This window comes from Saccoglossus kowalevskii, chromosome 11, assembly GCF_978046115.1.
Source record: "Saccoglossus kowalevskii chromosome 11, keSacKowa6.1, whole genome shotgun sequence".
In the NCBI taxonomy this organism is placed as follows: domain Eukaryota; kingdom Metazoa; phylum Hemichordata; class Enteropneusta; family Harrimaniidae; genus Saccoglossus; species Saccoglossus kowalevskii.
In genome coordinates, this window is record NC_140651.1 from 34199788 (window position 1) to 34271876 (window position 72089).

At 35.1% G+C, this 72089-nt stretch overlaps 1 protein-coding gene and 1 long non-coding RNA gene across 2 annotated transcripts; both read left to right on the forward strand.

Moving 5' to 3' along the window:
• The first annotated feature begins 5771 nt into the window (after positions 1 to 5771).
• On the forward strand, positions 5772 to 11366 carry LOC146737161 (uncharacterized). Its single transcript, XR_014930976.1, has 2 exons — positions 5772 to 5884; positions 11196 to 11366. It is a non-coding gene; the product is annotated as an uncharacterized LOC146737161 (long non-coding RNA).
• A 24728-nt stretch (positions 11367 to 36094) lies between these two features.
• On the forward strand, positions 36095 to 39994 carry LOC146737162 (NXPE family member 3-like). The gene is made up of 4 exons (XM_085505351.1): positions 36095 to 36225; positions 36477 to 37022; positions 37196 to 37248; positions 39273 to 39994. Exons 1-4 carry the CDS (start codon positions 36095 to 36097, stop codon positions 39992 to 39994), a joined length of 1452 nt encoding a protein of 483 aa, XP_085361477.1.
• The last annotated feature ends 32095 nt before the right edge of the window (positions 39995 to 72089 follow it).

The following is a 72089-nucleotide window of genomic DNA, read 5'->3' on the forward strand; positions in this document are numbered from 1 at the left end:
TCGTTTTATATTGTAAATATCGCCACCAAGTGACAAATATGAATATCGCAATCGTGTTATATTGTAAATGTTGCCACCAAGTGACAAATATGAATATCGCAATCGTTTTATATTGTAAATGTCGCCACCAAGTGACAAATATGAATACCGCAATCGTGTTATATTGTAAATGTCGCCACCAAGCGACAAATATGGATACCGCAATCGTGTTATATTGTAAATGTCGCCACCAAGTGACAAATATGAATACCTCTCAATCGCTTTGATCGTTTTATATTGTAAATATCGCCACCAAGCAACAAATATGAATACCGCAATTGTTTTATATTGTAAATGACGCCACCAAGCAACAAATATGAATACCGCAATCGTTAATATATTGTAAATGTCGCCACCAAGCAACAAATATGAATATCGCAATCGTTTTATATTGTAAATGTCGCCACCAAGTGACAAATATGAATACCGCAATCGTTTTATATTGTAAATATCGCCACCAAGTGACAAATATGAATACAGCAATCGTTTTATATTGTAAATGTCGCCACCAAACAACAAATATGAATACCGCAATCGTTTTATATTGTAAATGTCGCCACCAAGTGACAAATATGATTACCGCGATCGTTGAATCGTTTTATATTGTAAATATCGCCACCAAGTGACAAATATGAATACCGAAATCTTTTTATATTGTAAATATCGCCACCAAGTGACAAATATGAATACCGAAATCGTTTTATTTTGTAAATGTGGCCACCAAGCGACAAATATGAATACCGCAATCGTTTTAGATTGTAAATGTCGCCACCAAGTGAAAAATATGAATACCAAAATCGTTTTATATTGTAAATGACGCCACCAAGCAACAAATATCGATGCCTACTTCGAATGAAATTGCGTTTGATAGTTATATGTATTGCGCTTGAATGTTTTCACACCTTCAAAATTTCTTTCACATCGAATAAGAAACATCGTGAGTGCACGATGCATTGTATTTACTTTACGTGTTGGGATTTCACTAATTCTAGGTAAATACTTTAATGCCAGAACCTATCGAATTTGTGTTTGTCTTTTTGTTTTTAAATTACCAAAACATGCATGAAATAGTTTGGAGTTATTTCTAGTTTTGTTCGGGTTATTTGACCATCATGATTCAAATCCTAGTTAGCAATAAATCATTAAAATATTGTTCGATGACGCAATAATACTAGATCTCGAAAGAATTGAATATATAATTAATGAGAAAAGTTATGAATTATTCTATGCTGTGTAGGTCCGTGGCACGAAGATGATCTACAATTTACACTTTTATAGTTGTGTGGAAAGACGAAAAATGAGTTGTTAATGTGGGTGAAATTAGCTGGAAAGTCGAAAATGTTAACCATCATTTCAAAAACCTAAAAAAAAAACATTACATACTACATTGCAGCAATGTTGTGTTTTTCGCACAATGAAACTGACGTTTAATAAGCAAGGTGTACTCTGGGAATACCGTCATATTGTTGAACTCCGGTCATGAAGTAGTGATTTGTTTTACTTTAAATTATAACTGGGTGGCGCCCAAACCATTCTGCGTGAGATTTATACACTCGTTTGAATTCTCGGATAATACATGTCTGCGAAATAGTTTTCTCTTTGCACAAAGGTGAGTTCTTTTCATTGGAATTTCTAACGATAGAGAGCAGGAGGTAAGTTTATTACACGAAAGTTTTATTCCGAAATTAAGCGCATCGCCACACTTCTAGAACATAAAATAAACGTGCTTCAAGTTCGTATTTAATGGTATTTAGTTTGATTTGTATGGCAATCAAGCTAGTATTAATGTTTTCCACGCCGTATTATTAATTATCAGGAATTTTGATTTCTCTTACGAAGATATTCGGTATGTAAGTGTCCGTAAATTTAATATTTCATTCAAATTTAATTGAAATGTGTGAATCGTATAACTATTGAGTAGTACGGCCTCTACATTGCGCAAAAGATTTAACCAAAGTCGCAGACAATATAAATAGTTTGTTGGTGTTAGAGGGCGCACTTCAAATTTGATTATAATATCTTTTCCACGTTGACGCCGCAGCCTGAGGTCGGCGTCCTTCCTATAGCGCTTCCTGTGACGACACAACGATATTCTCCCCGGTGACTACCGATTGTTTACCCAAGTCTCAGCATGAGAATAGACGCACATGGCCGCAGTATTCGTCCATGTTTCATTGATGTCACCCCCCCTCCCCCGGGGGGCCCCTTCGGGTATTTGCAAAAAATACTGACAGGGGTGTGTAGCTGGCGGTTTGAAACCTCTACCCCTTATCAGACAGAAATAAACTAAAATTGCCTACCCCTTTTCAGACAAACTGTGGATATTTGACACCCCTTTCCAGACAGTAAGCACAAATGGTACCAAGGGAAAAGCAGGTGGACTCCCGGGGATGAACTTTGACGATTGAAATGAAATTACAGAAACTTAAGAAAAAATCAGCTTCATTCTCCTGATTGTTGGATTACTCAAGCTCTAGAGACAGTCTTTGAAAAATATGGATCCCTTTTTCGACAATGAAAAAAGGATACCCCTTTTCAGACAGACAGGGTTAAATAACATACCCCTTTTCAGACAGACAGGGTTAAATAACATACCCCTTTTCAGACAGACAGGGTTAAATAACATACCCCTTTTCAGACAGACAGGGTTAAATAACATACCCCTTTTCAGACAGACAGGGTTAAATAACATACCCCTTTTCAGACAGACAGGGTTAAATAACATACCCCTTTTCAGACAGACAGGGTTAAATAACATACCCCTTTTCTGACAGACAGGGTTAAATAACATACCCCTTTTCAGACAGACAGGGTTAAATAACATACCCCTTTCAGACAGACAGGGTTAAATAACATACCCCTTTTCAGACAGACAGGGTTAAATAACATACCCCTTTTCAGACAGACAGGGTTAAATAACATACCCCTTTTCAGACAGACAGGGTTAAATAACATACCCCTTTTCAGACAGACAGGGTTAAATAACATACCCCTTTTCAGACAGACAGGGTTAAATAACATACCCCTTTTCAGACAGACGAGGTTAAATAACATGCCCCTTTTCAGACAGACAGGGTTAAATAACATACCCCTTTTCTGACAGACAGGGTTAAATAACATACCCCTTTTCTGACAGACAGGGTTAAATAACATACCCCTTTTCAGACAGACAGGGTTAAATAACATACCCCTTTTCAGACAGACAGGGTTAAATAACATACCCCTTTTCTGACAGACAGGGTTAAATAACATACCCCTTTTCAGACAGACAGGGTTAAATAACATACCCCTTTTCAGACAGACAGGGTTAAATAACATACCCCTTTTCTGACAGAAGTAGTAAATTTGGGACCCCTTTTGGCGGCACATATACATATGTATAGAAAACAAAAATCCTAAATGGTTTACAAAAGATATCAATAATATGAAAAAAGAAATAAAAAAAATATCATCAACACTCAGTCAGCATCCATACAATAAACAACTTAGAATAACATGCTATAGTCTCAAGCGAAATTACAGACGGCTCCTTAAAAAACGTAAGAGAGATTTAAAAAAATGACATTATTAATAAACTAGACACAATGAGAAAATTTAATCCAAACAAATATTGGGACCTAATTAAACAACTACAAGGTTCTGAACAAAATGTAAATAAAAATGATAGCATCCCAGATTTTATGTGAATGATCAAGAATTAGAAAGAGCTTCCTCATCTTGGTATAAAACTAAATACCACTGAGAACCTAGATATAGCACAAGTAGACTTGAAAAACCGGGCTCTGAAGGCATTTTTCAAATTGAAGCAGATGCTCTACTCGGGAACACAAGTTCCCATCAAAATCTATCTGAAAATGTTTGACACTATGATCAAACCAATACATATTGTGCAGAAATTTGGACATGTGACATAATAAAAAATAATTGTCACCAATGGAAAAAATGCACTTAAAACTGTACATACTGAAAGTAAACTGCAGGATCACAAACCTTGCGTGCTTATTAGAATTGGGACGATACCCCCTAATAACTACATGTATCAGACAGATGTTTAAATATTGGTTGAGATTGCGTAATATGCCTGAAAACAGCCTCATAAATGAAGCATACAGATTGGCAATCAATATGGATAACTCAGACAGCCAAAATTGGGTCAATTATATTAAAACAATTCTGAAAGACTTTAATATGGAACATGAGTGGGAAAATGTAAAGATTAATGAGAACAAATACCTAATAAATAATGTTACTACAACACTTGAAACAAACTTCAAAATAAACAGTAGGGATTCTCTAAACAATGACAATAAAGGTATTAACCACAGAAATAAACTACGTACTTATAGAAAATTAAAAACTGAATTTGGACTTGAAAATTATCTGCTGACAGTAAATAACCCACTACAAAGATCATCAATGACCAAACTAAGATTAAGACAAATTGAAATGGGCAGATACCATAAAATTGACATTACCGAAAGAAGCTGTCCTGTATGCAATACAAATGATATTGAAGATGAAGAACACTTTCTGTTAAAATGTCAGTTATACAAACGTGAAAGACAAATCCTTCTCAATAGACAGTGTTCTGAGGGCAACACGGATACAAGCTTTATTGACATACTAGGCACAAAGAATACTGTCATGCTAAAATGTCTAGCAAAATATATACTAGTTTACGAATGTTTCAACATAAGAGAGAGCAATTTAAAAAAAACAGCTGCCTCACAGATATCTAAATAAGTAATCCTAACATTTACTTAATTAATTTGCATTTCTAACCCACTTTCGGGAAAGTTTGATGTTTTAGTTGTGTTTAGTTTAGTTTTTTTATACTAGTGTATCTTCTAGTGTATCATGTTTCTGACATGGAATGACAACCATGCTTTATTGTACTTAGATCTATGTCCATTTTTAGGATACGACTTCAATAAAAACTATTACATATAGCACTTCAATGTGAGTACCCCCCCCCCCCCGGTGTCAAAAATATATTCACTATATTAAACAAGAATCCTTTACCTTGCCGTTTATTCAGTTTTATTTGCTTAAGAATCCTTTTAGCTTGTTAACCACACTCTAGGGCCAATCTTCAATTTCACCAAGATTACACCCGGAGACGTTACTATCGGATTATCGTTGTAAACCGGGGGGGGGGGGGTTACTAGGGCGTTGTTCTTATTTCGTTAGCACGGAACAATTTGATTTGCAATACAACTGATAGTAGAGCTACACCATGTCAGTATTTTTTTGCAAGTACCCCCCGGTGGAGTCCGGTCAAACCCTTGTGGCAGCCATGCTTGTTTTTATTATTAAAGGACGCTTACTCGCGTAATCATTCCATATTTGGAATTCGCATTTCCTTATATGGTAACTGTAACTTATGGCCTCACGGTGACAGATGTATTATTTTATGCATTATTCTGTATTATGTTAATGTTTAGTTGAGAACACGTCTGTTAGGAGTTCAAAGGACCCTTACGTTCAAAAGTCTCCCCTGTATATTTTTTATATCTTAATTACTCACTAGTTTATGACTCTTACATTCATATTTTAGCAGAAAGTTGTTTAACTTTATATTATCAACAGATACTGTTGGCGTTTCCTTATTTTTGCGAGACTCTATTTATTATTAATAACTCTTTTTCGTCGGAAACCCCGTTCTACTTCTTCAAATGTGCGAAAAAACCCGTCGATAGTTGACTACTAGCCTGAGGAGTATGAAAATGGCATCATGGGAAAACTTTAAATTTGTCTACCGGAAATCAATGGCCGTTCTGTTGCTGTTGAACCGTTCCGCGAATCTTCCACATAGATTGCTATTTTACATCACTGCGACTAAAAGGTGGGTAGTTATTGCATTCAATTTGTTAACAAATATGTACAAATACTAAATAATGGGAGGTAGGTGTTTCATGATTGTAATCGCTTCGTGGACAGTTGTCGCTGACGATGGTTCCAGTGCCAAAGACAGAGTGCTCGTTTACTAGTGCAGTGATGTGATGGTGTGAGCTGCAGTCCGGGTGCTATGAATTGGGAGATACAATGTAATCAGCAATCATAGCTAGCATATAAATTGTTCATGTTGCTTCTAAAATATGCCCGACAAACAGCTCGTCGCAGTTTAGTCGGTCGCCACTTATCCTGATCATGGAGGTAAAAAACATCCGTGTCCTGATAGACAATCTGCATGGTGCTGTCTCCAGTGTTTTTGTAATTTTGGTAATGTGTTTTGAGAAATCTGATTATTTTTAAATATGCCTGTGCGTCGTACAGCTCTGAACACGAAAATTAGAAGCAGACTGGCAACGCAAGCCCCATCAAGTCATTCCATGTGTGCCTCCAATTGATCGAATGTACAATGATACGCATTATTAACTTGTCGAGATAAATTGATACACTGTAATACCTCTACCCAAAGGAGGGCAAGTATGTTTGAGTTACAAATTTTGAGTTACAAACAAGTCTTATCATAATTTAAAGGTCACTGTGACCTTATTCAAAATTATTTAATTTGTACCCCATAAAAGTATATACTGAACATTACCATATGTTTTGTGTTGTTGATGTAACATTTTCTGTCTGCATTTGGTCAAGATCTAAAGAAAAATATGTTTACTATGAATTTATTATTTTATTCTGTTTTAAAAAGAATGAGAACCTGTTTAACATTTTATATAATAAATTTAATTTAAGAAAAAACACAAACTGTACACACTTTATTCTTTTATCCAAGATTTTGTATGATCATATTTTTATAATTTATACTATTTTGAAGTACTGTTTTTGAGTAAACTTAAAAAACATTTTTTAGAGAAATTTAGAAATAATACAGCAAAGGAAACACAGGCGTACACTACTGTACACTATTATGTAACACATATTTACAACAGCATAGTATACAAAACAGAAAATGTTGTATTTAAGTTAAACAATTCTCACATGTTGCGCATCTCCATACCTGTCATAAAAGTGGTATCTCCCAACTGCCTGCGAAACATGTATCTAAACTCCAAAGGCGCGGCCTTTGATCTGATTGAGTTTTGTCTAAACAATCATGTACATTTCATGATCGACCTGATCGCTTTTATCGAAGGTTCTAACTGGCAAATCTGCACGTCTGTGTTTCCGTTACTGATTTATCTGCATGATTGGTTGGAACTCCATTGACAATCCCTTTTCACAATGTTTGGTCCAGCATATTGGTTACAAGTGTACGAACAGTCATATCTCTGCCATTTCTATGCCAATCTTCTCCAAACTGGGTATGATTAGTGTACTTATGGGTCCGGTGCTGACAATATATAGTGTGTGTGCTAATTTGCATATTTGTAAATTGTAATGCTTATGGATGAAGTCATATCTCTGGCATGGCTGATATTCTTCACACTTAGCATGATTAATGTAATTATTGATCCGGTGGTGACCATATATAGTGTGTGTGCTAATTTGCATATCTGAATATTATTTGCATATATTAATGTTCATGGACAAAGTCGTATCTGGTGTTTCTATGTTGATCTTCTCCAAACTTGGTATGGTTAGTGTACTTATGGTTCTGGTTCTGACAACATATTGTGTGTGTGCTAATTTGCATACGTTTGCATATATTAATGCTTATAGACCAAATTGTGTCTGGCATTTCTATGCTGACTTTTTCCAAACTGTATTGACTGTCACGCTTATTTTTAAAACTGTTGCTCTCAATTTACAAATTCTCTCTATTCACACTAAAGCTTTTCAGTGTTTAACTTAAATTGCAAGAACAAAGAGTTCAAAAATTTCTAGCAACTACATACAGATTTGTTCAGTGTAATCAACCAGATTTAAAAATAGCATACACTGCCTTATAGTCACTGTAATAGTACATTGGTAATAGTACATTGGTAAGGTACCCAAAGCTGTAACTGCTAGTGAATGATTCCAATTTTCCATGAACAGCTTGGGAATCAACCATCTCTGATGGTTTTCTTGTTTTATTTACATATTAAGACATTTGAACAAAGTGATTTATTGAACTTAACACACAAAATCACCATTACCTGTAAGTAGCATTTTATCTATTTGGAAACTGTACATGTATAACTAACCGGATGCAACACATACATGTGCGGTCAGAAGGGATTTAAATTTTGAGCAGTCTGTATGAAAAGGGGGATGATTTTTAGCAACGCTGTCGACTTTGTCTTCGTCCGTCCGTCGTCCTTGTCAATGTTTTACTTTTTCGACTTCTTCTTGAAAACTACAAGCCTGAATGCTTTGATACTTGGTGTATATGTACCTTGGGTAGATCTCTCTCAGATTTGTTCATTTTGTATTGATATCTTCAATTTTCTAATTTTGGTGAATATTTTTGTCATTTTTGGTAAAAAGTGATATTTTCGGCTTCTTGTTAAAAACCACAAGTCTCATTGCTTTGATATTACATATATAGGTACTACATGTGGACCACTCTCAAATTTGTTCATTTCATGATGACACTTCAATTCTCTAATTTTGATGAATATTTTTATCATTTTAGTAAAAGTGGTATTTTCGACTTCTTGTTAAAAACCACAATCATATATGGTGAAAAATGATATTTTTGAATTCTTGTTGAAAACAAGTCCCATTGCATTGATACTATGCATATTATTCATTTTCTAATCATATCTTCTGTTCTTTAATTGCAATGTGCATTGCTAACAGCGGAGCTATCTCAACCGAGAGGCTGCTTGTTAAAAACTTCTCTCTGAAAAGGGGTTTAGTTTTCTCACTTACAAATGTATTACTACAGCTGCTAACAATATTGTATAATTTTATCTTACCACTTTGTTGTAAATTCATATTTTACCCCATTTATGCATTTTATCGTTTTTTCGGACTGCTATGCTTTGTCAGTTTTCATTCAAACTTGGTACATAGATTATACATGTTAGGATACATGTCCATGACGATTTATTTCACAATTGGATCAAAGATGGCCGACTGGCAGTCTTCTTGTTTTTTGAAAATGTTGTATTTTAAACATGCTTTGTCAGTTTTCATTCAAATTTAGTACATAGATCATACATGTTAGGATACATGTCCCTGGCCGTCCGTGAGTTCCTGAGTCTGTCCGTCCGTGTGTCCGTCCGTGTGTCCCTCTGTCCAGAGTCATATTTCAGAATCCTGTGGACTGATCCTGTTCATTCTTTGCATGTGCCTAGTACCTTATGTGGGGCATATGCACATGCCGTGGTTTTGTGATTCGATTCAAAATGGCTGACTGGCAGCCATCTTGTTTTCTGAAAATGTTGTATTTTGGACATGCTTTGTCAGTTGTCATTCAAACTTGGTACATAGATTATACATATTAGGATACATGTCCATGATGATTTATTTCGCAATTGGATCAAAGATTGTTGACTGGCAGGCATCTTGTTTTTTTTATGCGGTATCTTGGACGTGCTCTGTCAGTTTTCATTCAAATTTCGCACATACATGTACTTTATACATGTTAGGATGTATGTCCATGACAATTTGTTTCAAAATCTGGTAAAGGATGGCCGATTGACAGCCATCTGACTTTTTGGCCTTACTACTATATTTCCACAATTTATGTACCATTTTCATTTGTATTTGGCATACATCATACATATCAGTGTGTTTCATAATCAGATCATAGATGGCCGAATAACGACTGTTTTTATTTTTGGCCATATTACTACTACACAGAACACGTGTTTTGATGTAAATAAACAATCTGTTGTATACGCCACTTGGAACTCAAGTTTCAAGGACACGCTCGTGACAACTCTTCCGCTTTAATATGACGAGCACAAAGAGAACTTTGAAAAATTTTACGGGGACTGTGCAATTTTCAATGACTTGTTTTTAATTGTAATTTTATCATATTATTTCGTAGTCATTTTATTTTATACCCTATTTATGCATTTCTTTATTGTATTCTCGTCATTTTTGCAGTGGATTGTTCAATTTTATGTAAAATTTTATATTACATGTATATGCTGTGCATGAAAAACCATTTATGGATGTACTGTTTTAAATGAATAAATTACAAATTACAATTACAAATTTTGACCTCAAAACAAATCGATTTGTCCATGGTGTCAGCGATTATTTCCCCCAGCACATTTATCATCCCTATCCAACCACATCTGGTGCCACTGGTAACTTCACTGTCCCTTACATGTGTTTAACCATTACACAACATAATTTTCAATACGCCACTATTAAACATCTGAACTCTGCCCCCCCCCAACCCTAAAAAGCATGGGCAGTAGAAGCATTTTCAAACAAGAGCTGAAGAAAATGCTTCTCAGTGAGTGATATTTATCTATGTACATAGAGCATATTCATTTTAAAAGTATGCAAATTTGAATACTCTTATTAAATAATTTTAATATCATTCATTCATTGTGATGATTGATTATACTATTTACTGGTTGATCTCATTTATTTAATTCATTACTTTTGTTTGTTTACTGTGACTTTTATGACGACTTATTTTTTTTATTTAATATTAAGCGCCATGGACTAGACTAGTCCAAATGGGCTATTTCCTTGGTCCCCACCAGTATTATACAATTTTGTCCCATACATGAACATGTCAATATTTTGTTTGTATACTGGTGAAATAAATAAATATAAATATAAATCTAGAACCAGTGATCATATTCAGACAAAACTCAGCAATCGGATAGTATGGGACAAACGAAAGGTTTTGTTACAAATCTGTGCATATTTAATCAGGAAAATTTGCATTATAATGAATTCTTCTGGTGCTAATATCTCAAAACAAAATCGCCACATACAACCCAGAACACTGAAAATTATATTTCTAATATCCAGATGAAATCACAGATAATTTAAGGCACTTGTATAAGATCTAACTAGTTGTTGTTGTCAATCTGTGCATCATTAACTTATAACTTTTTTGTATGAATAAATTCTTGTTCCAATTGTACCTTGATAACTAATCTTAATATTTAAGTAGTAGATATGCAGTAACCGTATGTCAACAAGCTATTCTGATATCTGCATTAGGAGCATATATATTGCATGTTTTATATTATATATTTACTTCTCAAGAAAGCTGGCACAAAATAAAATGTTGTAGTATATTTCTGTACGGTTTAAATTAAGGTTCATTATACATTTCTTTTTATTCACAGGATGAATGCAGTACACCAATTAACTAAGGAGTTGTAATGAAGACTGGATTGGTGGAAATTTGTCAGATCCTGACCCTCCTGAACCTTGCATACATGCAACCTGATATTATTGTTTTGTTTTGCAAATGTGTGTTTAATATTAACTTGAATAAATGATTTTCTCAAATGATACATTTTAGGTGTTTTGTTTCCCCGTCTACTTCACGAATAGTTCAATAATTTATAAAACATGATGTTCAAAAGTGCCCTCAATAAATGTCTACTAATATTAATTATAAATAAATGGAAGTTCAAAAGTATCCTATTTACATTCAAAAGTATACTGGTAATATCTTACAGTTAGGTAATAGAAGATTTCAATAAATGTCTACTAATATTAATTAGAAATGAATGGAAGTTCAAAAGTATCCTATTTACATTCAAAAGTATACTGGTAATATCTTACAGTTATGTAATAGAAGATTTCAATAAATGTCTACTAATATTAATTATAAATAAATGGAAGTTCAAAAGTATCCTTTACATTCAAAAGTATACTGGTAATATCTTACAGTTAGGTCATAGAAGATTTCAATAAATGTCTACTGATATTAATTAGAAATAAATGGAAGTTCAAAAGTATCCTATTTACATTCAAAAGTATACTGGTAATATCTTACAGTTATGCAATAGAAGTTTTCAATGAATGTCTACTAATACTAATTATAAATAAATGGAAGTTCAAAAGAATCCTATTTACATTCAAAAGTATACTCGTAATATCTTAATGTTATGTAATAGAAGATTTCAATAAATGTCTACTAATATTAATTATAAATAAATGGAAGTTCAAAAGTATCCTATTTACGTTCAAAAGTATACTCGTAATGTTATGTATTAGAAGATTTCAATAAATGTCTACTAATATTAATTATAAATAAATGGAAGTTCAAAAGTATCCTATTTACATTCAAAAGTATACTCGTAATATCTTACAGTTGTATAATAGATTTCAATAAATGTCTACTAATATTAATTAGAAATAAATGAAAGTTCAAAAGTATCCTATTGACGTTCAAAAGTATACTCGTAATATCGTAATGTTATGTATTAGAAGATTTCAATAAATGTCTACTAATATTAATTATAAATAAATGGAAGTTCAAAAGTATCCTATTTACGTTCAAAAGTATACTCGTAATATCGTAATGTTATGTATTAGAAGATTTCAATAAATGTCTACCAATATTAATTATAAATAAATGGAAGTTCAAAAGTATCCTCGTAATATCTTACAGTTGTGTAATAGAAGTTTTCAGTGAATGTCTACTAATATTAATTATAAATAAATGGAAGTTCAAAAGTATCCTATTTACATTCAAAAGTATACTCGTAATATCTTACAGTTGTATAATAGAAGATTTCAATAAATGTCTACTAATATTAATTATAAATAAATGGAAGTTCAAAAGTATCCTATTTACATTCAAAAGTATACTCGTAATATCTTACAGTTGTTTAATAGAAGATTTCAATAAATGTCTACTAATATTAATTAAAAATAAATGGAAGTTCAAAAGTATCTTATTTACATTCAAAAATATACTCGTAATATCGTAATGTTATGTATTAGAAGATTTCAATAAATGTCTACCAATATTAATTATAAATAAATGGAAGTTCAAAAGTATCCTCGTAATATCTTACAGTTGTGTAATATAAGTTTTCAATGAATGTCTACTAATATTAATTATAAATAAATGGAAGTTCAAAAGTATCCTATTTACATTCAAAAGTATACTCGTAATATCTTACAGTTGTGTAATAGAAGATTTCAATAAATGTCTACTGATATTAAATAGAAATAAATGGAAGTTCAAAAGTATCCTATTGACGTTCAAAAGTATACTCGTAATATCGTAATGTTATGTATTAGAAGATTTCAATAAATGTCTACTAATATTAATTATAAATAAATGGAAGTTCAAAAGTATCCTATTTACATTCAAAAGTATACTCGTAATATCTTACAGTTGTTTAATAGAAGATTTCAATAAATATCTGCTAATATTAATTATAAATAAATGGAAGTTCAAAAGTATCCTATTGACGTTCAAAAGTATACTCGTAATATCGTAATGTTATGTATTAGAAGATTTCAATAAATGTCTACTAATATTAATTATAAATAAATGGAAGTTCAAAAGTATCCTATTGACGTTCAAAAGTATACTCGTAATATCGTAATGTTATGTATTAGAAGATTTCAATAAATGTCTACTAATATTAATTATAAATAAATGGAAGTTCAAAAGTATCCTATTTACGTTCAAAAGTATACTCGTAATATCATGTTATGTATTAGAAGATTTCAATAAATGTCTACCAATATTAATTATAAATAAATGGAAGTTCAAAAGTATCCTAATTACATTCAAAAGTATACTCGTAATATCTTAGATAGGTAGTAGAAGATTTCAATAAATGTCTACTAATATTAATTATAAATAAATTGAAGTTCAAAAGTATCCTATTTACATTCAAAAGTATACTCGTAATATCTTACAGTTGTGCAATAGAAGATTTCAATAAATGTCTACTAATATTAATTATTAATATATGGAAGTTCAAAAGTATCCTATTTACGTTCAAAAGTATACTCGTAATATCGTAATGTTATGTATTAGAAGATTTCAATAAATGTCTACTAATATTAATTATAAATAAATGGAAGTTCAAAAGTATCCTATTTACATTCAAAAGTATACTGGTAATATCTTACAGTTATGTAATTTAAGATTTCAATAAATGTCTACTAATATTAGTCATAAATAAGTTTACATTGAAATTCTTATTTTTCAACGAAGTTAAAAAGCATCATTTTTTGGCATTCTAAAACCTCGTAATATCGCAAGTTTAACAAATCTTAGAAAGGGTATTGAGACCAGAAATAAAAATCTTGTACTGAAGCTCAAAAATTACAGTTGTACCAAATATGTCAAAACTCAAGATTGTTCTAGTTAGCTCATTGATATACTTAAAATAAAATATTCAGATATGTTTTTCATGCATAGTTTATCTCTAGAAAATGGGGGAAACATTTATCATTCACCATTTTTCATGAAATTAAACAATCATTAGTATTCTAATTTGCATATTCAGATAATTACCACTAGTAATATGGATGCAGACTGCATCAATGTATGTGCCTATCATATTTCGTCCAAATCTGTCGAGTTGTTGAGATAATCTATATTTAGTAATGTGCAAATGAAGCAATTTACATATGCAAATTATCTCTAAAAGTAGGGGCCATAGAAATGATGTCAATGTATATCCCTACCAAATTTAGTTGAAATCTGTTGAGTGTTGATGAATGAATCCAAACTTAGTGAAAAAATGCAAATTGGATAATTTACATATGTAAATTACCCAATAGTAATATTGCCTGCAAATAACATCAATGAGCACCCGTATCAAATTTGGTTCAAATCCGTTGAGTTTTCATGAGATAATCCCAATTTACTAAAGAATGAATATGGAAATTGTCTAATTTACATATTTAACATGAACAGATTTTGTATAAGTATTCATATTTCTTTTCAAATGTCTTCAAATTTCATTTATCTTCCTTTTAGACAACCTCAGAAAGTGAAGTTTATGTGTAAAACGCCTGCATTTGTGGTGAGCAGGCAGTAACATGAATTAAATATGCTATCAGACAGTACCTATGCAGTACCACCTAAGCTTCTGTTCATTGGGACATGGGAACCTTTTGAACGCAAGGACCCTTTGAACTCCTAACACAATCGAACAATTTAATGGTTCCCTACTGGAACATCTTCTGTATAAATAATTCTCTACTCTCCAAAATTTGACAATGGCAGTAGCTCAAAATAAACTTCCTATTCAGCACGTCTTTGATTGTATCAATAATGTTCACGTTGATGTATGTAAAGACACACTCGAACTTGACAATATTCACTCTTAGACTACCAAGCAAATAGATGGAAATACCAGTTACATCACTCATGAAGACTGGTGACTCTAATTTTGGCCGGGATAGTTGTATTTAGTGTTCATTTCTATGCAATTGCGATTCTCAATTTCTATGTGTAAAATCATACCAATGGTGTGGACGGCGACAGATTGTTTTGATTCTGTGGCTCTCTGACGTTTTCTTGGTCGCACTCCGTATATACCAGTCAGACACTGATCATGATAAGTAAACGGTCCGGGACATATTCAAATGTTTCGACCAGGGCGGACGTTTCGGCTCGTGGCTCTCTTCTGTAAAATAAAGTAATGTTGCCGACCTAAGTGAAGCCATACAGAAATATCTCCAAATCAGATCAAGTAAACAGTTGTGGTATAAGAAAGCAACGTTTTACCACATTTATTGTTAATATACATAATGAGCATAAGAGGACATAATGATTTCTTTCATTGTGAAATTTACATCTGTTGTTATAGGTTTTTATATCCGTTATTTCATAGAGGTTTGTTTAAAGATATTATGTTTATTCAGGAGTGGAAAACAGTGATTGTTTGGCCAGTGGAAAAGTACACATTGAGTGAAATGCCATTTTACACGGGCATTTAGATATCCATTGTTTTTTTTAATTGTATATATTTACTTGGTATTGAGTCAATATTATTATTATATTATATAATTATTATTATCGGAAATATTTACAGAAATATTGAACACAGTCTATTACGTGATATCGGCATTCAGTTGTTTACAGAAATATTCAAGACATAGTTGCTCTGTGGGCGTAGGCGTCCTCTTATAATAAACACAAACATGGCTTCCCCCAGGCTTTGACCGGTCGCTGATTCTATTCTAAACTTTTTGGAATTCGGCATTCTCATGATGTATCCTTGGAAAGGAAAGATGTATAATAATAATAAGCTTATTACGAGGATACCTCAAAGTATGCACTCAGACAGTACGCCGTCGCATCGACCTCATCTGCGCGTCGTTCGATACTCAAACTGTACCTTCTCTGTGCATACTTTGAGGTATCCTCGTAATAACCTCATATTATTATCGGAAATATTTAACACATAGTCTATTTCGTGATATCGGCATTCTGTTGTTTACTTTTAATACATAGTCACTCTGTGGCTAAGATTATTGGCCGAAAAGCCCAGGGCCGCAACAATCATCGACCGTCAATATTGGACTCTAACAGGTAGGACCTGAAGATGGCGTCACCTTACAGCATTAAGTTCACATTACAATTTTATGTTTCTGAATAATCAGATATTTATACTGGAGAACACAGTATACAAGGACTGGAAGCCTGTAGCTCCAACCGCAAGTATTGCTAAACCGTCAGTTTTAAACATTCTCAAGTCCGATGAAAAAACAAATTGCTGCCCCCACCGCGAAAGCCACTCATCGCGAAGCTACTAGTTATTTGAGCAAAAATGTTTCAAGCATCAAGGCTATTCCACCAACTAGACAGTTATCAATACCCCTTCCCCCGTTTCAAAATTTTCAGACCCGCCAGTGGGTTAAAGGGGAAGTCGAGCCAAACAACATAATGCTCCCCGGGAAAAGAGCTCCACAAATGTAGGACAATGCAATTTACAGTTTTTGTTTATCACTTTTCTTTCTCTAGATATTCGACATTTTATCAATATTACATAATCCGCCATCCTGATTCTGCAGCAAAGGAGTGTGGGTAAAGTGTAACAGTGTTGTGAAAAATTGAGAAAATGCTTTCATTTATAACATGAGAAATACTGATGCGAATTAGTTCATACAACTCATGTATATCATTATAGTAATGGAAATTACTAAATTAAAGTGAAAATATTGCCACAGACGTAAAAAATGAAATCAATATTTTAGTCGTTAAAAACATAATGACACTTTTTAGTCCCCGTTTTGTTTCGTCAACAGGTTATATATCACCTATATAACCTACTAACATCCATAAATTGTATACAATATTAGGAAATGTTAGCATTTGGTAGAAAAACACAAAAATGAATATTTTCAGTAATGTTGCCATGACAACTATTTTATATGAACCGGTACATGTACCATGTTCTAAACTTTCAGTCAATTTGAAGTTCAACTTTTGAAGTTACAGATGAAATCATTTTCTCAATTTCTTACAACAGTGGATGGTGGACTACATAATACTAGTGAAAAATTGAATATCTAGAGAATGAAAAGTGATATAAATAAACTGTAAAATGCTTGCCCTTACATTTGCCAAGCTCTTTCATCATGGGAGTATTATGTTATTAGCCTTGACTTTTCTGGGATCTGAATAGCATAGTCTCAGTGATACCAATATTTGAGCAACCCATGCACAAGTTAATTCAATTGCAACGTTCGTCATGATATACATTTAGTGTATGTACAGCCAGAAGTGGGATTATTATATTATTACAGATTTTACACACTTACACACGTCACGAATCTACTCTATTCACAAAAGACTCGAGTCCTATTGGGAGTTAAGATAGACAAATTAAAAATAATTGGGACCCTAAGTTAAATTAATACAAACATGTGAGAACAGCTTTCTAATCGTTTCAACATTTTAATAAACGTTCGTATAAACACAGGGAACCCAGGAACTATAATCAACTGTAATACGCAGTCTCTATGAGCGTGGGGGGGGGTATCGGCTGGTATCTAGTGTAAGAAATAGACAAGGGATGAAGGCTCCAGCCAGCTCACATTTTTTAAACTCAAAAAAATAGACGAAAAGAATGAAAAATAAAATCTAAAAAAAATACCAGGTTGAAGAATATTAGTTGCTCCTTCGAATTTCGCCAAAGCCTTACCTACATTTTACCCATATCTATTTTACCCATATCTATATTTACCCATATCTATTTTACCCATTTCTTACACTAGATACCAGCCGATGCCCCCCCCCCCCCGCGCTCATAGGGAGTGCGTACAGTTGATCATAGTTCCTTGGGCTCCCTGTGGTATAAATATATATATTTTTTTACTTTATCGTTGTTACTTTCATCATAAAAACAATAACATTCACAACTAAAACTAGAATTATGGCTCAGAGTTGGTGCCATTTTGAGCTGATCGTTGTTTTAGTGAGGCGTCACTGGCGCTATGATTTTAACTGTTGAAACATCGTTTATTGTACAAGGAGATACTTGGCTGATTTCCAAAACGACGTTATTATATAACCAACACTTTAAACATGTACTCAAATATACTGTTCCATACATGTATGAACAGATAAATTCGGAAAATTGTAAATTGGTTAATTTGAGCAAAATAGTTGTCAGCTATATACTATATACTCTGTGATGCATTGTCATGTCGCTCGTACGGTCATCCATCATTTTCACATTGCTATCAACAAGCGTGGTTTCTAAAACAATATCTGTGTCGCTTTTAGCAAGTATGTGGTATAATAATAATAACTTTATTTAATTAAGCGCAACAATTCCAACATATGAAGATCAAAGGCGCTGATACAATAAACAATCAGTCAAATATTAAAAGCACATTTAAATAAGTGCGTTTTCAGTCTGGATTTAAAAATGTTTACTGAAGGACTAGAACGAACAGACAGAGGTAATTCATTAAAAAGTTTAGGACCTAAATTTTCAAAAGCACGGTCTTTGTATAACACCTTGGACTTTTTACTACACATCTGACGAGTTTTAATAAGAAACTTCGATTCAGATCTTAAACTACGACTCGGTACATAAAATTCGATTATATGGGCAACTGACAGTGTATGGCACCACGTGTACTAATATAATTCGTAAAACATTATCACCTGTGACAAACCAGCCTGTAAAGCATTTCATCACGATGTGGAGATGTTAAATCATTTTTGTATTTTCATTCAATGCATTTTTCTGGAAACTTATGCGGGTGTATTGAATCACTGTCCTATCATAAAAGGTGTTTTGAGTCATGTGATGTATCGGTTTTGATCACGTGATTTACCTTATAAAAAGACATATTACTTTAGATATACTCAGATAGACTTAGACATATTCAGACATAGATACATACATGACCTGAGTTTACTTGTTTGCTCTCTGGGCTTGACCGTTTGGCCAACGCCCATGGACAACCATTGTACTCTATGCACTGTCGATGCACTGTCTATTACAGTGGACAATCATATACTGACACATGCATACATACCATGGATATACTCTACCGATGTTTGGTCGTAGATCACTAATTTCGTCAAGACTGTTTTCCGTGTCGTTCACATGATTCAAAACGATCGGTTTGTTGGGTCCATAAAAAGAGTGATGGTATTGTGAACATTGTTCGATAAGTATGTGTTGACCTCTTCCACGCACGGTTCGAGATGTGTTTCAATTTTTTTTCTTTGTATATGCAACATTTACAGACGACACTGTTATATACCACCTTTCTATGTCAATGAGGACAAGATATTATTAAACATAATCTTGATGACATCGATATGAAGTCGATTCTAAGTTTTTTAGGTGAAAATGTGCCAGTTTTACCACTTCCTGTTCCCACATCCCACCTATGTGGGATGATGGAGACTATATTAGTGGGTAATCAGACCATTAACACATGTTCATTTAACTTCACATTTTTCAGTTGCACAAAATTTAAACACATTTTACATCCTCTAAAATTCTTAATGTCTTCATAGCAACCCCGCAACCAATCTTTGAACATGAAGGCATGCAATCAATATCAGTAGGCTGGACGTGTCCCATATAGTGTATGAACACTTCAGTAATCTTTATAATTAAATTGTAGTTAAAAACAATAAAAATAATTTGTGTTGGTTGGTATAATATAAAATACAGTAAATTCCATATCGTTCTAAAAAATGCGAACAATTTCAATGGATTATTACATTATCGGTAACCATCTTGTTACGTTATCAGTTGGAATCTATCAGTTATTTTGTGTTACATTATCGGTTGAGAAAAAATCTATTACATTATCAGTTATTTGTTGTTGCATTATCGGTTGCCTTTTTTGTTACACTACAATGATACATTATCGGGAATTAATTACATTATCGGGTCCAACAACTACCACATAAAAACCCAAGCTTTGATGCACTCAACAGACACTTTTGGGTTGCACCTTAGAGGCCGGTATATCAACACAAGTCAGGGCTTCGAATGTACTTTATTTTCAAGCTCAGCATTAATATACGCCACCTTGTTAAATAACTTCAACCCAAGTGTGTCATTCATGCTATGTATGTATGTATGTATGTATGTATGTATGTATGTATGTATGTATGTATGTATGTATGTATGTATGTATGTATGTATGTATGTATGTATGTATGCAAGTGAGTGAATGTGCTGACCTTTGACACATGCGTCGCGACCTCGTTACCTGAAGCAGCCAAGTTGAGAGAGCTAATTCCCGTCATCAACAACTCCCGTTATCAACATACGTTTTCCCGGAAGAACATCCCTGTATCAGTCACCCCCTTTCCGTGAACACCGGCCAGAGATTGACACTAGTATTCCCTTCGCATTCACCCATCGATTCAATAACAACGAGCATATATTACAAATTTCGGAATGTAATGTAATAATTAAAACATGTAATCAGCTTTAAAAAAATAATTGTTATCAGGTTGTGATAACACTACAGCTGTTGCCATGTAAATGAATGCAAACTGTTTTAACCATTTACATGTTCCACTATGTACTGCTACTGATTAATCTTACGGGACCAAGCATGTATGCCTAGGGGGTTCTCTGAATGGTACGCAAGTTGAAGTAAAAAAACGCGTAAATGGGGTATTATTTAGTTATTTGACACTCCTTTTACGTGTATACATGTAGTAATAAAGTGTGAAAAAAAATCTCATGAATTCATGTTACCTCAACTTGGAAACAGTAGGATTTTAATATGTACATAGGGTATCTAATTTAAGTTTCTGCACTTGAAAAGGGGTATAATTTCACAAAAAACTATACTTCAGCATGGGTACCAGGTCTGACTTGGAGTATTCCCCTGGGCATGTAAGCGTGTCATTCAAAGCCTGTCTCTAATTGTACACATCGTTTTCGCGAAGTATGGTCCTGCATCACCTGTTTTTGCCTTGAAACATAACCAAATCCTCCTCATGGTTTCAAATTTACATTTCTGAATTTAATAGCATTTTCGTTATTGAATTTATGCACAGATGACATATGGCAGATCACGTACTTTTAAATCTCTAGTGGACTCATGTCATTACATAGTCATTTCGTTAAACAACCACTGCCTGTGTGTTGCATTCGTGCATAATGATTTCCATCGCATGCTACAGCATGTTATTTACGCTGTAGAATTTGTGTTGCACCGCGTTTTTAACCAGAACATTGTCATCAATGTCTGATCTACCTCAGTGGCAAAACGCCTCCTTGTTCTTTAACTGCATTAAGTGCAAGCTGTGAATGCATGCCGTAGTCCTTTATGTCCTCATTTACAAAATAGCTACCACCTTCAAACTTTGCATTCATGTAACCCACAAGAATTACGCAGATTTTCAGAAAAAAGGTCACAGTATATGTGTATGTATAACTAAAAGAGACAATTACCCTTATGGAATTGTTCCCTCTGTCGGGTATAGTTCCGGCGTATACGCTGCGTATCTCTCGAATACTTCTTGGGTATAGTTAACTGCGTACTTATCGAGTATACGTAATTGACATGCAAATTAGTTTTACTGCGTACCTCTCACGTATCTATCGAGTATTAATTTGCATATCCCTACATTTCTGTCGGGATATGTTGGGTACCTCTGACGTATAAACTATAAATCTATTGGGTACCTCCTGCATATAGGTCTCAGGATCTGTTGGGTACCACTCGCATATAGGTCCCCGGATATGTCGGGTACCCTTCGCGTACAAACTCAAATCTATCGGGTACCTCCTGCGTATAGGTCTCATTTTCTGTTTGGTACCTCTCGCGTATAGCTTGAATCTATCTGGTACCTCCTGCATACAGGTCCAAGGATCCATATACATGATAGGCAACCAAGAGCTCATGCATACATCGACATACAAAACATATTTTTAATAATTGTAATTTGCATATTGAACATATCGGTACATATTAGAATATAAGTTTATAAAATAGTAACAAGTGAAATTAATCACTTGAACATAGTAAGGTATGTATGTGGTCAAGAGAACGTTTGCTATTAAAGTCTGTTCAAAATATTAAATACAATTAAATTTATTTCGCCTTGGCCTCAATTTGTATTTTATATTTATCCTCAGATGCCTCTAGTTTTACTTTCAGCATCTCATCATTCTTGTCTATGGTTGTTCGGAGTGTAGTTTCTCGAATCTTCAATTTACAAACCCCATGGACTGAAAAGACAAAATACAATGAAGTTTAAGATGAGGTACAGGAGTCTTAAAAAGTACACAAAATATACATTCCTTAGAGGGCTTTCACAATTTTCAAGTGTGTTGCATGTTGTTTTCTCAAGTAAGTATGATTGTTGTGATACCATGCAGTTATTTGAAATTCTGGAAGAAACACAAATCTTGTGGTGTCTGAAAAAAAATTGCATATCATTTAAACTGCAAAACATCGCAGTTACAAGTGCTGTGCAGATGGGATATCTGAATGTTCTTACTGTAATTTGCAATAATAAATTTAATTTTATAATTTATGTATTATGAAAGATTCATACATGGAGTGACCTCAATCAACGTAAGAGGCCTCTTGAAAACTGAAACATGTCTCAAGGTGCTTGAACCTAAATTGGAGTGGGAACACTGAACTTTCACAACAAATCGTCAACTGCAGTTTTCTTTCATTCATTTTATATTTGTTATCTGGGCATTGACTGGAAGGAAATGGTAAATGTATGTACAATAGAGTATATATATATATATATATATATATATATATATATATATATATATATATATATATATATATATATATATATATATATATAATACTTACATAATAAAAAATAACAGTACTCGCCCTGTATATTTATCACTACATACAGTGAAGTCTCTGCATTCTTGAATCATGGCTCTAGTCCCAATTCAATACATCTATATAATCACCAACAAACACCTTAAATACAAGTTCAGTTTCACTTGCATCCCATAATTTGGAGAAATGCATGCAAGTTGTGCACATCCCCTCTACACTCCACAATGCCAGCTTAAAATTGTAATTGATACTGTGGAACATTCTATTTTTGTAAAAGGGGTGGTGATATCATATTTCAAAATATGCAGTGTCTTAAGTCATTTCTGGGCAAATGTGAATTTTATAACTATGTAAATTTAGCAAGTACAGCATACAACACTCAGTCATAATCATATGCACTACATTGTCAAGAGTATTAGTGTTTTGCCAGCATTTTTTTTATTCCATAGAGACAGTTTATGTTTAAGTTATCAGTAGAGAAACGTAATACTAGACATTTTTATGAGTTTTTCTCCAGTGGTATGATTTTTTCTGCAAATTTTAATTACTTATTAATTATATTAGTTAATTATTAATTTATAATTTTCGCTTGTGTGCATATGTGTACTGATACTTATTAAATGTTTTTGCGTGTAGAGAGGAGTGATGCACACATATGAGCTACTAAACTCTATTTTTTTTTAAAAAGTTGTATAAGTTAAGTTGCTTGGGTACCTGTCACGTATATCTCAATAGAAGCTAAGTTTCTTAGGTACATGTCGCGTATATCTTTATAGAAGCTCAGTCTCTCAGGTACATGTCGCGTATATCTCAATAGAAGCTAAGTTTCTTGGGTACATGTCGCGTATATCTTTATAGAAGCTCAGTCTCTCAGGTACATGTCGAGTATATCTATATAGAAGCTAAGTTTCTTAGGTACATGTCGCGTATATCTTTATAGAAGCTAAGTTTCTTGGGTACATGTCGCGTATATCTATATAGAAGCTAAGTTTCTTAGGTACATGTCGCGTATATCTTTATAGAAGCTAAGTTTCTTGGGTACATGTCGCGTATATCTTTATAGAAGCTAAGTTTCTTAGGTACATGTCGTGTATATCTTTGTAGAAGCTAAGTTTCTTGGGTACATGTCGCGTATATCTTTATAGAAGCTAAGTTTCTTAGGTATATGTCACGTATATCTTTATAGAAGCTCAGTCTCTCAGGTACATGTCGCGTATATCTATATAGAAGCTAAGTTTCTTAGGTACATGTCGTGTATATCTTTATAGAAGCTAAGTTTCTTAGGTACATGTCGCGTATATCTTTATAGAAGCTCAGTCTCTCAGGTACATGTCGCGTATATCTATATAGAAGCTAAGTTTCTTAGGTACATGTCGTGTATATCTTTATAGAAGCTAAGTTTCTTAGGTACATGTCGCGTATATCTTTATAGAAGCTAAGTTTCTTGGGTACATGTCACGTATATCTTTATAGAAGCTAAGTTTCTTAGGTACATGTCGTGTATATCTTTATAGAAGCTAAGTTTCTTAGGTACATGTCGCGTATATCTTTATAGAAGCTCAGTCTCTCAGGTACATGTCGAGTATATCTCTATAGAAGCTACGTTTCTTAGGTACATATCGCGTATATCTATATAGAAGCTAAGTTTCTTAGGTACATGTCGCGTATATCTTTATAGAAGCTAAGTTTCTTAGGTACATGTCGCGTATATCTTTATAGAAGCTCAGTCTCTCAGGTACATGTCGAGTATATCTCTATAAAAGCTAAGTTTCTTAGGTACATGTCGCGTATATCTATATAGAAGCTAAGTTTCTTAAGTACATGTCGCGTATATCTATATAGAAGCTAAGTTTCTTAGGTACATGTCGCGTATATCTATATAGAAGCTAAGTTTCTTAGGTACATGTCGCGTATATCTTTATAGAAGGTAAGTTTCTTGGGTACATGTCGCGTATATCTTTATAGAAGCTAAGTTTCTTAGGTACATGTCACGTATATCTTTATAGAAGCTAAGTTTCTTAGGTACATGTCGCGTATATCTTTATAGAAGCTCAGTCTCTCAGGTACATGTCGCGTATATCTCTATAGAAGCTAAGTTTCTTGGGAACCTGTCGCGTATATCTTTATAGAAGCTAAGTTTCTTGGGAACCTGTCGCGTATATCTTTATAGAAGCTAAGTTTCTTAGGTACATGTCACGTATATCTTTATAGAAGCTAAGTTTCTTAGGTACATGTCACGTATATCTTTATAGAAGCTCAGTCTCTCAGGTACATGTCGCGTATATCTCTATAGAAGCTAAGTTTCTTAGGTACATGTCGCGTATATCTTTATAGAAGCTCAGTCTCTCAGGTACATGTCGCGTATATCTCTATAGAAGCTAAGTTTCTTAGGTACATGTCGTGTATATCTTTATAGAAGGTCAGTCTCTCAGGTACATGTCGCGTATATCTCTATAGAAGCTAAGTTTCTTAGGTACATGTCGTGTATATCTTTATAGAAGCTAAGTTTCGTAGGTACATGTCGCGTATATCTTTATAGAAGCTCAGTCTCTCAGGTACATGTCGCGTATATCTCTATAGAAGCTAAGTTTCTTGGGAACCTGTCGCGTATATCTCTATAGAAGCTAAGTTTCTTGGGAACCTGTGGCGTATATCTTTATAGAAGCTAAGTTTCTTAGGTACATGTCACGTATATCTTTATAGAAGCTAAGTTTCTTAGGTACATGTCACGTATATCTTTATAGAAGCTCAGTCTCTCAGGTACATGTCGCGTATATCTCTATATAAGCTAAGTTTCTTAGGTACATGTCGTGTATATCTTTATAGAAGCTAAGTTTCTTAGGTACATGTCGCGTATATCTTTATAGAAGCTCAGTCTCTCAGGTACATGTCGCGTATATCTCTATAGAAGCTAAGTTTTTTGGGTACTTGTCGCGTATATCTATATAGAAGCTAAGTTTCTTGGGAACCTGTCGCGTATATCTATATGGAAGCTAAATTTGTTTGGGTACTTGTCGTGTATATCTATATAGAAGTTTTTTGGGTACCTGTCGCGTATATCTAGATAGAAGCTACATTTTTTGGGTATCTGTCGCGTATATCTATACAGAAGCTAAGTTTTGTAGGTACTTGTCGTGTATAACTGCATAAGAGTTACGTTTCTCGAGTACTTTCTGTGTATAGTACGTGGCTAGTCACGTATAGATCACATTTTCTTTGGTTCTCGATTACCTGTCGCGTATAGACCTGATTTCTTGAGTATACTCACATTTAGCTTGGTTTTACTGTTGCCGAGTACAAAATGCCTATCTATTGAGTACAGAGACTTTCCATAAGGGTACCAATTGCCTTTAACACTAATATTTTAACGTGGATGGTTGAGTTCCAGGTTCCAGAAATAATGTGTATGTCTGTTTGAAATACAATTTCAAAAAAGGTAGTCACTGTCATCATCCTTTGTAATAATGTTCCCCCAATAATTATGTTTATTTTAAGATCAAAATGCAATATGTATTTATGATTGCAATATATCTTCGAGGAAAAATGTTTCTGCTTTCTTTTCAAGGTCAAAGAAGTATGTCAAAGAGTTACTTGTTTACTAGGGTTACTAGATTCTGGTCATAGATCCGCAACCGTAATGTTTAAACCGCTCAGCTGAAGATTAGCATAGTCTTTAGTGAATTAATTTCACTATTCAACTTCAGAGCAAGGGCAGATACTCGTGTATATGAATATCGTTTGGTAATGCATAGTGAAATAATATAATATATGTAATTCTATTTCTCACGAAAACTTTTGGGGAATACTATTTTTTGTCAATAACATAATGCCTTTACATAGATTCCCATATTTTTTTTCCAGTTTTGGCATTTTGTCTTTCGAATTTTTCAAAAACCATTTGTTTTGATCAAAATGTGTATTAAGCATATATCTATAATTAGGTAGTACTTTTGAAACAAAATATGGTTATAAAATGTGAACCCGATTACAACTTGAAGTACCCACGAACAAGTTTAACCTAAATCCTCTTATTACATCAGCATGGTAAAATGTACAGATCAAGAATAGAAGATTTTATTTTATTTTTTGAGAGATACATCTTAAACTGTTTGCAGTGTATATTACTCTAGATTGCATTCGTCACACTTAAAATAGTCCCAGAATAGCATAATTTATTTCATTCGACAAGCAAGAGTCAACATACTCAGTCCTGATTCGCTGAAAACAATATTGCCCCTATAGTCTGGTTATTTCATTTCTGTAGATGATTCGATTGTTGCTGGCACATGTTTACTGTCACTGAGCATTAATTATATCTGTTTTCATGATATGGTTGACCTGCAATCATATATTTTTTTCTATAATTATTTTTGTTTAGTTTAGTTTAGTTTAGTATCAGGGGGAAATTCTTCTTCTCTGGGTTCTCCACACGTGTAAGGGGGGAATATCTCGTCTCGTCTCTCTATCGCGTCCCCTTGAATATCATCATACATCATACATCCCTACACTCAAACTGAGCTATGCCTCCCGGCATAACACGTTCATAAATGAAAGATACCGTCATCTACTCATCACTCGTCATACGGGTTAAATACAATACTAATAAAAGGTATAAATCAAAAGAGTAAAACACACTGATTAAATACAATGATTATAATTCTAAATACAATGGTTATAAAGTCACAAATATCAACGGTTATAAAAAAAAAACAAGGGAAAGGCTACCAATCGACTCACTTTTCTCAAAAAGGTCCGCTGAGGTAACCCTTCGCTGCACTGTCTCTCGTTACTAAGGTTACAATCTCTATATCAAAAGGTCAAAACAAAACCAAGGCATGGCGGTGTAACCATGCAAACAGCCAATCGCTGCAGTCGACAGCATGATCACGTGATTACCAGGGATGCGTCTCTCAGCTAAAGCATTGCAAAGCGGTAACTCATCAATGAATAAACAAGCTATTAATCAAACTCCTGTCATATACGCTTATAAACTTCAGCTGAACTCACAAGTCGTTAATCTAAACAAAAGTCATACGGCGTGGAAACGGAATGCAAAGACAAAGCCGCTATGTAAACACATTACTCCTCTGGCAAAAAAGACGGAAAAGCTAAAACGATAGACACTACTAAGTTACATATTATCCTATCAATTATGAACAAAAGCTTGCGTTATCAAACAATACGTATATGGGCGCACCACACTCTCATTTCAAAAAGACATCAAAAACGTTACAAAGGTGCTCTCAACTCAAATCAACTCAAAAAGCGTCAGAAGTATTCCAAAAACAACACGTAAACAGAAACAACTCGGTATCTCTGTACATCGACAAATCTCAAAACTTTTAAAAACTATTTGGGGCATTACTTTCCCCATCATATTCCGTACTCAAAAACTAATTAAAACACCATAAAACTGAAATGCGCTTAAATCGTTATAAAGGACCTCGCACGTCACTAAATATCAGTTCAAAACAAAGATCTGGGGGCACACATACATACAATTCAATATCACAAAAAAAAGTGTTCAGAAAAACGATAGTAAAAGCAAGCAATACATTACATACTGAACAATAGTGTTGTGATTCTGAAAAAGAGTTCAACGTCTTGAGTTACAGTGTCCGTTACAGTGTCCATCGAGCGGTTCTCAACACATGACAATACACAAATAGCTAAAGTTCTAATTCAAAGTCTAAGCGTCTCTTCTCTTTTCGTCGCGTTAGTCCGGGTCATTCTTTATCATCATCTTGTCTTTAATGTCGCTTAATTCTTGATTATTCAGTCCTATTCGAAACTTGTCCTTTCTAAGCAGTTCTGAAGTCTTCATGTCTTCAGCGTTGTTCATCGGTGCCATACTGTTAATGGCATTAGTCGTCAAACGCGGTTTTGTCTCTGCCATCGAGCTGCTAGTTCGGTTCGCAAGAAGGACACACTTTTGCCATTTCACTTTTCGTCACAGGATGTCAATGTGTGTTAAACACCTGCCCGGATTCTCCGCCACGTATCAGGGGGAAATTCTTCTTCTCTGGGTTCTCAACACGTGTAAGGGGGGAATATCTCGTCTCGTCTCTCAAACGCGTGACTTTGAAATACGGGATTGGGAAAGTCACTTAAGCTTTACAGTCAAATAGACGCACACAACAAAATACGTTTCAACTCTCGTCTTTAGTCGGTCAGTCGAGCACTCTATAAGACACAGCGCCCTGGGGAAAAGTCCCCAAGACTATCGCAAGGCTGACCCAAAACTGCCTCTAGACTGGACTCTAGACTCTCCAAGACTGCGTCAAGACTGCCTCTGTCATGGTGTACTCGCCAAGACCAACTAAAACTTTCTCTATTCACTTTCAAAACCTTAACCAATTACAAAGCAGTAAAAAGACTCTAGGGCGTAACCTTCAATCATAAAGCCAATCACACTAAGTACTGGACACGTCATATCTTTTTATTAATCGTTCACTATATTAGTAACTGCGAATACCAACTGTCAGAAATAGTAGTCCGAATAGTGACGGTTATATTGTAATTAGTTCCAAATCACTGAGCCAAGTTCCGTCCAGGACCTCGCATGGGCCTACACGATGACAGACATAACACAGCCATTCACTCGCAACCAGCTAAATAAGTCGATCAACAGATATGTGCAAACAATTTCATCATACATCCCTTCACTCAAACTGAGCCATGCCTCCCGGCATAACACGTTCATAAATCAAAGATGCTGTCATCTACTCATCACTCGTCATACGGGTTAAATACAATACTAATAAAAGGTATAAATCAAAAGAGTAAAACACACTGATTAAATACAATGATTATAATTCTAAATACAATGGTTATAAAGTCACAAATATCGAAGCCCTGTTGGTTGTTAAAAAATAGAGGGGGGCGCGGCCTCCTTGGCCCCCTCGGCCCCCCTGTAAATCCGCCAATGCTAATGTGTTGAACAATGGTGTTGTCATCTGTCATCAAGGAATGCCCTCTATAGGCCTACGTAATCTAGTTTACACCTGTGACAGCAATGTTAAGGTGCATGGCATTTTACACAACACTAACAAATGAACCTTGTACAAAAGTATACCTACAAAGGCCAACAAATGTCTTTTGACTTAAAGAACAACGCATATCATGACTACCAGAGACAACAACAATAATAATAATATGAGGTTATTACGAGGATACCGACAAATATGCACAAAGGCAGTACAGCGGGAGTATCGGTCGACGCGCAGCAGAGTAATGACACATGTGATGTATACACTTACAGCCCTGGTTGCATGCACCTATGCTTGGGATATTTCCGTTATGCATACTAATGAGGTTACATGACCATATATGGTCCGTTGATGTATCAGTCATATCACTTCTCCTTCACTAGAGCACTGATTATGTGTCCCTATCTGCAACAGTGTTTGAGATACTATATTTATGCATATTAATAAGGTCACATGACCATATATGGTCATCCGATATTTATATCAGATATTTTTCATATCTGTTGATCAATGCCTGCATTATAGTAAACATGAAAACATCCTAAAATTTGCAGAATCCAGAGTGACAATAAAACTAACCTTCAGTGGAAGTGTTAATTATTCGATGGAGATACTAGTATTGCGTTTATTACTGTGATCTCATTAACATGACACTCTATTCCAGATAACATGGCTGCCAAGCAACATCGTTTATTACTGTGATACTAGTATTACGTTTATTACTGTGATTTTATTTACATGGCACTCTATTCCAGATAACATGGCTGCCAAGCAGCATCGTTTATTACTGTGATACTAGTATTACGTTTATTACTGTGATTTTATTAACATGGCACTCTATTCCAGATAACATGGCAGCCAAACAACATCGTTTATTACTGTGATACTAGTATTACGTTTATTACTGTGATTATATTAACATGGAACTATATTCCAGATAACATGGCAGCCAAGCAACATGGTTTATTACGGTGATACTAGTATTACGTTTATTACTGTGATTTTATTAACATGGCACTACATTCCGGATAACATGGCTGCCAAGCAACATCGTTTATTACTGTGATACTAGTATTACGTTTATTACTGTGATTGTATTAACATGGCACTATATTCCAGATAACATGGCTGCCAAGCAACATCGTTTATTACGGTGATACTAGTATATTACTGTGATTTTATTAACATGGCACTCTATTCCAGATAACATGGCTGTCAAGCACTATCGTTTATTACGGTGATACTAGTATTACGTTTATTACTGTGATTTTATTAACATGGCACTCTATTCCAGATAACATGGCTGCCAAGCAACATTGTTTATTACTGTGATACTAGTATTACGTTTATTACTGTGAGGGTATTAACATGGCACTCTATTCCAGATAACATGGCTGCCAAGCAACATCGTTTATTACTGTGATACTAGTATTACGTTTATTACTGTGAGGGTATTAACATGGCACTCTATTCCAGATAACATGACAGCCAAGCACCATCGTTTATTACTGTGATTATATTCACGTGGCACTCTATTCCAGATAACATGGCTGCCAAGCAACATCGTTTATTACTGTGATACTAGTATTACGTTTATTACTGTGATTTTATTTACATGGCACTCTATTCCAGATAACATGGCTGCCAAGCAGCATCGTTTATTACTGTGATACTAGTATTACGTTTATTACTGTGATTTTATTAACATGGCACTCTATTCCAGATAACATGGCAGCCAAACAACATCGTTTATTACTGTGATACTAGTATTACGTTTATTACTGTGATTATATTAACATGGAACTATATTCCAGATAACATGGCAGCCAAGCAACATGGTTTATTACGGTGATACTAGTATTACGTTTATTACTGTGATTTTATTAACATGGCACTACATTCCGGATAACATGGCTGCCAAGCAACATCGTTTATTACTGTGATACTAGTACTACGTTTATTACTGTGATTTTATTAACATGGCACTCTATTCCAGATAACATGGCTGCCAAGCAACATCGTTTATTACGGTGATACTAGTATATTACTGTGATTTTATTAACATGGCACTCTATTCCAGATAACATGGCTGTCAAGCACTATCGTTTATTACGGTGATACTAGTATTACGTTTATTACTGTGATTTTATTAACATGGCACTCTATTCCAGATAACATGGCTGCCAAGCAACATCGTTTATTACTGTGATACTAGTATTACGTTTATTACTGTGAGGGTATTAACATGGCACTCTATTCCAGATAACATGGCTGCCAAGCAACATCGTTTATTACTGTGATACTAGTATTACGTTTATTACTGTGAGGGTATTAACATGGCACTCTATTCCAGATAACATGACAGCCAAGCACCATCGTTTATTACTGTGATTATATTCACGTGGCACTCTATTCCAGATAACATGGCTGCCAAGCAACATCGTTTATTACTGTGATACTAGTATTACGTTTATTACTGTGATTTTATTAACATGGCACTCTATTCCAGATAACATGGCTGCCAAACAACATCGTTTATTACGGTGATAATAGTATTACGTTTATCACTGTGATTTTATTAACATGGCACTCTATTCCAGATAACATGGCTGCCAAGCAACATCGTTTATTACTGTGATACTAGTATTACGTTTATTACTGTAATTTTATTAACATGGCACTCTATTCCAGATAACATGGCAGCCAAGCAACATCGTTTATTACTGTGATACTAGTATTACGTTTATTACTGTGATTTTATTAACATGGCACTCTATTCCAGATAACATGGCAGCCAAGCAACATCGTTTATTACTGTGATACTAGTATTACATTTATTACTGTGATTTTATTAACATGGCACTCTATTCCAGATAACATGGCTGCCAAGCAACATCGTTTATTACGGTGATACTAGTATATTACTGTGATTTTATTAACATGGCACTCTATTCCAGATAACATGGCTGTCAAGCACTATCGTTTATTACGGTGATACTAGTATTACGTTTATTACTGTGATTTTATTAACATGGCACTCTATTCCAGATAACATGGCTGCCAAGCAACATCGTTTATTACTGTGATACTAGTATTACGTTTATTACTGTGAGGGTATTAACATGGCACTCTATTCCAGATAACATGGCTGCCAAGCAACATCGTTTATTACTGTGATACTAGTATTACGTTTATTACTGTGAGGGTATTAACATGGCACTCTATTCCAGATAACATGACAGCCAAGCACCATCGTTTATTACTGTGATTAGATTCACGTGGCACTCTATTCCAGATAACATGGCTGCCAAGCAACATCGTTTATTACTGTGATACTAGTATTACGTTTATTACTGTGATTTTATTAACATGGCACTCTATTCCAGATAACATGGCTGCCAAACAACATCGTTTATTACGGTGATAATAGTATTACGTTTATTACTGTGATTTTATTAACATGGCACTCTATTCCAGATAACATGGCTGCCAAGCAACATCGTTTATTACTGTGATACTAGTATTACGTTTATTACTGTAATTTTATTAACATGGCACTCTATTCCAGATAACATGGCAGCCAAGCAACATCGTTTATTACTGTGATACTAGTATTACGTTTATTACTGTGATTTTATTAACATGGCACTCTATTCCAGATAACATGGCAGCCAAGCAACATCGTTTATTACTGTGATACTAGTATTACATTTATTACTGTGATTTTATTAACATGGTACTCTATTCCTGATAACATGACAGCCAAGCAACATCGTGTATTACTGTGATACTAGTATTACGTGTATTACTGTGATTTTATTAACATGGCACTCTATTCCAGACAACATGGCAGCCAAGCACCATCGTTTATTACTGTGATACTAGTATTACGTTTATTACTGTGATTTTATTAACATGGCACTCTATTCCAGATAACATGGCAGCCAAACAACATCGTTTATTACTGTGATCTCATTAACATGGCACTCTATTCCAGATAGCATGGCAGCCAAACAACATCGTTTATTACTGTGATACTAGTATTACGTGTATTACTGTGATTTTATTAACATGGCACTCTATTCCAGATAACATGGCAGCCAAGCACCATCGTTTATTACTGTGATACTAGTATTACGTGTATTACTGTGATTTTATTAACATGGCACTCTATTCCAGATAACATGGCAGCCAAGCAACATCGTTTATTACTGTGATACTAGTATTACGTTTATTACTGTGATTTTATTAACATGGCACTCTATTCCAGATAACAGGGCAGCCAAGCAACATCGTTTATTACTGTGATACTAGTATTACATTTATTACTGTGATTTTATTAACATGGCACTCTATTCCAGATAACATGGCAGCCAAGCAACATCGTTTATTACTGAAACTGTTAGCTGCAGTGATCATTCTCGTTGCTTTGATTATACTACATAAGGAATCAAAGGTATGGGTTTGCTTATTAAAATTACATGTCACTCATAATTCATTACATATTTATACACAATTAAAAGTAGTTTGTTAATTACGTGTGAAGATCTATCTCATGCTGGGTTTGACGCATGTATCAAGCTTTTATAAAGCTACATATACAGCGGGTGCTAGAAATACAGCACAGATGTCTATTTAAGTTTCACTCATTTTTGTGGAATATTATCTGCATTTATTATTCATGATTACTGTTTTATGTAAGCAGGGATGGGGAAACGGGTTATAATAATAGGACAGTTTGGTTTGGAAAGTGGGTTTCGCATTAATTAATGACGTTGCAGGCCAATGAAGTCTATATCGATTCGTTACGGGGCCACGTCAGTCAATGTTACTCACTTAATAAGCCCATTTTAAATTATTATGTTTATACATTCAGAATGCTCTTAGTTGTCATCCAATCACAATCAACAATCTTATTTAATAAATTTGAATATCGTATAGATGCACTTCCAATAACATTCTGCATAATTATAAAAAAAGACGTCTTCATTCTGCCATAACATGCTGTATTCTAAATTCGTCAGGAATAGATGTGTATTAGTACACTTGTAGAATGGCATTCTGGTGCATTTAACTTCACACTCTATAATACATTTCAGAAAGAGCCATATTATGCAATTTGTCACAAAACATTTGAGCATATTAAGTGGCATGACATATACTATCAGTTGTGCATGTCGAACCTGTACTCAAAGCTGTTGCGACTTCTCATGGCCCAGTCGTAGCAATCATTTTATTGTTTATAATTTTATATAATGATTCTACAAACCTCTGTAGAGTTCTCTGTAGAATTTCCTACGCTGACGCGAAATTTCCACGACTGGTCTGTTCTGCTGCGTGTTCTAAAGCTGTCACCACGTTTTCGAGGTGATAAATATGCTAATGAGTAGCATAAATAGTATGTGTCAACCAATAAGTAAGGCAGCTTTTGATCCGACTTTTTCTACACACGATGGCCTGACGCGTGGAATCGCATACTTTTTTCTTTTTACCTCTTTTGGAAGTGTTACGGGTTTCATAACGTCACTGCATCAATGAATAATTAATAGCAATGAATACGCCACGCCATATCAGAAAGACCAGTCATTATTAAGAAGGAATTATAAAATTGCCACGGCTGGTTGCGACCTTTCATGGTTGAAGTTGTAAATTGTTGATAATCATATTTTTTGACAAAATGTAGAGGTAATTTGTGGTTTTAATAACTTCGTCATCGTACAGTAACACCCAGTTTAATTCAAGGTCTTCGAAATTCCATATTGTAGTGTCTTCTGGATCTTTGTCTACTGAATCTAAATTATGTTTTGTAGATATTCATAGCATATGAGAGGAAGCTACAATCATTAGACAATTCTGTGCGCCAATTCCTTATGAACAATGACAACACTGATTCGCGTGTACAGACACTTAGTGTAGCAGTTAATGATAATACGATATCTTCTATGAACCAAGATCATAAAAGGAACTTCAATGCATTGTTTCCATAAAATGATTATAATCGATTTGGAATGGAATGGATGAACATTGTTGACGAGCTTGAATGGGTGAACCGCAATAAAATTGTTGAACCAAGAAATTATGAAATACCTTTCGACTTTGGAAATGGAGCTTTAGGACGAACATCTATTAAGAAAACAAGGTACATGTTTTCGTAGAATGAAAGAAACTTATTGGATTGAACATTATTTATTTTTTATAGTTGTCAATCATTTGTTATGACTCCGTGTTCAACGATCAACGATTAGGTTTGTTACTTGTACCTTTCTGTAAGAATCTTATCACACTTTGTCATAATTTAAAAATTATAATTTCACACACCATATAATTCAATCATATTATGATCAACGTATACGTTCATTTCATTGTAACTATGTTAATTTCTTGTTGTAGAGCTACATTGACTTCCAATAAGATTATCCAGAAAGGGACTTTTATCTGCATCTCAATTGTGACATTTGATGATAATGGCCGTCCACGGAATAGGGGAGGAGATTTCTTCTCCGCTCGAATGTCGAATGACTATCAACAGAAGAGCACATCAGGTCGAGTAGTAGACCATGGGAATGGTACTTACTCCGTGTATTTCTATGCGGCTTGGGCAGGAAAAGCTCGAATTACCATAGCACTTACATTTGTGAGAGAGTTCATCAACTATATTAAAGACGCATTGAAAAAACAGGAACAATTAATTGAATTCACAGGCACTTACCTAGACGGAGTCGTTACCGAGGCAACAAGTTGTCATCTGATCAATGAGGGCATATGGAGTGACATGTGCGAATACACAAATCTGAACTCTGTTGGGAAAACTGTACTTGTGTGCAATAAACCCAGTAACATCGATTGTTCCAAACTTGCTAAACTCTCAGTCGCTGCAACAAGGCTGGACTCACTTGCCGCATCAGAAATTGGGCGGACTAAAAACCTATTTGAAAGGTAACAATATAAATAGTGTGCAATGCAAAAATTCAATGGCGACGATCCGATAGATTAATATGGTTTCTTGATTCGTACCTTTGTAGCCAGATCTATGAGTAAAATTTTGAATGCTTTGTGTATTGTCCTCACTTCGCAATGCCAATTAATAATTGAACATTTTAATATTGCAGACAATCTGACCAGGCAATATTGGAAGGCATGCCAATGAAACTGACTATACATGGTAATTGGTTATTATAAGATATCATTTCAAACTATATTTTCGAGTGATTTCGATTTCTCTTATACTGATAAGAATACAGTTGACTCACAGCATATTTCATCGTTATATTTGAGATCCTGTAACTAAAACAGAAAGTATTATAAACTACAAACATGGAATTGTATTCTGCTAGAAACTACTCTAAACGATAATAAACAATACAATGAACAATTTTGAATATTTTTTCTCGCAAACTGAAATGTTGAATATTTTAACAATGCCCTTTGATCTGGTCACATACTGACAATAAGTGATTATATTTACAGTGTGACTCAATGCGATTAAATTCCATGATGATAGCATCATGTGATGTGTAAATTGAAATGCACATTGTATACTTTTTAAATGAATGCTATATTTATAAACTACAACAATTCAAACTAACATAAACACATACACACACCGTAGCTGTAACGCCACACATTGGATTAACTTTTAATATAGTTGCCATATAAACTCGACTAAAACGCGTTCCTATATAAGATTGCGTTTTAATTGGAGTTTAATTAAACTTGATTACAATACAACGTAGAATTGCGTTTTAATTAAGTTTAATTAAATATAAGTTGAATATCCCGTGACTGAACATAGAAATGTTTGCGAAGCTTAGGTTTAGTAACAGGGGAAGGTATGGTACAATTATATTAATATTAATATTAATATTAATATAAATTGAACCATACCTTCCCCTTTACTAAACCTAACCTTTGAAAACTTGACTTAAATTGTGAGTCCCCATGTGTGCGGCTCCACTTGTACAAACGGTTCCACTTTGTTGGTGTGTATCCGGACCAATGGCTCCATTTCTACTTCTACATGATGCATGACGTATGCGCGATGTTTGATATTAATCAAGACATGGCAGAAATCCACACACACTTACACGCACGCACATGTGCGGACACAGATGTACTTGTGTTGGACCTTGTCCGAACTAGGACTAAAATGGCCATATGAATGCCAAAATGATAACTGACAACAATATGGGTGTTATGATTTCGGCATACCCATATGATAGTGATTGACAACAGTCTATGGAAAACCACATTGGGTGTCAATGTTTATATCGAGAAAATAGTCTGCATTAACAATTCTGAGGCCGATGAATAGTAATAGACGAGATTTGAGTAATAGAATAGAATAGAATAAGAATATAAGCTAAGTTAATACTGAGTTAGCGGCTTTGTTTGTCTTTGGAAGTTATTAACAATGCAGATGTATCGGTGCTTTTGTCTTAATAAGACTCTCTAGTACTTTCAAAACAAAATAGGCGAGAAAGTAAAACAGGACAGGACAGGACATCTACTTTTAATATAATACTGTTTAGCTAAACACAATATAAACACATTTATTAGCTTGTTCTGCGAGGGATGTTTATATATTTACAACGTGAGAATGCAAATTTAAATAGACATATAAACATCTTGAATTGTCAATGTACAATGCAATCTGACTAAACTGAAATTTAATTTGTCGGTTTTGGGTGTTTGAAAGTGTTTTGTCTGACAATTGTGAATATTTTGCGTGTAGAACTCATATTTCTTTGATTACGGTTATTGTTAAGCTACCAATTTCTGATTATGAGTCCGTCAATTTTGTATTGCGTGTGATATACGATCGAACAGAGATGTATTTTCGTTTCATTTCGTTTCCCATCTTCAAATACAATAGGCTGAATTTCAACTAATACTTAAATAGACATATAAAGTGAAATAGCACACGCTTAGCTCTAATATTGATGCAGCTATGCCCTTTTATGTTTTGAATACCAACTTGACATCCATCTTGGGTTTCTAGCCATGCTAAATATCAAAGAAAAAGCAAATAACATATATATTTGGATGGGTTAGAACATTATTCTGTATTTGGCAACCCGACTAACACGAACATGATATTATTGTCTGATACCTGGGTGCCCCAAAATTTCGGTCTATCAGATATTAAATCAATGTTACTAATCCTGTCATTTCTTATAATGTATACAGATTCTCAAATCGGTTTTCCGAAGTTACCGAGCTGTGGACCAGATTTGCCAATACCGCTGACAGATGGCTATTGGAACAATAATCAGACATATATTTCAATGGTATGTCGAAGTCAGCAATGGACACTAGATACATTTCACAAATGTGCAGCTAACAAGAAATTCATAGGAAGTGGTGACTCTGTATTACGGCAATTCATACCGCTTTTTACTGAATTTAAAGACAATTTTGACTTTCAATTCATGACACCAAGAATTGCAGGACCAAATGTTTCGATATGGGAACCATTGTTTGAAAATGACATCATAGACAATATATCTCAAAGTGATTGTCAGTCACGCAACTATGTAGTGATTCAAAACTTCTGTTTTCATTACGGTGCGTGGTCGACCAGATCATTTGTAGAACGTCTCGTTCAGGCAAAGCTTTCTGTTGAAAGACTTATGAAACGATGTCGAGATCCTAAAATTGTAATAAAAATGAGTCATTCACGTGACAATGTATACGTAGAACAGCAAGTTCACAGTAATAACTGGAATTTTTATGACATGAACAGAATTATTCGCCGTGTTTTCGGTGGGATTGGGGTGTATTTTGTTGATGTATGGGATATGGTGATCTCTTCATTCTATGACATCACAGTTCATATGGACATGGTTGTAATCAGGCAAGAATTTTACCTGATGCTTTCGTATATTTGTCCTGAATTAGTGAAAGCGTAGGTTTATTCTGATGTCCTGAATTAGTGAAAGCGTAGGTTTATTCTGATGTCCTGAATTAGTGAAAGCGTAGGTTTATTCTGATGTCCTGAATTAGTGAAAACGTAGGTTTATTCTGATGTCCTGAATTAGTGAAAGCGTAGGTTTATTCTGATTTTCTGAATTAGTGAAAGCGTAGGTTTATTCTGATGTCCTGAATTAGTGAAAGCGTAGGTTTATTCTGAAGTCCTGAATTAGTGAAAGCGTAGGGTCATTCTGATGTCCTGAATTAGTGAAAGCGTAGGGTCATTCTGATGTCCTGAATTAGTGAAAGCGTAGGTTTATTCTGATGTCCTGAATTAGTGAAAGCGTAGGGTCATTCTGATGTCCTGAATTAGTGAAAGCGTAGGTTTATTCTGATGTCCTGAATTAGTGAAAGCGTAGGGTCATTCTGATGTCCTGAATTAGTGAAAGCGTAGGTTTATTCTGATGTCGTGAATTAGTGAAAGCGTAGGTTTATTCTGATGTCCTGAATTAGTGAAATAGTAAGTTTATTCTGATGTCCTGAATTAGTGAAAGCGTAGGGTCATTCTGATGTCCTGAATTAGTGAAAGCGTAGGGTTATTCTCATGTCCTGAATTAGTGAAAGCGTAAGTTTATTCTGATATCCTGAATTAGTGAAAGTGTAGGTTTATTCTGATGTCCTGAATTAGTGAAAGCGCAGGTTTATTCTGATGTCCTGAATTAGTGAAATAGTATGTTTATTATGATGTCCTGAATTAGTGAAAGCGTAGGTTTATTCTGATGTCCTGAATTAGTGAAAGCGTAGGTTTATTCTGATGTCCTGCATTAGTGAAAGCGTAGGTTTATTCTGATGCTCTGAATTAGTGAAATAGTAGGTTTATTCTGATGTCCTGAATTAGTGAAAGCGTAGGTTTATTCTGATGTCCTGAATTAGTGAAAGCGTAGGTTTATTCTGATGTCCTAAATTAGTGAAAGAGTAGGTTTATTCTGATGTCCTAAATTAGTGAAAGCGTAGGTTTATTCTGATGTCCCGAATTAGTGAAATAGTATGTTTATTCTGATGTCCTGAATTAGTGAAAGCGTAGGTTTATTCTAATGTCCTGAATTAGTGAAAGCGTAGGTTTATTTCTGATGTCCTGAATTAGTGAAATAGTAGGTTTATTCTGATGTCCTGAATTAGTGAAAACGTAGGGTCATTCTGATGTCCTGAATTAGTGAAAGCGTAGGTTTATTCTGATGTCCTGAATTAGTGAAATAGTAGGTTTATTCTGATGTCCTGAATTAGTGAAATAGTAGGTTTATTCTGATGTCCTGAATTAGGGAAAGCGTAGGTTTATTCTGATTTCCTGAATTAGTGAAAGCGTAGGTTTATTCTGATGTCCTGAATTAGTGAAATAGTAGGTTTATTCTGATGTCCTGAATTAGTGAAAGCGTAGGGTCATTCTGATGTCCTGAATTAGTGAAAGCGTAGGGTCATTCTGATGTCCTGAATTAGTGAAAGCGTAGGTTTATTCTGATGTCCTGAATTAGTGAAAGCGTAGGGTCATTCTGATGTCCTGAATTAGTGAAAGCGTAGGTTTATTCTGATGTCCTGAATTAGTGAAAGCGTAGGGTCATTCTGATGTCCTGAATTAGTGAAAGCGTAGGTTTATTCTGATGTCGTGAATTAGTGAAAGCGTAGGTTTATTCTGATGTCCTGAATTAGTGAAATAGTAAGTTTATTCTGATGTCCTGAATTAGTGAAAGCGTAGGGTCATTCTGATGTCCTGAATTAGTGAAAGCGTAGGGTTATTCTCATGTCCTGAATTAGTGAAAGCGTAAGTTTATTCTGATATCCTGAATTAGTGAAAGTGTAGGTTTATTCTGATGTCCTGAATTAGTGAAAGCGCAGGTTTATTCTGATGTCCTGAATTAGTGAAATAGTATGTTTATTATGATGTCCTGAATTAGTGAAAGCGTAGGTTTATTCTGATGTCCTGAATTAGTGAAAGCGTAGGTTTATTCTGATGTCCTGCATTAGTGAAAGCGTAGGTTTATTCTGATGCTCTGAATTAGTGAAATAGTAGGTTTATTCTGATGTCCTGAATTAGTGAAAGCGTAGGTTTATTCTGATGTCCTGAATTAGTGAAAGCGTAGGTTTATTCTGATGTCCTAAATTAGTGAAAGAGTAGGTTTATTCTGATGTCCTAAATTAGTGAAAGCGTAGGTTTATTCTGATGTCCCGAATTAGTGAAATAGTATGTTTATTCTGATGTCCTGAATTAGTGAAAGCGTAGGTTTATTCTAATGTCCTGAATTAGTGAAAGCGTAGGTTTATTTCTGATGTCCTGAATTAGTGAAATAGTAGGTTTATTCTGATGTCCTGAATTAGTGAAAACGTAGGGTCATTCTGATGTCCTGAATTAGTGAAAGCGTAGGTTTATTCTGATGTCCTGAATTAGTGAAATAGTAGGTTTATTCTGATGTCCTGAATTAGTGAAATAGTAGGTTTATTCTGATGTCCTGAATTAGGGAAAGCGTAGGTTTATTCTGATGTCCTGAATTAGTGAAAGCGTAGGTTTATTCTGATGTCCTGAATTAGTGAAATAGTAGGTTTATTCTGATGTCCTGAATTAGTGAAAGCGTAGGGTCATTCTGATGTCCTGAATTAGTGAAAGTGTAGGTTTATTCTGATGTCCTGAATTAGTGAAAGCGTAGGTTTATTCTGATGTTCTGAATTAGTAAAATAGTAGGTTTATTCTGATGTCCTGAATTAGTGAAAGCGTAGGTTTATTCTGATGTCCTGAATTAGTGAAAGCGTAGGTTTATTCTGATGTCCTGAATTAGTGAAATAGTAGGTTTATTCTGATGTCCTGAATTAGTGAAAGCGTAGGGTCATTCTGATGTCCTGAATTAGTGAAAGCGTAGGTTTATTCTGATGTCCTGAATTAGTGAAAGCGTAGGGTCATTCTGATGTCCTGAATTAGTGAAAGCGTAGGTTTATTCTAATGTCCTGAATTAGTGAAAGCGTAGGTTTATTCTAATGTCCTGAATTAGTGAAAACGTAGGTTTATTCTGATGTCCTGAATTAGTGAAAGCGTAGGTTTAGTCTGATGTCCTGAATTAGTGAAAGCGTAGGGTCATCCTGATGTAATGAATTAGTGAAAGCGTAGGGTTATTCTGATGTCCTGAATTAGTGAAAGCGTAGGTTTATTCTGATGTCCTGAATTAGTGAAATAGTAGGTTTATTCTGATGTCCTGAATTAGTGAAAGCGTAGGTTTATTCTGATGTCCTGAATTAGTGAAAGCGTAGGTTTATTCTGAAGTCCTGAATTAGTGAAAGCGTAGGGTCATTCTGATGTCCTGAATTAGTGAAAGCGTAGGGTCATTCTGATGTCCTGAATTAGTGAAAGCGTAGGTTTATTCTGATGTCCTGAATTAGTGAAAGCGTAGGGTCATTCTGATGTCCTGAATTAGTGAAAGCGTAGGTTTATTCTGATGTCCTGAATTAGTGAAAGCGTAGGGTCATTCTGATGTCCTGAATTAGTGAAAGCGTAGGTTTATTCTGATGTCCTGAATTAGTGAAAGCGTAGGTTTATTCTGATGTCCTGAATTAGTGAAAGCGTAGGGTCATTCTGATGTCCTGAATTAGTGAAAGCGTAGGTTTATTCTGATGTCCTGAATTAGTGAAAGCGTAGGGTCATTCTGATGTCCTGAATTAGTGAAAGCGTAGGTTTATTCTGATGTCCTGAATTAGTGAAAGCGTAGGTTTATTCTGATGTCCTGAATTAGTGAAATAGTAAGTTTATTCTGATGTCCTGAATTAGTGAAAGCGTAGAGTCATGCTGATGTCCTGAATTAGTGAAAGCGTAGGTTTATTCTCATGTCCTGAATTAGTGAAAGCGTAAGTTTATTCTGATGTCCTGAATTAGTGAAAGTGTAGGTATATTCTGATGTCCTGAATTAGTGAAAGCGCAGGTTTATTCTGATGTCCTGAATTAGTGAAATAGTATGTTTATTATGATGTCCTGAATTAGTGAAAGCGTAGGTTTATTCTGATGTCCTGAATTAGTGAAAGCGTAGGTTTATTCTGATGTCCTGCATTAGTGAAAGCGTAGGTTTATTCTGATGTTCTGAATTAGTGAAATAGTAGGTTTATTCTGATGTCCTGAATTAGTGAAAGCGTAGGTTTATTCTGATGTCCTGAATTAGTGAAAGCGTAGGTTTATTCTGATGTCCTAAATTAGTGAAAGAGTAGGTTTATTCTGATGTCCTAAATTAGTGAAAGCGTAGGTTTATTCTGATGTCCCGAATTAGTGAAATAGTATGTTTATTCTGATGTCCTGAATTAGTGAAAGCGTAGGTTTATTCTAATGTCCTGAATTAGTGAAAGCGTAGGTTTATTTCTGATGTCCTGAATTAGTGAAATAGTAGGTTTATTCTGATGTCCTGAATTAGTGAAAACGTAGGGTCATTCTGATGTCCTGAATTAGTGAAAGCGTAGGTTTATTCTGATGTCCTGAATTAGTGAAATAGTAGGTTTATTCTGATGTCCTGAATTAGTGAAATAGTAGGTTTATTCTGATGTCCTGAATTAGGGAAAGCGTAGGTTTATTCTGATGTCCTGAATTAGTGAAAGCGTAGGTTTATTCTGATGTCCTGAATTAGTGAAAGCGTAGGTTTATTCTGATGTCCTGAATTAGTGAAAGCGTAGGTTTATTCTGATGTCCTAAATTAGTGAAAGAGTAGGTTTATTCTGATGTCCTAAATTAGTGAAAGCGTAGGTTTATTCTGATGTCCCGAATTAGTGAAATAGTATGTTTATTCTGATGTCCTGAATTAGTGAAAGCGTAGGTTTATTCTAATGTCCTGAATTAGTGAAAGCGTAGGTTTATTTCTGATGTCCTGAATTAGTGAAATAGTAGGTTTATTCTGATGTCCTGAATTAGTGAAAACGTAGGGTCATTCTGATGTCCTGAATTAGTGAAAGCGTAGGTTTATTCTGATGTCCTGAATTAGTGAAATAGTAGGTTTATTCTGATGTCCTGAATTAGTGAAATAGTAGGTTTATTCTGATGTCCTGAATTAGGGAAAGCGTAGGTTTATTCTGATGTCCTGAATTAGTGAAAGCGTAGGTTTATTCTGATGTCCTGAATTAGTGAAATAGTAGGTTTATTCTGATGTCCTGAATTAGTGAAAGCGTAAGGTCATTCTGATGTCCTGAATTAGTGAAAGTGTAGGTTTATTCTGATGTCGTGAATTAGTGAAAGCGTAGGTTTATTCTGATGTCCTGAATTAGTAAAATAGTAGGTTTATTCTGATGTCCTGAATTAGTGAAAGCGTAGGTTTATTCTGATGTCCTGAATTAGTGAAAGCGTAGGTTTATTCTGATGTCCTGAATTAGTGAAATAGTAGGTTTATTCTGATGTCCTGAATTAGTGAAAGCGTAGGGTTTATTCTGATGTCCTGAATTAGTGAAAGAGTAGGTTTATTCTGATGTTCTGAATTAGTGAAAGCGTAGGGTCATTCTGATGTCCTGAATTAGTGAAAGCGTAGGTTTATTCTGATGTCCTGAATTAGTGAAAGCGTAGGGTCATTCTGATGTCCTGAATTAGTGAAAGCGTAGGTTTATTCTAATGTCCTGAATTAGTGAATGCGTAGGTTTATTCTAATGTCCTGAATTAGTGAAAACGTAGGTTTATTCTGATGTCCTGAATTAGTGAAATAGTAGGTTTATTCTGATGTCCTGAATTAGTGAAAGCGTAGGTTCATTCTGATGTCCTGAATAAGTGAAAGCGTAGGTTTATTCTGATGTCCTGAATTAGTGAAAGCGTAGGTTTATTCTGATGTACTGAATTAGTGAAAGTGTAGGTTTATTCTGATGTCCTGAATTAGTGAAAGCGTAGGTTTATTCTGATGTCCTGCATTAGTGAAAGCGTAGGTTTATTCTGATGTTCTGAATTAGTGAAATAGTAGGTTAATTTAGATGTCCTGAATTAGTGAAAGCGTAGGTTTATTCTGATGTCCTGAATTAGTGAAAGTGTAGGTTTATTCTGATGTCCTGAATTAGTGAAAGCGTAGGTTTATTCTGATGTCCTGAATTAGTGAAAGCGTAGGTTTATTCTGATGTCCTAAATTAGTGAAAGCGTAGGTTTATACTGATGTCCTGAATTAGTGAAAGCGTTAGTTTATTCTGATGTCCTGAATTAGTGAAAGAGTAGGTTTATTCTGATGTCCTAAATTAGTGAAAGCGTAGGTTTATTCTGATGTCCCGAATTAGTGAAATAGTATGTTTATTCTGATGTCCTGAATTAGTGAAAGCGTAGGTTTATTCTAATGTCCTGAATTAGTGAAAGCGTAGGTTTATTTCTGATGTCCTGAATTAGTGAAATAGTAGGTTTATTCTGATGTCCTGAATTAGTGAAAACGTAGGGTCATTCTGATGTCCTGAATTAGTGAAAGCGTAGGTTTATTCTGATGTCCTGAATTAGTGAAATAGTAGGTTTATTCTGATGTCCTGAATTAGTGAAATAGTAGGTTTATTCTGATGTCCTGAATTAGGGAAAGCGTAGGTTTATTCTGATGTCCTGAATTAGTGAAAGCGTAGGTTTATTCTGATGTCCTGAATTAGTGAAATAGTAGGTTTATTCTGATGTCCTGAATTAGTGAAAGCGTAGGGTCATTCTGATGTCCTGAATTAGTGAAAGTGTAGGTTTATTCTGATGTCGTGAATTAGTGAAAGCGTAGGTTTATTCTGATGTCCTGAATTAGTAAAATAGTAGGTTTATTCTGATGTCCTGAATTAGTGAAAGCGTAGGTTTATTCTGATGTCCTGAATTAGTGAAAGCATAGGTTTATTCTGATGTCCTGAATTAGTGAAATAGTAGGTTTATTCTGATGTCCTGAATTAGTGAAAGCGTAGGGTTTATTCTGATGTCCTGAATTAGTGAAAGAGTAGGTTTATTCTGATGTCCTGAATTAGTGAAAGCGTAGGGTCATTCTGATGTCCTGAATTAGTGAAAGCGTAGGTTTATTCTGATGTCCTGAATTAGTGAAAGCGTAGGGTCATTCTGATGTCCTGAATTAGTGAAAGTGTAGGTTTATTCTGATGTCCTGAATTAGTGAAAGCGCAGGTTTATTCTGATGTCCTGAATTAGTGAAATAGTATGTTTATTATGATGTCCTGAATTAGTGAAAGCGTAGGTTTATTCTGATGTCCTGAATTAGTGAAAGCGTAGGTTTATTCTGATGTCCTGCATTAGTGAAAGCGTAGGTTTATTCTGATGTTCTGAATTAGTGAAATAGTAGGTTTATTCTGATGTCCTGAATTAGTGAAAGCGTAGGTTTATTCTGATGTCCTGAATTAGTGAAAGCGTAGGTTTATTCTGATGTCCTAAATTAGTGAAAGAGTAGGTTTATTCTGATGTCCTAAATTAGTGAAAGCGTAGGTTTATTCTGATGTCCCGAATTAGTGAAATAGTATGTTTATTCTGATGTCCTGAATTAGTGAAAGCGTAGGTTTATTCTAATGTCCTGAATTAGTGAAAGCGTAGGTTTATTTCTGATGTCCTGAATTAGTGAAATAGTAGGTTTATTCTGATGTCCTGAATTAGTGAAAACGTAGGGTCATTCTGATGTCCTGAATTAGTGAAAGCGTAGGTTTATTCTGATGTCCTGAATTAGTAAAATAGTAGGTTTATTCTGATGTCCTGAATTAGTGAAATAGTAGGTTTATTCTGATGTCCTGAATTAGGGAAAGCGTAGGTTTATTCTGATGTCCTGAATTAGTGAAAGCGTAGGTTTATTCTGATGTCCTGAATTAGTGAAATAGTAGGTTTATTCTGATGTCCTGAATTAGTGAAAGCGTAGGGTCATTCTGATGTCCTGAATTAGTGAAATTGTAGGTTTATTCTGATGTCGTGAATTAGTGAAAGCGTAGGTTTATTCTGATGTCCTGAATTAGTAAAATAGTAGGTTTATTCTGATGTCCTGAATTAGTGAAAGCGTAGGTTATTCTGATGTCCTGAATTAGTGAAAGCGTAGGTTTATTCTGATGTCCTGAATTAGTGAAATAGTATGTTTATTCTGATGTCCTGAATTAGTGAAAGAGTAGGTTTATTCTGATGTCCTGAATTAGTGAAAGCGTAGGGTCATTCTGATGTCCTGAATTAGTGAAAGCGTAGGTTTATTCTGATGTTCTGAATTAGTGAAAGCGTAGGGTCATTCTGATGTCCTGAATTAGTGAAAGCGTAGGTTTATTCGAATGTCCTGAATTAGTGAAAGCGTAGGTTTATTCTAATGTCCTGAATTAGTGAAAACGTAGGTTTATTCTGATGTCCTGAATTAGTGAAAGCGTAGGTTTAGTCTGATGTCCTGAATTAGTGAAAGCGTAGGTTTATTCTGATGTCCTGAAATAGTGAAAGCGTAGTTTATTCTGATGTCCTGAATTAGTAAAAGCGTAGGTTTATTCTAATCCCTGAATTAGTGAAAGCGTAGGTTTATTCTAATGTCCTGAATTAGTGAAATAGTAGGTTTATTCTGATGTCCTGAATTAGTGAAAGTGTAGGTTTATTCTGATGTCGTGAATTAGTGAAAGCGTAGGTTTATTCTGATGTCCTGAATTAGTAAAATAGTAGGTTTATTCTGATGTCCTGAATTAGTGAAAGCGTAGGTTTATTCTGATGTCCTGAATTAGTGAAAGCGTAGGTTTATTCTGATGTCCTGAATTAGTGAAATAGTAGGTTTATTCTGATGTCCTGAATTAGTGAAAGCGTAGGGTTTATTCTGATGTCCTGAATTAGTGAAAGAGTAGGTTTATTCTGATGTCCTGAATTAGTGAAAGCGTAGGGTCATTCTGATGTCCTGAATTAGTGAAAGCGTAGGTTTATTCTGATGTCCTGAATTAGTGAAAGCGTAGGTTCATTCTGATGTCCTGAATTAGTGAAAGTGTAGGTTTATTCTGATGTCCTGAATTAGTGAAAGCGCAGGTTTATTCTGATGTCCTGAATTAGTGAAATAGTATGTTTATTATGATGTCCTGAATTAGTGAAAGCGTAGGTTTATTCTGATGTCCTGAATTAGTGAAAGCGTAGGTTTATTCTGATGTCCTGCATTAGTGAAAGCGTAGGTTTATTCTGATGTTCTGAATTAGTGAAATAGTAGGTTTATTCTGATGTCCTGAATTAGTGAAAGCGTAGGTTTATTCTGATGTCCTGAATTAGTGAAAGCGTAGGTTTATTCTGATGTCCTAAATTAGTGAAAGAGTAGGTTTATTCTGATGTCCTAAATTAGTGAAAGCGTAGGTTTATTCTGATGTCCCGAATTAGTGAAATAGTATGTTTATTCTGATGTCCTGAATTAGTGAAAGCGTAGGTTTATTCTGATGTCCTGAATTAGTGAAAGCGTAGGTTTATTCTGATGTCCTAAATTAGTGAAAGAGTAGGTTTATTCTGATGTCCTAAATTAGTGAAAGCGTAGGTTTATTCTGATGTCCCGAATTAGTGAAATAGTATGTTTATTCTGATGTCCTGAATTAGTGAAAGCGTAGGTTTATTCTAATGTCCTGAATTAGTGAAAGCGTAGGTTTATTTCTGATGTCCTGAATTAGTGAAATAGTAGGTTTATTCTGATGTCCTGAATTAGTGAAAACGTAGGGTCATTCTGATGTCCTGAATTAGTGAAAGCGTAGGTTTATTCTGATGTCCTGAATTAGTGAAATAGTAGGTTTATTCTGATGTCCTGAATTAGTGAAATAGTAGGTTTATTCTGATGTCCTGAATTAGGGAAAGCGTAGGTTTATTCTGATGTCCTGAATTAGTGAAAGCGTAGGTTTATTCTGATGTCCTGAATTAGTGAAATAGTAGGTTTATTCTGATGTCCTGAATTAGTGAAAGCGTAGGGTCATTCTGATGTCCTGAATTAGTGAAAGTGTAGGTTTATTCTGATGTCGTGAATTAGTGAAAGCGTAGGTTTATTCTGATGTCCTGAATTAGTAAAATAGTAGGTTTATTCTGATGTCCTGAATTAGTGAAAGCGTAGGTTTATTCTGATGTCCTGAATTAGTGAAAGCGTAGGTTTATTCTGATGTCCTGAATTAGTGAAATAGTATGTTTATTCTGATGTCCTGAATTAGTGAAAGCGTAGGGTTTATTCTGATGTCCTGAATTAGTGAAAGAGTAGGTTTATTCTGATGTCCTGAATTAGTGAAAGCGTAGGGTCATTCTGATGTCCTGAATTAGTGAAAGCGTAGGTTTATTCTGATGTCCTGAATTAGTGAAAGCGTAGGGTCATTCTGATGTCCTGAATTAGTGAAAGCGTAGGTTTATTCTAATGTCCTGAATTAGTGAAAGCGTAGGTTTATTCTAATGTCCTGAATTAGTGAAAACGTAGGTTTATTCTGATGTCCTGAATTAGTGAAAGCGTAGGTTTAGTCTGATGTCCTGAATTAGTGAAAGCGTAGGTTTATTCTGATGTCCTGAATTAGTGAAAGCGTAGGTTTATTCTGATGTCCTGAATTAGTAAAAGCGTAGGTTTATTCTAATCCCTGAATTAGTGAAAGCGTAGGTTTATTCTAATGTCCTGAATTAGTGAAATAGTAGGTTTATTCTGATGTCCTGAATTAGTGAAAGTGTAGGTTTATTCTGATGTCGTGAATTAGTGAAAGCGTAGGTTTATTCTGATGTCCTGAATTAGTAAAATAGTAGGTTTATTCTGATGTCCTGAATTAGTGAAAGCGTAGGTTTATTCTGATGTCCTGAATTAGTGAAAGCGTAGGTTTATTCTGATGTCCTGAATTAGTGAAATAGTAGGTTTATTCTGATGTCCTGAATTAGTGAAAGCGTAGGGTTTATTCTGATGTCCTGAATTAGTGAAAGAGTAGGTTTATTCTGATGTCCTGAATTAGTGAAAGCGTAGGGTCATTCTGATGTCCTGAATTAGTGAAAGCGTAGGTTTATTCTGATGTCCTGAATTAGTGAAAGCGTAGGGTCATTCTGATGTCCTGAATTAGTGAAAGTGTAGGTTTATTCTGATGTCCTGAATTAGTGAAAGCGCAGGTTTATTCTGATGTCCTGAATTAGTGAAATAGTATGTTTATTATGATGTCCTGAATTAGTGAAAGCGTAGGTTTATTCTGATGTCCTGAATTAGTGAAAGCGTAGGTTTATTCTGATGTCCTGCATTAGTGAAAGCGTAGGTTTATTCTGATGTTCTGAATTAGTGAAATAGTAGGTTTATTCTGATGTCCTGAATTAGTGAAAGCGTAGGTTTATTCTGATGTCCTGAATTAGTGAAAGCGTAGGTTTATTCTGATGTCCTAAATTAGTGAAAGAGTAGGTTTATTCTGATGTCCTAAATTAGTGAAAGCGTAGGTTTATTCTGATGTCCCGAATTAGTGAAATAGTATGTTTATTCTGATGTCCTGAATTAGTGAAAGCGTAGGTTTATTCTAATGTCCTGAATTAGTGAAAGCGTAGGTTTATTTCTGATGTCCTGAATTAGTGAAATAGTAGGTTTATTCTGATGTCCTGAATTAGTGAAAACGTAGGGTCATTCTGATGTCCTGAATTAGTGAAAGCGTAGGTTTATTCTGATGTCCTGAATTAGTGAAATAGTAGGTTTATTCTGATGTCCTGAATTAGTGAAATAGTAGGTTTATTCTGATGTCCTGAATTAGGGAAAGCGTAGGTTTATTCTGATGTCCTGAATTAGTGAAAGCGTAGGTTTATTCTGATGTCCTGAATTAGTGAAATAGTAGGTTTATTCTGTTGTCCTGAATTAGTGAAAGCGTAGGGTCATTCTGATGTCCTGAATTAGTGAAAGTGTAGCTTTATTCTGATGTCGTGAATTAGTGAAAGCGTAGGTTTATTCTGATGTCCTGAATTAGTAAAATAGTAGGTTTATTCTGATGTCCTGAATTAGTGAAAGCGTAGGTTTATTCTGATTTCCTGAATTAGTGAAAGCGTAGGTTTATTCTGATGTCCTGAATTAGTGAAATAGTATGTTTATTCTGATGTCCTGAATTAGTGAAAGCGTAGGGTTTATTCTGATGTCCTGAATTAGTGAAAGAGTAGGTTTATTCTGATGTCCTGAATTAGTGAAAGCGTAGGGTCATTCTGATGTCCTGAATTAGTGAAAGCGTAGGTTTATTCTGATGTCCTGAATTAGTGAAAGCGTAGGGTCATTCTGATGTCCTGAATTAGTGAAAGCGTAGGTTTATTCTAATGTCCTGAATTAGTGAAAGCGTAGGTTTATTCTAATGTCCTGAATTAGTGAAAACGTAGGTTTATTCTGATGTCCTGAATTAGTGAAAGCGTAGGTTTAGTCTGATGTCCTGAATTAGTGAAAGCGTAGGTTTATTCTGATGTCCTGAATTAGTGAAAGCGTAGGTTTATTCTGATGTCCTGAATTAGTAAAAGCGTAGGTTTATTCTAATCCCTGAATTAGTGAAAGCGTAGGTTTATTCTAATGTCCTGAATTAGTGAAATAGTAGGTTTATTCTGATGTCCTGAATTAGTGAAAGCGTATGTTTATTCTGATGTCCTGAATTAGTGAAAGCGTAGGTTTATTCTGATGTCCTGAATTAGTGAAATAGTAGGTTTATTCTGATGTCCTGAATTAGTGAAAGCGTAGGTTTATTCTGATGTCCTGAATTAGTGAAAGCGTAGGGCCATTCTGATGTCCTGAATTAGTGAAAGCGTTGGTGTATTCTGATGTCCTGAATTAATGAAAGCGTTGGTTTATTCTGATGTCCTGAATTAGTGAAAGCGTTGGTTTATTCTGATGTCCTGAATTAGTGAAAGCGTATGTTTATTCTAATGTCCTGAATTAGTGAGAGCGTAGGTTTATTCTGATGTCCTGAATTAGTGAAAGCGTAGGGTCATTCTGATGTCCTGAATTATTGAAAGCGTTGGTTTATTCTGATGTCCTGAATTAGTGAAAGCGTAGGTTTATTCTGATGTCCTGAATTAGTGAAAGCGTATGTTTATTCTAATGTCCTGAATTAGTGAAAGCGTAGGTTTATTCTGATGTCCTGAATTAGTGAAAGCGTAGGTTTATTCTGATGTCCTGAATTAGTGAAAGCGTAGGTTTATTCTGATGTCCTGAATTAGTGAAAGCGTAGGGTCATTCTGATGTCCTGAATTAGTAAAAGCGTAGGTTTATTCTGATGTCCTGAATTAGTGAAAGCGTAGGTTTATTCTGATGTCCTGAATTAGTGAAATAGTAGGTTTATTCTGATGTCCTGAATTAGTGAAAGCGTAGGTTCATTCTGATGTCCTGAATAAGTGAAAGCGTAGGTTTATTCTGATGTCCTGAATTAGTGAAAGCGTAGGTTTATTCTGATGTACTGAATTAGTGAAAGTGTAGGTTTATTCTGATGTCCTGAATTAGTGAAAGCGTAGGTTTATTCTGATGTCCTGCATTAGTGAAAGCGTAGGTTTATTCTGATGTTCTGAATTAGTGAAATAGTAGGTTAATTTAGATGTCCTGAATTAGTGAAAGCGTAGGTTTATTCTGATGTCCTGAATTAGTGAAAGTGTAGGTTTATTCTGATGTCCTGAATTAGTGAAAGCGTAGGTTTATTCTGATGTCCTGAATTAGTGAAAGCGTAGGTTTATTCTGATGTCCTAAATTAGTGAAAGCGTAGGTTTATACTGATGTCCTGAATTAGTGAAAGCGTTAGTTTATTCTGATGTCCTGAATTAGTGAAAGAGTAGGTTTATTCTGATGTCCTAAATTAGTGAAAGCGTAGGTTTATTCTGATGTCCCGAATTAGTGAAATAGTATGTTTATTCTGATGTCCTAAATTAGTGAAAGTGTAGGTTTATTCTGATGTCCTGAATTAGTGAAAGCGTAGGTTTATTCTGATGTCCTGCATTAGTGAAAGCGTAGGTTTATTCTGATGTTCTGAATTAGTGAAATAGTAGGTTAATTTAGATGTCCTGAATTAGTGAAAGCGTAGGTTTATTCTGATGTCCTGAATTAGTGAAAGTGTAGGTTTATTCTGATGTCCTGAATTAGTGAAAGCGTAGGTTTATTCTGATGTCCTGAATTAGTGAAAGCGTAGGTTTATTCTGATGTCCTAAATTAGTGAAAGCGTAGGTTTATACTGATGTCCTGAATTAGTGAAAGCGTTAGTTTATTCTGATGTCCTGAATTAGTGAAAAAGTAGGTTTATTCTGATGTCCTGAATTAGTGAAAAAGTAGGTTTATTCTGATGTCCTAAATTAGTGAAAGCGTAGGTTTATTCTGATGTCCCGAATTAGTGAAATAGTATGTTTATTCTGATGTCCTAAATTAGTGAAAGCGTTGGTTTATTCTGATGTCCTGACTTAGTGAAAGCGTAGGTTTATTTCTGATGTCCTGAATTAGTGAAATAGTAGGTTTATTCTGATGTCCTGAATTAGTGAAAACGTAGGGTCATTCTGATGTCCTGAATTAGTGAAAGCGTAGGTTTATTCTGATGTCCTGAATTAGGGAAATAGTAGGTTTATTCTGATGTCCTGAATTAGTGAAATAGTAGGTTTATTCTGATGTCCTGAATTAGTAAAATAGTAGGTTTATTCTGATGTCCTGAATTAGTGATAGCGTAGGTTTATTCTGATGTCCTGAATTAGTGAAAGCGTAGGTTTATTCTGATGTCCTGAATTAGTGAAATAGTAGGTTTATTCTGATGTCCTGAATTAGTGAAAGCGTAGGGTCATTCTGATGTCCTGAATTAGTAAAAGCGTAGGTTTATTCTGATGTCCTGAATTAGTGAAAGCGTAGGTTTATTCTGATGTCCTGAATTAGTGAAAGCGTAGGGTCATTCTGATGTCCTGAATTAGTGAAAGCGTAGGTTTATTCTAATGTCCTGAATTAGTGAAAGCGTAGGTTTATTCTAATGTCCTGAATTAGTGAAAACGTAGGTTTATTCTGATGTCCTGAATTAGTGAAAGCGTAGGTTTAGTCTGATGTCCTGAATTAGTGAAAGTGTAGGGTCATCCTGATGTCCTGAATTAGTGAAAGCGTAGGGTTATTCTGATGTCCTGAATTAGTGAAAGCGTAGGTTTATTCTGATGTCCTGCATTAGTGAAAGCGTAGGTTTATTCTGATGTTCTGAATTAGTGAAATAGTAGGTTTATTCTGATGTCCTGAATTAGTGAAAGCGTAGGTTTATTCTGATGTCCTGAATTAGTGAAAGCGTAGGTTTATTCTGATGTCCTAAATTAGTGAAAGAGTAGGTTTATTCTGATGTCCTAAATTAGTGAAAGCGTAGGTTTATTCTAATGTCCCGAATTAGTGAAATAGTATGTTTATTCTGATGTCCTGAATTAGTGAAAGCGTAGGTTTATTCTAATGTCCTGAATTAGTGAAAGCGTAGGTTTATTTCTGATGTCCTGAATTAGTGAAATAGTAGGTTTATTCTGATGTCCTGAATTAGTGAAAACGTAGGGTCATTCTGATGTCCTGAATTAGTGAAAGCGTAGGTTTATTCTGATGTCCTGAATTAGTGAAATAGTAGGTTTATTCTGATGTCCTGAATTAGTGAAAGCGTAGGGTCATTCTGATGTCCTGAATTAGTGAAAGTGTAGGTTTATTCTGATGTCCTGAATTAGTGAAAGCGTAGGTTTATTCTGATCCCTGAATTAGTGAAAGCGTAGGTTTATTCTAATGTCCTGAATTAGTGAAATAGTAGGTTTATTCTGATGTCCTGAATTAGGGAAAGCGTAGGTTTATTCTGATGTCCTGAATTAGTGAAAGCGTAGGTTTATTCTGATGTCCTGAATTAGTGAAATAGTAGGTTTATTCTGATGTCCTGAATTAGTGAAAGCGTAGGTTTATTCTGATGTCCTGAATTAGTGAAAGCGTAGGTTTATTCTGAAGTCCTGAATTAGTGAAAGCGTAGGGTCATTCTGATGTCCTGAATTAGTGAAAGCGTAGGTTTATTCTGATGTCCTGAATTAGTGAAAGCGTAGGGTCATTCTGATGTCCTGAATTAGTAAAAGCGTAGGTTTATTCTGATGTCCTGAATTAGTGAAAGCGTAGGTTTATTCTGATGTCCTGAATTAGTGAAAGCGTAGGGTCATTCTGATGTCCTGAATTAGTGAAAGCGTAGGTTTATTCTAATGTCCTGAATTAGTGAAAGCGTAGGTTTATTCTAATGTCCTGAATTAGTGAAAACGTAGGTTTATTCTGATGTCCTGAATTAGTGAAAGCGGAGGTTTAGTCTGATGTCCTGAATTAGTGAAAGCGTAGGGTCATTCTGATGTCCTGAATTAGTGAAAGCGTAGGTTTATTCTGATGTCCTGAATTAGTGAAAGCGTAGGTTTATTCTGATGTCCTGAATTAGTGAAAGCGTAGGTTTATTCTGATGTCCTGAATTAGAGAAAGCGTACGGTCATTCTGATGTCCTGAATTAGTGAAAGCGTAGGTTTATTCTAATGTCCTGAATTAGTGAAAGCGTAGGTTTATTCTAATGTCCTGAATTAGTGAAAGCGTAGGTTTATTCTGATGTCCTGAATTAGTGAAAGCGTAGGTTTATTCTGATGTCCTGAATTAGTGAAAGCGTAGGGTCATTCTGATGTCCTGAATTAGTGAAAGCGTAGGTTTATTCTGATGTCCTGAATTAGTGAAAGCGTAGGTTTATTCTGATGTCCTGAATTAGTGAAAGCGTAGGTTTATTATGATGTCCTGAATTAGTGAAATAGTTGGTTTATTCTGATGTCCTGAATTAGTGAAAGCGTATGTTTATTCTGATGTCCTGAATTAGTGAAAGCGTATGTTTATTCTGATGTCCTGAATTAGTGAAAGCGTAGGTTTATTCTGATGTCATGAATTAGTGAAAGCGTAGGTTTATTCTGATGTCCTGAATTAGTGAAATAGTAGGTTTATTCTGATGTCCTGAATTAGTGAAAGCGTAGGTTCATTCTGATGTCCTGAATTAGTGAAAGTGTAGGTTTATTCTGATGTCCTGAATTAGTGAAAGCGTAGGTTTATTCTGATGTCCTGAATTAGTAAAATAGTAGGTTTATTCTGATGTCCTGAATTAGTGAAAGCGTAGGTTTATTCTGATGTCCTGAATTAGTGAAAGCGTAGGTTTATTCTGATGTCCTGAATTAGTGAAAGCGTAGGGTCATTCTGATGTCCTGAATTAGTGAAAGCTTAGGTTTATTCTGATGTCCTGAATTAGAGAAAGCGTAGGGTCATTCTGATGTCCTGAATTAGTGAAAGCGTAGGTTTATTCTAATGTCCTGAATTAGTGAAAGCGAAGGTTTATTCTAATGTCCTGAATTAGTGAAAACGTAGGTTTATTCTGATGTCCTGAATTAGTGAAAGCGTAGGTTTAGTCAGATGTCCTGAATTAGTGAAAGTGTAGGGTCATCCTGATGTCCTGAATTAGTGAAAGCGTAGGGTTATTCTGATGTCCTGAATTAGTGAAAGCGTAGGTTTATTCTGATGTCCTGAATTAGTGAAAGCGTAGGTTTATTCTGATCCCTGAATTAGTGAAAGCGTAGGTTTATTCTAATGTCCTGAATTAGTGAAATAGTAGGTTTATTCTGATGTCCTGAATTAGGGAAAGCGTATGTTTATTCTGATGTCCTGAATTAGTGAAAGCGTAGGTTTATTCTGATGTCCTGAATTAGTGAAATAGTAGGTTTATTCTGATGTCCTGAATTAGTGAAAGCGTAGGTTTATTCTGATGTCCTGAATTAGTGAAAGCGTAGGGTCATTCTGATGTCCTGAATTAGTGAAAGCGTTGTTGTATTCTGATGTCCTGAATTAGTGAAAACGTTGGTTTATTCTGATGTCCTGAATTAGTGAAAGCGTTGGTTTATTCTGATGTCCTGAATTAGTGAAAGCGTATGTTTATTCTAATGTCCTGAATTAGTGAAAGCGTAGGTTTATTCTGATGTCCTGAATTAGTGAAAGCGTAGGGTCATTCTGATGTCCTGAATTATTGAAAGCGTTGGTTTATTCTGATGTCCTGAATTAGTGAAAGCGTTGGTTTATTCTGATGTCCTGAATTAGTGAAAGCGTATGTTTATTCTAATGTCCTGAATTAGTGAAAGCGTAGGTTTATTCTGATGTCCTGAATTAGTGAAAGCGTAGGATTATTCTGATGTCCTGAATTAGTGAAAGCGTATGTTTATTCTGATGTCCTGAATTAGTGAAAGCGTAGGGTCATTCTGATGTCCTGAATAAGTGAAAGCGTAGGTTTATTCTGATGTCCTGAATTAGTGAAAGCGTAGGTTTATTCTGATGTACTGAATTAGTGAAAGTGTAGGTTTATTCTGATGTCCTGAATTAGTGAAAGCGTAGGTTTATTCTGATGTCCTGCATTAGTGAAAGCGTAGGTTTATTCTGATGTTCTGAATTAGTGAAATAGTAGGTTTATTCTGATGTCCTGAATTACTGAAAGCGTAGGTTTATTCTGATGTCCTGAATTAGTGAAAGCGTAGGTTTATTCTGATGTCCTGAATTAGTGAAAGCGTAGGTTTATTCTGATGTCCTGAATTAGTGAAAGCGTAGGTTTATTCTGATGACATGAATTAGTGAAAGCGTAGGTTTATTCTGATGTCCTGAATTAGTGAAATAGTAAGTTTTATTCTGATGTCCTGAATTAGTGAAAGCGTAGGTTTAATCTGATGTCCTGAATTAGTGAATGCGTAGGTTTATTCTGATGTCCTTAATTAGTGAAAGAGTAGGTTTGTTTATTCTGATGTCCTAAATTAGTGAAAGCGTAGGTTTATTTTGATGTCCCGAATTAGTGAAATAGTATGTTTATTCTGATGTCCTAAATTAGTGAAAGCGTAGGTTTATTCTGATGTCCTGAATTAGTGAAAGCGTAGGTTTATTTCTGATGTCCTGAATTAGTGAAATAGTAGGTTTATTCTGATGTCCTGAATTAGTGAAATAGTAGGTTTATTCTGATGTCCTGAATCAGTGAAAGCGTAGGTTTATTCTGATGTCCTGAATTAGTGAAAGCGTAGGTTTAATCTGATGTCCTGAATTAGTGAAATAGTAGGTTAATTCTGATGTCCTGAATTAGTGAAAGCGTAGGGTCATTCTGATGTCCTGAATTAGTGAAAGCGTAGGTTTATTCTGATGTCCTGAATTAGTGAAAGCGTAGGTTTATTCTGATGTCCTGAATTAGTAAAATAGTAGGTTTATTCTGATGTCCTGAATTAGTGAAAGCGTAGGTTTATTCTGATGTCCTGAATTAGTGAAATAGTAGGTTTATTCTGATGTCCTGAATTAGTAAAAGCGTAGGGTCATTCTGATGTCCTGAATTAGTGAAAGCGTAGGTTCATTCTGATGTCCTAAATTAGTGAAAGCGTGGGTTTATTCTGATGTCCTGAATTAGTGAAAGCGTAGGGTCATTCTGATGTCCTGAATTAGTGAAAGCGTAGGTTTATTCTAATGTCCTGAATTAGTGAAAGCGTAGGTTTATTCTAATGTCCTGAATTAGTGAAATCGGAGGTTTAGTCTGATGTCCTGAATTAGTGAAAGCGTAGGGTCATTCTGATGTCCTGAATTAGTGACAGCGTAGGTTTATTCTGATGTCCTGAATTAGTGAAAGCGTAGGTTTATTCTGATGTCCTGAATTAGTGAAAGCGTAGGTTTATTCTGATGTCCTGAATTAGTGAAAGCATAGGGGTCATTCTGATGTCCTGAATTAGTGAAAGCGTAGGTTTATTCTGATGTCCTGAATTAGTGAAAGCGTAGGGTCATTCTGATGTCCTGAATTATTGAAAGCGTTGGTTTATTCTGATGTCCTGAATTAGTGAAAGCGTTGGTTTATTCTGATGTCCTGAATTAGTGAAAGCGTATGTTTATTCTGATGTCCTGAATTAGTGAAAGCGTAGGTTTATTCTGATGTCCTGAATTAGTGAAAGCGTAGGTTTATTCTGATGTCCTGAATTAGTGAAAGCGTATGTTTATTCTGATGTCCTGAATTAGTGAAAGCGTAGGTTTATTCTGATGTCCTGAATTAGTGAAAGCGTAGGGTCATTCTGATGTCCTGAATTAGTGAAAGCGTAGGTTTATTCTGATGTCCTCAATTAGTGAAAGCGTAGGTTTATTCTGATGTCCTGAATTAGTGAAATATTAGGTTTATTCTGATGTCCTGAATTAGTGAAAGCGTAGGGTCATTCTGATGTCCTGAATAAGTGAAAGCGTAGGTTTATTCTGATGTCCTGAATTAGTGAAAGCGTAGGTTTATTCTGATGTACTGAATTAGTGAAAGTGTAGGTTTATTCTGATGTCCTGAATTAGTGAAAGCGTAGGTTTATTCTGATGTTCTGAATTAGTGAAATAGTAGGTTTATTCTGATGTCCTGAATTAGTGAAAGCGTAGGTTTATTCTGATGTCCTGAATTAGTGAAAGCGTAGGTTTATTCTGATGTCCTGAATTAGTAAAAGCGTAGGTTTATTCTGATGTCCTGAATTAGTGAAAGCGTAGGTTTATTCTGATGTCCTGAATTAGTGAAATAGTAAGTTTTATTCTGATGTCCTGAATTAGTGAAAGCGTAGGTTTATTCTGATGTCCTGAATTAGTGAAAGCGTAGGTTTATTCTGATGTCCTGAATTAGTGAAAGCGTAGGTTTATTCTGATGTCCTGAATTAGTGAAAGAGTAGGTTTATTCTGATGTCCTAAATTAGTGAAAGCGTAGGTTTATTCTGATGTCCCGAATTAGTGAAATAGTATGTTTATTCTGATGTCCTAAATTAGTGAAAGCGTAGGTTTATTCTGACGTCCTGAATTAGTGAAAGCGTAGGTTTATTTCTGATGTCCTGAATTAGTGAAATAGTAGGTTTATTCTGATGTCCTGAATTAGTGAAAACGTAGGGTCCTTCTGATGTCCTGAATTAGTGAAAGCGTAGGGTCATTCTGATGTCCTGAATTAGTGAAAGCGTAGGTTTATTCTGATGTCCTGAATTAGTGAAAGCGTCGGTTAATTCTGATGTCCTGAATAAGTGAAAGCGTAGGTTTATTCTGATGTCCTGAATTAGTGAAAGCGTAGGTTTATTCTGATGTACTGAATTAGTGAAAGTGTAGGTTTATTCTGATGTCCTGAATTAGTGAAAGCGTAGGTTTATTTTGATGTCCTGCATTAGTGAAAGCGTAGGTTTATTCTGATGTTCTGAAGTAGTGAAATAGTAGGTTTATTCTGATGTCCTGAATTAGTGAAAGCGTAGGTTTATTCTGATGTCCTGAATTAGTGAAAGCGTAGGTTTATTCTGATGTCCTGAATTAGTAAAAGCGTAGGTTTATTCTGATGTCCTGAATTAGTGAAAGCGTAGGTTTATTCTGATGTCCTGAATTAGTGAAAGCGTAGGTTTATTCTGATGTCATGAATTAGTGAAAGCGTAGGTTTATTCTGATGTCCTGAATTAGTGAAATAGTAAGTTTTATTCTGATGTCCTGAATTAGTGAAAGCGTAGGTTTATTCTGATGTCCTGAATTAGTGAAAGCGTAGGTTTATTCTGATGTCCTGAATTAGTGAAAGCGTAGGTTTATTCTGATGTCCTGAATTAGTAAAATAGTAGGTTTATTCTGATGTCCTGAATTAGTGAAAGCGTAGGTTTATTCTGATGTCCTGAATTAGTGAAATAGTAGGTTTATTCTGATGTCCTGAATTAGTAAAAGCGTAGGGTCATTCTGATGTCCTGAATTAGTGAAAGCGTAGGTTCATTCTGATGTCCTAAATTAGTGAAAGCGTGGGTTTATTCTGATGTCCTGAATTAGTGAAAGCGTAGGGTCATTCTGATGTCCTGAATTAGTGAAAGCGTAGGTTTATTCTAATGTCCTGAATTAGTGAAAGCGTAGGTTTATTCTAATGTCCTGAATTAGTGAAAACGTAGGTTTATTCTGATGTCCTGAATTAGTGAAATCGGAGGTTTAGTCTGATGTCCTGAATTAGTGAAAGCGTAGGGTCATTCTGATGTCCTGAATTAGTGACAGCGTAGGTTTATTCTGATGTCCTGAATTAGTGAAAGCGTAGGTTTATTCTGATGTCCTGAATTAGTGAAAGCGTAGGTTTATTCTGATGTCCTGAATTAGTGAAAGCATAGGGGTCATTCTGATGTCCTGAATTAGTGAAAGCGTAGGTTTATTCTGATGTCCTGAATTAGTGAAAGCGTAGGGTCATTCTGATGTCCTGAATTATTGAAAGCGTTGGTTTATTCTGATGTCCTGAATTAGTGAAAGCGTTGGTTTATTCTGATGTCCTGAATTAGTGAAAGCGTATGTTTATTCTGATGTCCTGAATTAGTGAAAGCGTAGGTTTATTCTGATGTCCTGAATTAGTGAAAGCGTAGGTTTATTCTGATGTCCTGAATTAGTGAAAGCGTATGTTTATTCTGATGTCCTGAATTAGTGAAAGCGTAGGTTTATTCTGATGTCCTGAATTAGTGAAAGCGTAGGTTAATTCTGATGTCCTGAATTAGTGAAAGCGTAGGTTTATTCTGATGTCCTCAATTAGTGAAAGCGTAGGTTTATTCTGATGTCCTGAATTAGTGAAATATTAGGTTTATTCTGATGTCCTGAATTAGTGAAAGCGTAGGGTCATTCTGATGTCCTGAATAAGTGAAAGCGTAGGTTTATTCTGATGTCCTGAATTAGTGAAAGCGTAGGTTTATTCTGATGTACTGAATTAGTGAAAGTGTAGGTTTATTCTGATGTCCTGAATTAGTGAAAGCGTAGGTTTATTCTGATGTTCTGAATTAGTGAAATAGTAGGTTTATTCTGATGTCCTGAATTAGTGAAAGCGTAGGTTTATTCTGATGTCCTGAATTAGTGAAAGCGTAGGTTTATTCTGATGTCCTGAATTAGTAAAAGCGTAGGTTTATTCTGATGTCCTGAATTAGTGAAAGCGTAGGTTTATTCTGATGTCCTGAATTAGTGAAATAGTAAGTTTTATTCTGATGTCCTGAATTAGTGAAAGCGTAGGTTTATTCTGATGTCCTGAATTAGTGAAAGCGTAGGTTTATTCTGATGTCCTGAATTAGTGAAAGCGTAGGTTTATTCTGATGTCCTGAATTAGTGAAAGAGTAGGTTTATTCTGATGTCCTAAATTAGTGAAAGCGTAGGTTTATTCTGATGTCCCGAATTAGTGAAATAGTATGTTTATTCTGATGTCCTAAATTAGTGAAAGCGTAGGTTTATTCTGACGTCCTGAATTAGTGAAAGCGTAGGTTTATTTCTGATGTCCTGAATTAGTGAAATAGTAGGTTTATTCTGATGTCCTGAATTAGTGAAAACGTAGGGTCCTTCTGATGTCCTGAATTAGTGAAAGCGTAGGGTCATTCTGATGTCCTGAATTAGTGAAAGCGTAGGTTTATTCTGATGTCCTGAATTAGTGAAAGCGTCGGTTAATTCTGATGTCCTGAATAAGTGAAAGCGTAGGTTTATTCTGATGTCCTGAATTAGTGAAAGCGTAGGTTTATTCTGATGTACTGAATTAGTGAAAGTGTAGGTTTATTCTGATGTCCTGAATTAGTGAAAGCGTAGGTTTATTTTGATGTCCTGCATTAGTGAAAGCGTAGGTTTATTCTGATGTTCTGAAGTAGTGAAATAGTAGGTTTATTCTGATGTCCTGAATTAGTGAAAGCGTAGGTTTATTCTGATGTCCTGAATTAGTGAAAGCGTAGGTTTATTCTGATGTCCTGAATTAGTAAAAGCGTAGGTTTATTCTGATGTCCTGAATTAGTGAAATCGTAGGTTTATTCTGATGTCCTGAATTAGTGAAAGCGTAGGTTTATTCTGATGTCATGAATTAGTGAAAGCGTAGGTTTATTCTGATGTCCTGAATTAGTGAAATAGTAAGTTTTATTCTGATGTCCTGAATTAGTGAAAGCGTAGGTTTATTCTGATGTCCTGAATTAGTGAAAGCGTAGGTTTATTCTGATGTCCTGAATTAGTGAAAGCGTAGGTTTATTCTGATGTCCTGAATTAGTGAAAGAGTAGGTTTATTCTGATGTCCTAAATTAGTGAAAGCGTAGGTTTATTCTGATGTCCCGAATTAGTGAAATGGTATGTTTATTCTGATGTCCTAAATTAGTGAAAGCGTAGGTTTATTCTGATGTCCTGAATTAGTGAAAGCGTAGGTTTATTTCTGATGTCCTGAATTAGTGAAATAGTAGGTTTATTCTGATGTCCTGAATTAGTGAAAACGTAGGGTCCTTCTGATGTCCTGAATTAGTGAAAGCGTAGGTTTATTCTGATGTCCTGAATTAGTGAAATAGTAGGTTTATTCTGATGTCCTGAATTAGTGAAATAGTAGGTTTATTCTGATGTCCTGAATTAGTGAAAGCGTAGGTTTATTCTGATGTCCTGAATTAGTGAAAGCGTAGGTTTATTCTGATGTCCTGAATTAGTGAAATAGTAGGTTTATTCTGATGTCCTGAATTAGTGAAAGCGTAGGGTCATTCTGATGTCCTGAATTAGTGAAAGCGTAGGTTTATTCTGATGTCCTGAATTAGTGAAAGCGTAGGTTTATTCTTATGTCCTGAATTAGTAAAATAGTAGGTTTATTCTGATGTCCTGAATTAGTGATAGCGTAGGTTTATTCTGATGTCCTGAATTAGTGAAAGCGTAGGTTTATTCTGATGTCCTGAATTAGTGAAATAGTAGGTTTATTCTGATGTCCTGAATTAGTGAAAGCGTAGGGTCATTCTGATGTCCTGAATTAGTGAAAGCGTAGGTTTATTCTGATGTCCTGAATTAGTGAAAGCGTCGGTTAATTCTGATGTCCTGAATTAGTGAAAGCGTAGGGTCATTCTGATGTCCTGAATTCGTGAAAGCGTAGGTTTATTCTAATGTCCAGAATTAGTGAAAGCGTAGGTTTATTCTAATGTCCTGAATTAGTGAAAACGTAGGTTTATTCTGATGTCCTGAATTAGTGAAAGCGGAGGTTTAGTCTGATGTCCTGAATTAGTGAAAGCGTATGGTCATTCCGATGTCCTGAATTAGTGAAAGCGTAGGTTTATTCTGATGTCCTGAATTAGTGAAAGCGTAGCTTTATTCTGATGTCCTGAATTAGTGAAAGCATAGGGGTCATTCTGATATCCTGAATTAGTGAAAGCGTAGGTTTATTCTGATGTCCTGAATTAGTGAAAGTGTAGGTTTATTCTGATGTCCTGAATTAGTGAAAGCGTAGGTTTATTCTGATGTCCTGAATTAGTGAAAGCGTAGGTTTATTCTGATGTCCTGAATTAGTGAAAGCGTAGGTTTATTCTGATGTCCTGAATTAGTGAAAGCGTTGGTTTATTCTGATGTCCTGAATTAGTGAAAGCGTAGGGTCATTCTGATGTCCTGAATTAGGGAAAGCGTAGGTTTATTCTGATGTCCTGAATTAGTGAAAGCGTAGGTTTATTCTGATGTCCTGAATTAGTGAAAGCGTAGGGTCATTCTGATGTCCTGAATTAGTGAAAGCGTAAGTTTATTCTGATGTCCTGAATTAGTGAAAGCGTAGGTTTATTCTGATGTCCTGAATTAGTGAAATAGTAAGTTTATTCTGATGTCCTGAATTAGTGAAAGCGTAGGGTCATTCTGATGTCCTGAATTAGTGAAAGCGTAGGTTTATTCTGATGTCCTGAATTAGTAAAAGCGTAGGTTTATTCTGATGTTCTGAATTAGTGAAAGTGTAGGTTTATTCTGATGTCCTGAATTAGTGAAAGCGCAGGTTTATTCTGATGTCCTTAATTAGTGAAAGAGTAGGTTTATTCTGATGTCCTAAATTAGTGAAAGCGTAGGTTTATTTTGATGTCCCGAATTAGTGAAATAGTATGTTTATTCTGATGTCCTAAATTAGTGAAAGCGTAGGTTTATTCTGATGTCCTGAATTAGTGAAAGCGTAGGTTTATTTCTGATGTCCTGAATTAGTGAAATAGTAGGTTTATTCTGATGTCCTGAATTAGTGAAATAGTAGGTTTATTCTGATGTCCTGAATTAGTGAAAGCGTAGGTTTATTCTGATGTCCTGAATTAGTGAAAGCGTAGGTTTAATCTGATGTCCTGAATTAGTGAAATAGTAGGTTAATTCTGATGTCCTGAATTAGTGAAAGCGTAGGGTCATTCTGATGTCCTGAATTAGTGAAAGCGTAGGTTTATTCTGATGTCCTGAATTAGTGAAAGCGTAGGTTTATTCTGATGTCCTGAATTAGTAAAATAGTAGGTTTATTCTGATGTCCTGAATTAGTGAAAGCGTAGGTTTATTCTGATGTCCTGAATTAGTGAAATAGTAGGTTTATTCTGATGTCCTGAATTAGTAAAAGCGTAGGGTCATTCTGATGTCCTGAATTAGTGAAAGCGGAGGTTCATTCTGATGTCCTAAATTAGTGAAAGCGTGGGTTTATTCTGATGTCCTGAATTAGTGAAAGCGTAGGGTCATTCTGATGTCCTGAATTAGTGAAAGCGTAGGTTTATTCTAATGTCCTGAATTAGTGAAAGCGTAGGTTTATTCTAATGTCCTGAATTAGTGAAAACGTAGGTTTATTCTGATGTCCTGAATTAGTGAAATCGGAGGTTTAGTCTGATGTCCTGAATTAGTGAAAGCGTAGGGTCATTCTGATGTCCTGAATTAGTGAAAGCGTAGGGTTATTCTGATGTCCTGAATTAGTGAAAGCGTAGGTTTATTCTGATGTCCTGAATTAGTGAAAGCGTAGGTTTATTCTGATGTCCTGAATTAGTGAAAGCATAGGGGTCATTCTGATGTCCTGAATTAGTGAAAGCGTAGGTTTATTCTGATGTCCTGAATTAGTGAAAGCGTAGGGTCATTCTGATGTCCTGAATTATTGAAAGCGTTGGTTTATTCTGATGTCCTGAATTAGTGAAAGCGTTGGTTTATTCTGATGTCCTGAATTAGTGAAAGCGTATGTTTATTCTGATGTCCTGAATTAGTGAAAGCGTAGGTTTATTCTGATGTCCTGAATTAGTGAAAGCGTAGGTTTATTCTGATGTCCTGAATTAGTGAAAGCGTATGTTTATTCTGATGTCCTGAATTAGTGAAAGCGTAGATTTATTCTGATGTCCTGAATTAGTGAAAGCGTAGGGTCATTCTGATGTCCTGAATTAGTGAAAGCGTAGGTTTATTCTGATGTCCTCAATTAGTGAAAGCGTAGGTTTATTCTGATGTCCTGAATTAGTGAAATAGTAGGTTTATTCTGATGTCCTGAATTAGTGAAAGCGTGAGGTCATTCTGATGTCCTGAATAAGTGAAAGCGTAGGTTTATTCTGATGTCCTGAATTAGTGAAAGCGTAGGTTTATTCTGATGTACTGAATTAGTGAAAGTGTAGGTTTATTCTGATGTCCTGAATTAGTGAAAGCGTAGGTTTATTTTGATGTCCTGCATTAGTGAAAGCGTAGGTTTATTCTAATGTCCTGAATTAGTGAAATAGTAGGTTTATTCTGATGTCCTGAATTAGTGAAAGCGTAGGTTTATTCTGATGTCCTGAATTAGTGAAAGCGTAGGTTTATTCTGATGTCCTGAATTAGTAAAAGCGTAGGTTTATTCTGATGTCCTGAATTAGTGAAAGCGTAGGTTTATTCTGATGTCCTGAATTAGTGAAATAGTAAGTTTTATTCTGATGTCCTGAATTAGTGAAAGCGTAGGTTTATTCTGATGTCCTGAATTAGTGAAAGCGTAGGTTTATTCTGATGTCCTGAATTAGTGAAAGCGTAGGTTTATTCTGATGTCCTGAATTAGTGAAAGAGTAGGTTTATTCTGATGTCCTAAATTAGTGAAAGCGTAGGTTTATTCTGATGTCCCGAATTAGTGAAATAGTATGTTTATTCTGATGTCCTAAATTAGTGAAAGCGTAGGTTTAATCTGATGTCCTGAATTAGTGATGCGTAGGTTTATTTCTGATGTCCTGAATTAGTGAAATAGTAGGTTTATTCTGATGTCCTGAATTAGTGAAAACGTAGGGTCCTTCTGATGTCCTGAATTAGTGAAAGCGTAGGGTCATTCTGATGTCCTGAATTAGTGAAAGCGTAGGTTTATTCTGATGTCCTGAATTAGTGAAAGCGTCGGTTAATTCTGATGTCCTGAATAAGTGAAAGCGTAGGTTTATTCTGATGTCCTGAATTAGTGAAAGCGTAGGTTTATTCTGATGTACTGAATTAGTGAAAGTGTAGGTTTATTCTGATGTCCTGAATTAGTGAAAGCGTAGGTTTATTTTGATGTCCTGCATTAGTGAAAGCGTAGGTTTATTCTGATGTTCTGAATTAGTGAAATAGTAGGTTTATTCTGATGTCCTGAATTAGTGAAAGCGTAGGTTTATTCTGATGTCCTGAATTAGTGAAAGCGTAGGTTTATTCTGATGTCCTGAATTAGTAAAAGCGTAGGTTTATTCTGATGTCCTGAATTAGTGAAAGCGTAGGTTTATTCTGATGTCCTGAATTAGTGAAAGCGTAGGTTTATTCTGATGTCATGAATTAGTGAAAGCGTAGGTTTATTCTGATGTCCTGAATTAGTGAAATAGTAAGTTTTATTCTGATGTCCTGAATTAGTGAAAGCGTTTGGTTTATTCTGATGTCCTGAATTAGTGTAAGCGTAGGTTTATTCTGATGTCCTGAATTAGTGAAAGCGTAGGTTTATTCTGATGTCCTGAATTAGTGAAAGAGTAGGTTTATTCTGATGTCCTAAATTAGTGAAAGCGTAGGTTTATTCTGATGTCCCGAATTAGTGAAATGGTATGTTTATTCTGATGTCCTAAATTAGTGAAAGCGTAGGTTTATTCTGATGTCCTGAATTAGTGAAAGCGTAGGTTTATTTCTGATGTCCTGAATTAGTGAAATAGTAGGTTTATTCTGATGTCCTGAATTAGTGAAAACGTAGGGTCCTTCTGATGTCCTGAATTAGTGAAAGCGTAGGTTTATTCTGATGTCCTGAATTAGTGAAATAGTAGGTTTATTCTGATGTCCTGAATTAGTGAAATAGTAGGTTTATTCTGATGTCCTGAATTAGTGAAAGCGTAGGTTTATTCTGATGTCCTGAATTAGTGAAAGCGTAGGTTTATTCTGATGTCCTGAATTAGTGAAATAGTAGGTTTATTCTGATGTCCTGAATTAGTGAAAGCGTAGGGTCATTCTGATGTCCTGAATTAGTGAAAGCGTAGGTTTATTCTGATGTCCTGAATTAGTGAAAGCGTAGGTTTATTCTGATGTCCTGAATTAGTGAAAGAGTAGGTTTATTCTGATGTCCTAAATTAGTGAAAGCGTAGGTTTATTCTGATGTCCCGAATTAGTGAAATGGTATGTTTATTCTGATGTCCTAAATTAGTGAAAGCGTAGGTTTATTCTGATGTCCTGAATTAGTGAAAGCGTAGGTTTATTTCTAATGTCCTGAATTAGTGAAAGCGTAGGTTTATTTCTGATGTCCTGAATTAGTGAAATAGTAGGTTTATTCTGATGTCCTGAATTAGAGAAAACGTAGGGTCCTTCTGATGTCCTGAATTAGTGAAAGCGTAGGGTCATTCTGATGTCCTGAATTAGTGAAAGCGTAGGTTTATTCTGATGTCCTGAATTAGTGAAAGCGTCGGTTAATTCTGATGTCCTGAATAAGTGAAAGCGTAGGTTTATTCTGATGTCCTGAATTAGTGAAAGCGTAGGTTTATTCTGATGTACTGAATTAGTGAAAGTGTAGGTTTATTCTGATGTCCTGAATTAGTGAAAGCGTAGGTTTATTTTGATGTCCTGCATTAGTGAAAGCGTAGGTTTATTCTGATGTTCTGAATTAGTGAAATAGTAGGTTTATTCTGATGTCCTGAATTAGTGAAAGCGTAGGTTTATTCTGATGTCCTGAATTAGTGAAAGCGTAGGTTTATTCTGATGTCCTGAATTAGTAAAAGCGTAGGTTTATTCTGATGTCCTGAATTAGTGAAAGCGTAGGTTTATTCTGATGTCCTGAATTAGTGAAAGCGTAGGTTTATTCTGATGTCATGAATTAGTGAAAGCGCAGGTTTATTCTGATGTCCTTAATTAGTGAAAGAGTAGGTTTATTCTGATGTCCTAAATTAGTGAAAGCGTAGGTTTATTTTGATGTCCCGAATTAGTGAAATAGTATGTTTATTCTGATGTCCTAAATTAGTGAAAGCGTAGGTTTATTCTGATGTCCTGAATTAGTGAAAGCGTAGGTTTATTTCTGATGTCCTGAATTAGTGAAATAGTAGGTTTATTCTGATGTCCTGAATTAGTGAAATAGTAGGTTTATTCTGATGTCCTGAATTAGTGAAAGCGTAGGTTTATTCTGATGTCCTGAATTAGTGAAAGCGTAGGTTTAATCTGATGTCCTGAATTAGTGAAATAGTAGGTTAATTCTGATGTCCTGAATTAGTGAAAGCGTAGGGTCATTCTGATGTCCTGAATTAGTGAAAGCGTAGGTTTATTCTGATGTCCTGAATTAGTGAAAGCGTAGGTTTATTCTGATGTCCTGAATTAGTAAAATAGTAGGTTTATTCTGATGTCCTGAATTAGTGAAAGCGTAGGTTTATTCTGATGTCCTGAATTAGTGAAATAGTAGGTTTATTCTGATGTCCTGAATTAGTAAAAGCGTAGGGTCATTCTGATGTCCTGAATTAGTGAAAGCGTAGGTTCATTCTGATGTCCTAAATTAGTGAAAGCGTGGGTTTATTCTGATGTCCTGAATTAGTGAAAGCGTAGGGTCATTCTGATGTCCTGAATTAGTGAAAGCGTAGGTTTATTCTAATGTCCTGAATTAGTGAAAGCGTAGGTTTATTCTAATGTCCTGAATTAGTGAAAACGTAGGTTTATTCTGATGTCCTGAATTAGTGAAATCGGAGGTTTAGTCTGATGTCCTGAATTAGTGAAAGCGTAGGGTCATTCTGATGTCCTGAATTAGTGAAAGCGTAGGGTTATTCTGATGTCCTGAATTAGTGAAAGCGTAGGTTTATTCTGATGTCCTGAATTAGTGAAAGCGTAGGTTTATTCTGATGTCCTGAATTAGTGAAAGCATAGGGGTCATTCTGATGTCCTGAATTAGTGAAAGCGTAGGTTTATTCTGATGTCCTGAATTAGTGAAAGCGTAGGGTCATTCTGATGTCCTGAATTATTGAAAGCGTTGGTTTATTCTGATGTCCTGAATTAGTGAAAGCGTTGGTTTATTCTGATGTCCTGAATTAGTGAAAGCGTATGTTTATTCTGATGTCCTGAATTAGTGAAAGCGTAGGTTTATTCTGATGTCCTGAATTAGTGAAAGCGTAGGTTTATTCTGATGTCCTGAATTAGTGAAAGCGTATGTTTATTCTGATGTCCTGAATTAGTGAAAGCGTAGATTTATTCTGATGTCCTGAATTAGTGAAAGCGTAGGGTCATTCTGATGTCCTGAATTAGTGAAAGCGTAGGTTTATTCTGATGTCCTCAATTAGTGAAAGCGTAGGTTTATTCTGATGTCCTGAATTAGTGAAATAGTAGGTTTATTCTGATGTCCTGAATTAGTGAAAGCGTGAGGTCATTCTGATGTCCTGAATAAGTGAAAGCGTAGGTTTATTCTGATGTCCTGAATTAGTGAAAGCGTAGGTTTATTCTGATGTACTGAATTAGTGAAAGTGTAGGTTTATTCTGATGTCCTGAATTAGTGAAAGCGTAGGTTTATTTTGATGTCCTGCATTAGTGAAAGCGTAGGTTTATTCTGATGTTCTGAATTAGTGAAATAGTAGGTTTATTCTGATGTCCTGAATTAGTGAAAGCGTAGGTTTATTCTGATGTCCTGAATTAGTGAAAGCGTAGGTTTATTCTGATGTCCTGAATTAGTAAAAGCGTAGGTTTATTCTGATGTCCTGAATTAGTGAAAGCGTAGGTTTATTCTGATGTCCTGAATTAGTGAAATAGTAAGTTTTATTCTGATGTCCTGAATTAGTGAAAGCGTAGGTTTATTCTGATGTCCTGAATTAGTGAAAGCGTAGGTTTATTCTGATGTCCTGAATTAGTGAAAGCGTAGGTTTATTCTGATGTCCTGAATTAGTGAAAGAGTAGGTTTATTCTGATGTCCTAAATTAGTGAAAGCGTAGGTTTATTCTGATGTCCCGAATTAGTGAAATAGTATGTTTATTCTGATGTCCTAAATTAGTGAAAGCGTAGGTTTATTCTGATGTCCTGAATTAGTGAAAGCGTA

What these genes read in the sequence shown, in the direction of transcription:
- LOC146737162 (XM_085505351.1), top strand. Translation starts at nt 36,095, where the DNA reads ATGGAATGGATGAACATTGTTGACGAGCTTGAATGGGTGAACCGCAAT. An exon ending in ACATCTATTAAGAAAACAAG is followed by an intron (nt 36,226 to 36,476) that starts GTACATGTTTTC and finishes TTCTTGTTGTAG; the next exon opens with AGCTACATTGACTTCCAATA. An exon ending in ACTAAAAACCTATTTGAAAG is followed by an intron (nt 37,023 to 37,195) that starts GTAACAATATAA and finishes TTAATATTGCAG; the next exon opens with ACAATCTGACCAGGCAATAT.